The 56,405-nt window shown below is 32.7% G+C and overlaps 2 protein-coding genes and 1 long non-coding RNA gene across 3 annotated transcripts; 2 read left to right on the top strand and 1 right to left on the bottom strand.

Annotated features, from left to right (window-relative positions):
• LOC108663199 lies at positions 23,076-24,704 on the top strand. The gene is made up of 3 exons (XR_001929214.1): positions 23,076-23,113; positions 23,773-23,846; positions 24,667-24,704. It is a non-coding gene; the product is annotated as an uncharacterized LOC108663199 (long non-coding RNA).
• On the top strand, positions 24,703-26,853 carry LOC108663198. The gene is made up of 2 exons (XM_018126731.1): positions 24,703-24,736; positions 25,299-26,853. Exon 2 carries the CDS (start codon positions 25,305-25,307, stop codon positions 26,664-26,666), a length of 1,362 nt encoding a protein of 453 aa, XP_017982220.1. The 5' UTR covers positions 24,703-24,736; positions 25,299-25,304; the 3' UTR covers positions 26,667-26,853.
• Positions 38,198-45,761, bottom strand: LOC18589484 (auxin response factor 19). Its single transcript, XM_007014469.2, has 14 exons — positions 45,244-45,761; positions 44,764-44,885; positions 43,859-43,957; positions 43,664-43,720; positions 43,302-43,457; positions 43,139-43,223; positions 42,913-43,003; positions 42,551-42,715; positions 42,302-42,424; positions 41,910-41,985; positions 41,660-41,798; positions 39,404-41,247; positions 39,036-39,226; positions 38,198-38,855 (listed from the first exon to the last, which is right to left on the bottom strand). Exons 1-14 carry the CDS (start codon positions 45,305-45,307, stop codon positions 38,720-38,722), a joined length of 3,348 nt encoding a protein of 1,115 aa, XP_007014531.2. The 5' UTR covers positions 45,308-45,761; the 3' UTR covers positions 38,198-38,719.

Here is a 56,405-nt window from a genome sequence, read left to right as displayed (position 1 = left end):
CTACTACTATATATATATATATATATATATATATATATATACATATGTATGTATGTATATGTTAGTGGCTAAATACATTGGACAATCTTTATAATGAGGGTTAGAATACCTTCCATTTACCTTAAATAGTGAGGGCAAAAAGACATTATCCCTTAGGTTGGATCACCCTTGGATTAATTATGTACTTCTTGAGTATTCTCAACAAATGATATGATTGATTATAATAAAATCCTGACTTGAAATGATTTTTCGTGTATGATTTCCTATTTTGAATCAAGGTCAGTCCTTTACTTGTTTTATACTTGAATTATGTCACTAAGTTGTACATATGGCATAAGTTATCCATGATTGCTCTTAAGGAACCAAATTAGGGCATTTATAAGCAACAATCTGGGTTTTATGAATGAAGTATCGATACTTGCTTAAACAAATGCCCCAAGAAGTATTCTGCTCAATAAGTATCAATATCTCTGTCCAAGTATCGATACTTATAATATAATTTTTCAAAAATAAGTCTTTAAAAGGTAGTTTCTCTTAGGGATTGTCTTGATTCTTTCAAATTGTAGAGGTGTTAATACTTGTAGAATACTTCCAAAAGGATTAGAAATATTTGATTTCTATGTGGCATATGCATCATTTTGTTTTATAACAAAATCATATGGTTTAAAAGTAAAGGCATTGTGTTATTGAAAACAATCGTGCGTTTGCTTGTTCACATGCATTTAAAGGAAAACAACATGATTTTGAAACATCTAAAAAAAATGATGGATAAAGAAAATAGGATAAAAGATCTATTTTTTTTTTACCCTTTGTCGAATTAATTTTATATTGATTTATATGCATCATTTTAAAACCTTATTTGCATAATTTTTTATAGAATAATCTACCACCTTCTTAATTTAATCCTTTTATTTCTTGTTAATTAAATTATTATGTGAAAATCTACATATGGTAATGATAGATTTATAAATTTTATTGAACTAATACTTTCATACTTATTAGATTTTGCTTATTTGAATTCTTTTATATGTAATATTCATCTTATTTCTGAATTTTTATCTAATTGAATTATAAGACATAGTTTAAATTTATAAATTATGCTTTATAAATAAATTTAGAGTTTTCTATACCACCTAATAAGAGCAGTTTTCTTTCTTTTTTAATGTTTTGCCTTTTTATTTTTGTCACAATTATCTTTTGATTTTAATTTCATTTGCTAAAGTTGAATTTATTGGAGGTTAAAAAGTGATTCAAAATCAAATTCGAATAAAGTTACCCAAGATGCTGAAGATGTAAACTAATATTATATATACATCTCATTTGTATTGAAATTAATTTGTAATTTCTATCTTTATCTTATTAATTTTTTATTTAAAAAATAGTGTGAATACAACCCAATGGCTATGAGCCTTTCCATTTCTAATATTATTTGTTACTCATTTCCATTCTAATTTTAGCAAGTTTTTTGGAGTAAACTCCAAACATCATACCACAACTATAGAGCTTGAGATCAATATAGAATACAGTTCTTTAATACAACAATGGATTCCAAATAAAGAGAGAATTAGCAACAATGGATTCCAATGGCTTGTGAGACGATGGTTTCATGATGTCCCATAAGATTAGTGAATCGAGTAATCTAATTTCAAAATACGTGTTTTGGTATTTTTTTTATCTCATAGGTATTCAGATCATTTTTTAACATCTATTAACAACATTTGAGGTTTCAGAATACGCGTCTATTTTGAATAGTAATATATTGTAGATGAATTAGGGTGAAACCTTAATTGTTTGGATAGGTAATGTATCATTTTTATTACTATAATGATGCTGCACATTTACTAATCAAACTATATCCTCTCAATTTTTTCATCATGGAAGCTTAATTCACAATCTCTTCTTGTTGGTTACAAGTTGTTAGGCTATATTAATGCTTGGAATCCCATGCCCATCTACTACAACTAAAAAGGACTCAATCCTTCTAAAATGATCTCAAATTTTGGTTTGAGCAATGCATCATTAGGATCAAAGTTCTCCTTCATGGAATAATATCTTATGTTAAAGATGTTGTTCCATTCTATAGAAAATACTAATGGATAGGTTTTAGAATTAAAAAAAAAAACCTTGTTTTCATTAACAAGATGAAGACACATATATACAATTTGTACAGATTCTGCCACTCTTAAATATCTACTACAATCCCTAAGAATATGTTGAAAATAAATACAAAAAGAATTAAAGAGTTTGCCAAATATTATTGCTTGAAATATGAAGAACATTGCAACTGGAATAATGAAAATATTTTGCTCCTTGATTTAAGGATATGCGTATATTTTGTAATAGTTTCCCTCAAGCCAATTTGGGTGACAGGTTTGCACTCCACCAAGCTTGCCATTGATATTGTGGGCACCACTTTGTGCCTCCCTCAAGTTGGTGGAGAGTGAACTCTTACATAGTTTAGCAATAAGTTGAATGTTTCAGCACTAAGCCCCTTGGTTAACAAATTTGCAAGTTGATTGTGTGATGGAACAAAATTGAAAGCTAAGAGCTTTTGTTGAACTTGTTCTCTGATAAAATGAAAATCAAGCTCGATGTGTTTAGTTAGTTCATGAAATACTAGATTGGAGATAATGTGTATGATTGATCTGTTATCACATAATAGAAGAATAGATTCTATAATAGAAAATGACATATCTTTTAAAACATTGCGTAATCAAACCAGTTCTGTAGTTGTTAATGGCATTGTTCAATATTTAGCTTCTATTAATGATCTAGATATTATTTTTTGTTTCTTTGTTTACCAGCTAATGAGAGTGTCTCCTAGAAAAACAAGCATTCCTGAAATTGAGCACCTAGTAGTTAGATAAATAGCCTAATCTGAGTCACAGTACACCGTCAACTCAAGTGAGTTCATACTGGAATAAAAAAAGCCATGGTCAGGAGATTTCTTGATATATCGAACCAATCTTTTTGCCATAGAAAAATGAGATGCTCATGGTGCCTGCATGAATGGGCTTAAGACTTATACAGCATAAGAAATGTCCAATCGAGTCACTGTCAAATAGATTAGTCTCCTTACAAGTCTCCTGTATATAGTCACATCCTTTTGTAAGTCCTCTATCTCACCAGATAGATTGTGTTGTTATAGATGCACCTTTGCATATTTGAGACCTGCTTCTTTAATAATATCTCCTGCATATATGTGTTGATTCACATAGATTCCATCTTGATTCCTTTTAACCTCTAACCCCAAAAGATAATACAAAGTTCTAGGTCTTTTATTTTGAAACAAGTTTGGAAATATTTCTTAAATTGTGTACATTTATCTTCATTACTCCCAGCAAGTATAAGACCATCCACTTAGATTAATACTGCCAAGAAGCTATCCCCATCTAAAGTGTGAATAGTGAGTGATCTTATAGACTTTGTTTAAAACCATAATTGATAGAAGAAATGGAGAGTTTTCCAAACCATTATTATGGCACTTGTTTTAGTCCATACAAGGACTTATCCAACTTACCAATTAGTGAATCATTAGGAATTTCCATACCTTGAGGAGGTTTCATGAATTCTTCATTAAGTTCCCTATGTAAAAAAAAACATTGTCAATGCTCATTTGATGTAGTTCCCATCCTTTAATTGCTGAAATAGCCAACAAGCGTCACACTATAGTGAATTTAGCCACTGAAGCAAAAGTTTCATTATAGTTGAGTCCCTCCACTTGGCTATAACCTTTTGCAAATAATCGAGCTTTGTACCTCTCAATTGTTCCATCAGCTCTTCATTTAATTTTGAATACCCATTTGCTTCCAATTACCCTTTTTTCTTTTGGTAAAGGAACTAAACTCCATGTATTATTTAAAAAAAAGAGCTTTTAGCTCTTCATTCTTAGCTTTTTTTCACATTGAATTTTTGACAACATTCTTATAAGTATCTGGCTCAAAATTCACTTCTTCTATTCTTGCATTATTAGTAAAAAATACTACGAGATTTTTAAAAAAGAATGAATTTTGAGAATCTTTATCATACAATCAGTGGATATGAGTGGTAAACTCGGTTGGGTGTCTATAAGCCTCTTACAAGTCATTACATAATCTTCAAAACTTTGTGCATTCTTCTTCCCCTTTGTGGACTTGAGTTCTCAACTATCATTTCTTTTTCAATTTCACTTTTTATTTCAAGATCAGATTCTCTCATATCTTTTTCCTCTATCCTAATTGAGTCTTCTACATCTTCAAGTTGATTTTATGCATGTATTGATTCTTCACGTTCAATCACAATTGTCGATGATTATATTTTTGCTATTTTTGAAGGTTGTATAGTTTTAAAAGGAAAAGAATCCTCATAAAATATAACGTCTCAAGATTCAAAGAACATTCTAGTATTGAGTTCCATTACCTTATAGCCATTTTTTTCCCGAAGCATAATAAGGTTCAATCATGGTTGTCGATGATCGTTGGATTGATTTCTTCAGATGCTAGAGTGAAGACCTTGCATAAGAGGAATAGCATATTGCCTTAAAGACTTGTTTTCCTCCCTTTATTGTTTAGCCATTGTTTCAATGTGAGTTGCAGCTTATGAATTTTCTCTCCGAGGTCTTCAAAAAGTCTTTGATTTCTAGATCAAAAGGAACAATCTCTAAGTTTCTCACTCTTCATGTACAACGATTAAAAGTACCTAAAAATAAAGAAAACAAAGTTTGAATTAAGACAAAGATTGCTTGGTATTTATATTAGCAAATAGCAAGAAAACAATTCCTTAGAAACAGTGTCAAAAACTTGTTAGATTTATCACGTAAGTGTACATATCGTAACAAGTAATATATTAGTAAGTAGAGTGTCGAATCCCACAGATAATTGCACCAACTTTTGCTAAGTATTAAAATAACACAACCTAATCTTATTTAAACAATAGAAACTAAGTGATTAATTAAAAACAGAGTTATGCTAACAAAACTAAAACTAAGAACTAAAAGTAAGTTTTAACTAGAAAATTAATCAACTAACAAGCCTAAGACTATAATATCTCTCAACACTTCATTTGAATCTTCTCTCTCTCACTACTTACTTAATGGCTTAAGTTGCTAACCTAAAATCCCAATTTATTTATAATTCTCTGTTGAGGTTTTTATAAAAATATCCATCCCAATTAATTTCCTATATGTCTATGTAAATTCAACCGAATATACTTTAACCTTGTCTATATATGACATATAGGTATATGTCTATCCTATATGTAAATCAAATCACCTAATCAACTTAAGTGAATTCGAACATAAGCTATTCCATTCATAGCTAACTCTAAACTCCTTTGTCAAGTTGCATTTAGGTTTCCAGATCAAGCTAGTAGAAGCATTAAACATAAAATTGAAATAAACAACTCATATTCCATTGATCCTAAGCAAAAGAAAGATAAAGAATTCAAACTATTTATTTAGTTCAATTGAAATTTTAGATAAAGTAAATTAGTTCATAATACTACTAAAAACATCATCCAAAGAAAAGTAACCATCAATACAAGTCAAAGAAAGTGAAAAAAGAACAAAAATAGAGAGGGAAACTACGAGTTGTCAAATCTTGAATATTCAATCTTCTTTGATTTTCCTTACTTTCTTGCTTGTTTGATGACTTTTTTTTTCTCTAGAAAACTTACTCTAATTGTGTCGTTAATTGCCCCCAAAAATTACCTTAAATAGCCCTTTTAAAACCTTATTTTAATAAAACTTGAAAAAGTTTTAAACCAAGATGTCAGGTTGGCGTAGCAGCTTTAGCTTTCTAGCACCGCAGCACTTTACTCTCTAGTGTTTGTTTAGGATAACATCATCTTGTGATGTCACAGCTTTGAGCTCTCGGGTGTAAGAATGATGCCCTTGCTCAACACGATGCCACGACACCCATGTCTTCACAGTCACACACCCAAAGGCTCATTCTTACCTTATGCTGCCTCTACTGCCCTACTTCATCTTGTGACGTGATTTTTTCCTTCTTCCAAGCTAAACTGGATAAAGTAGTAAACATGAAGTTGTATGCCAATCTCAATGGCTCAAGAATCGCGTCAATTGGACTTATAGAATGCGAGTTATGTTCAAAATACTAGAATATGTGCAAGAGAAGCATAAACCTTGCAAGCTCTCTCCTTCATCACTTGAAGCCTTTTTCAATAATAACTAAACTAAAAAGAAATTTAACATAAAATTTTAAATTAAACAACTCAACATGCTTTAAACATAAATTTTGAAAAATAATTAAATACTTTTAATTTCGAACCTAAATCTCAAGAACTTAGCCAATTTAATGCTCATTATATATCAAAATAACTCTATGAAACTGAGTTATCATACATTAAATAAACCTTTCAATCTAGAAAATGGGATTTGTCCTAACATTCTGTGAAGTAATTCTGGTTAATTCTTTAATCTCAAAGCATTTGCCCAAAATTTTTTTCCTTTAAAATGATAGAGCCCCCTTCCATTCTACTTGCTCCAATCACCCTCTTAGTGACAAGGTCTTGTAAAATATATTCATTTGAAAAAAATGCTATTAAGCCTTTTAAGTCTCGAGTAATTCTACTAATTGAAGCTAAATTGCAGGTAAAATTTAGAAAAGAAAGAACTTTATGTAAAACAATATTGGGATTTAGTTGAATATCTCCAACACAATCCATTTGTGACTTTTTTCCATCTAGTAGTGTAACTTCCATAATAGATTTTTCTGGATATTTGCATTTCAAGAACTTTGAATCTGATACAAAATGGTTAGGTGCCCCACTGTCTAGAATCCAATTTCGAGAACAAGAAATTTTACCAACAAAGTTGATAATGAGAGTTCCTTGTTTGACTCCGTCAAGTATTGCCATCAGTTGATCAAACCAAGTTTGAGATAACCTTATTGTATTTGTAACAATCTGTTGTTGATTTGCTCGTTACTAGGGATGTTAATAAGTACCTTGTTACAAGGTACTCGAGAGTACCCAACTCGATTATATAAGGTTAGGGTACCTTATAAACGGGTTTGAGATGGGTTTGGTAGTAATTTCACTACTTGTAACAGGTTCGAGTACAACCCCTTGGGTACCCGCTACCCGAACCTAATTATGTTAACATCTAGGTTTAGGTAGGCACCCACCCCAACTCGAATCCTATACCCATTTATATAATATTTTATTAATATTTATATAATAGATAATTAAATTAAATTAAATTAAATATGTAAAATTTTGTTGGTGTTTGGATTTTAATTTGTGTAAGGATGAGAAATACGTCACATTTTTACCAATTTATGAATAATTCATTTTGATAGAAATTGATAGAGATATTAATGATATATGATTGTTAGTCAAATTATTAATTTGATATCATTAATATATTTAAATTAAAAAACTATTAGAGTATTAGTTATGTTTAAATAATATGAATATCTTATCATATTACAAGAAATATAATTACTGTTAAATATATACTTTTAATATAAACATATTTGCTTTTTATTTTATATTTTACAAAAATTATAACTTATAAAATTATTAGTTGTAATATATATACCTTTCTTTATATAAACTCTAAGAATAAATACATCAAAAAGGAGATTGTGAGATTAAAGTAGTTTGTCAACTTATTTTTTTTAATTTCATGTAATTAAGGACAAATCTATAAAGTTAATTAAATTAATTCATGAAAATATGATTATTGATCAACTTGTAATGTCTTTTAATATATACTTTATATATTCTGTTAATTTATAAGGAATATAATTACTATTATATATATACTTTTAATATAAACATATTTACTTTCTATTTTGTGTTAACTTTACAAAAATTATAATTTATAAAATTATTAATTATAAATATATATACCTTTGTTTACATAGATTTATAATATGTATACCTAAAGAGAGGTTGTGAGATTAGAATATAATTATTATTTTTTTGCTTTTATAAATTTAAATTAAACAATGATTGTTGTAAACTTGTAATTTTATTGTTTATTTGCTTTTATAAATTTAATTGTTAGTGAATGGTATGGAATATGGATGTGAATTGTAAAATATAATTTAATTGTATATTGATACAAGTTTGGATTCGGGTTCGAGTAAGTGGGTACCCATGAATAGTTAAATAAAATTTTTTAACATAACTGAGTTTTTAAACAGATTCGTGTAATTGTCGAGTAGCAGGTATGTATTAGGCTTCAGGTTAAAGTAATAAATTTTAAAAATATCTGGGTAGTTATCGGGTTTTAGTACTCTACAACTTAATCGGGTTCAAGTTCGGATACCTCAAAATTAACTGGTACCTTACCTGTTGACATCCTTACTTATTGTTAAGAATGCACGTTATTTCCTTTTGGTTTTTGTTACTGCTGCATTAATGGATGTCTTTACTTGAAAGTTCATTTTCTTCCTGTGCCAATTTGGTGGATATCCTACAATCTCAAAACAGTTTTGTTTTATGTGACTTATCATTTTTTAGTGTTCACATTTTGGCCTTTTGTTTGGATCTAAATCATATGCTTTGAATGCTACTACCTCGACAATTGACCTTGCCATTGTCACCTCTTCTAAACTCAATAAAGAATAAGTAGTTGTTAAAGATGGTAATGGATCCTTACAAAGAATATTCGATCTTACAACCGGATAGGAATCACTCATTCCCATTATAAATTGATGCAAATTTTCTTCTTTTTTTTCTCTGCCCAAGACTCCTCACATACAACTCTCACATCCTTGTCTATGAGACCTAGAAAAACTTTCAAGTTGATCCCAAAGTCCCTTCATTTTTGTATAATAAGTTGAGATTGTCAACTCACCTTGTCTAGTGTTGAAAATTTCTCTTTTTAGTTCTTGAATACGAGGTCCACTTTCATGTGAAAACCTCTCTTCCATATCTCTCCAAATGTAATAAGCAGTGTCATGACATATAGCACTGTTATGAAACTCCTCATTAAGTAAGTTTAACAACTATACTACTATCATAACATTACAAGTCAACCAATCATCTTCTTCTAGATCTCTTTTTTCTGGTTTCGATAATTTTTCATCCATAAATACCAACTTGTGTTTTGATTGCGTTGATAATAGCTCTCCTCCATATTGAATAGTTGGGTCCTTTTAGTGCATGGGCGACCAACAAATCACCTAGTCTATCAAAATTACTCATATAATAGTGAAATGGTTTGTCATTTTTTGCTTTGGTAGAGGATTTTGATTGGTTTTTTTTGTTTGTTTTTCTACCATATAAAAAAATGTTCACAAGAAAAAACAACTTAGCTCTAATACCATGTAAAAAATACCAATAGGTTGGCTTTAGAATCAGAAAAAATCATGCTTTCAATAACAAGATGAAGACATATATATACAATTTGTACAAATTCTATCACACTTAAATATCCTTTAAAATCCCTAAGAATATTTTGAAAATAAATATGGAAGGAATTAAAGATTTTGCCAAATATTATTGCTTGAAATATAAAGAATATTGTTGCTGGAATAATGAAAATATTATACTCCTTGATTTGAGGATATTCATATATTTCATAATACATTCATTGTATTTGTTGCATTTTCCTGTGAAGCTCGAAACAAAATTAATAAGCTTTACATATATAAATATAAATCCACCATGATAATTTTTTAAAAAAATATGAACAAAAACAATTAAGATATCCGTTATTTTTTTAGGTATGTGTCTATCCAAATTTTATTATTTGCAAGGTATCCAAATCTTATAAATACTTGATTAATAATTAAAAATTTGTACCTTAACTTACTCGAATTATAAAGAAACGACTATTATTATCCAAGCCCGATAAATGCTCCATTGCTAGAAAAGAAAAAAATCAAAAAAAATACAAAAAAAAAAGTGAAAGAAAAAGGTTGAGAAAGAATTAAAAAAAAAAAAGAAAGAAAAACCTAAGTCCCTTTAAAAACTCATGATTTCAACTTCCTAACAAAGCACGAAAAATTGAGCCTTCCACATCATAGAACTAAATTAAAAACAATATAATCTAAATAATTCTTTCCTTGCCAAGTAAATCTACAAAATAATTAGATGTGCATCTCCAAAATTGGATGTCACCCTCACATCAATTTGCAGAAAAATCTTCTAAATATTGCTCGACAAAGGCAAGCGACAACAACTTCAAGACCTCAACGTTTTGAGTTTTCTTAATTTAAGGCTTTTTAGTTTTGTAAGAAGGTTAAGGTGAGAGGCCATAGATAACCAAATTTTGTTTCTTTAGTTAAGTGATAGAACAAATAAATATAAGTTAGTATCTGTTGAGTTTTAGGTTGACTAGAATTCTAGATCTTATTTAATTAGGATTCTTGTTTGTGTACAGCATTGAGTAGTTGTATGATTTTAAACTTCTTATTCCACATCGAGTCCTAATCACATTCTACTTTGGACTTTTAGACTATAAAAGTGGATCTTTAGGTTTTAGAATTGAAAGTAGTGCTTTGAGAGCTTTAGAGAGGGAACACCTAGTAACTCTGTCATTTGCTCTAGGTGGAGCTAGAGTGGTTTGGGTGAGTGTTCTTGGGAGGTTATTGAGAAAGAGTGCGCAGGAGATTTTGGGTTGGTTTGGGGAACCATAGAGGTCAATTTATTGTACTTTAATTTCTCAATAATAGAAGAACAGTTTCACTCCATGGACGTAGGTAAGAGGTCGAACCACGTAAATTCTTGTGTTTTTCTGTTTGCTTAATTTCTCTGGGTTTCATCTTTTTGTTGTTTCTTGGGCAATTTCCACAACAGTATCTTATCATTTCAAGTTTTGAAGTTGGCTAAATTAGTAAATATTTGATTTCTTAATTCAAATCATTAGGGTTGATTCTCACAATTTGCAAACTTTTGATAGCATTTGTTAAATATAATATATAAAATATGGGTTTAGGGTTCAATTATCATATATCTAAGGAATGATATTCATACGCCACTAGAATCTAAAATAGATAATAAACTTTATACTCTAATCTGTTTTAAATTTGAATTTAAAATACCATAATCTTATGTGATTGGGTCAAAGAACTTTGAATACTCAAAAATTCGATACTTATTATCATCATTAAGAAAAACTGACCAAACTGAAAGACACCAAATTGTCTCATGGTATTGCTAGTATTTTCATAGTATAATAGCTGATGAATTATGTCTAGTCAACTCCCCTCTTGTTGAGGAAGCCCTAGTTATTCATGCTTTTAAAAGGCATTAGTGCTTTCTTTCAGGAGGTTTGAAAATTCCACACATCTTTGAATTTATATGCATTAAAATGGAGATTACTCTTAATAAATATAGATTTTAATTCATTATTTTCATTAATGATAATCACTATTTTTTTAATTTTTTTAAAAATATAAAATTGAAAATATTACATCATAATTTTAAAAAATAAAAAATTAAATCCTGAAATGAAGAACCAATTATTCTTTTATATTTTACAAGTTTTTTTTTTGTTGTGAATATCCATTTGTCTTATCTACATCTAGATTTGGATGTAAATTAGATTGGATCGACATTAGGATTTAATCCATCTAATCCCTTAGTATTATCTTCATCTTATAAATTCTATCTAGATGAAGGGTTATTTGCTTATAAATAGGCCCCTCACTTCATCTGTAAACATACACTTCAATAAAACCTTTTTTCTCCTTCTAAATACTTTCTTTCTTTTCTTTAGTTGTTGTTTCAGGTTATCTTTATTTGTTCTTTTAAATTATATTTTCATAACACATTATTAATACGATTCTCTAATTTCTCAAGCTTTAATATCATTTAGTTTTCATTATTATCTCAAAATCGAAGTTCAATTTTTTGCAGGTAATATTTATCTATTGCCATTTTATTATTTTTTTTCCAAATTTACCAATCTATAATAAGTCAATTTTCAATTTTATATTAATTGTTTTATATCAGCCAATTTATTGTTTTGCTTGTCGATTACAATATTTTGTGCAATACAAACTTCTAAGTTTTTCTTTTAAGTTATCACCATGTCAAATATTACAAAACTGGAATTTGTGGCCTTTGATATTACTGGCAAAAACTATCTATCTTGGATTTTAAATGTTGAAATTCATTTAGATGCTATGAGTCTTGGAGACACAATCAAAGAAGAAAATAAAGTATCCAATCAGGATAAGGCAAAAGCAATGATTTTCCTTCGCCACTACCTTCATGAAGGATTAAAAATTGAGTATCTCATAATAAAAGATCTAGTCAATCTTTGGAAAAGTCTAAAGGAAAGATATGATAACTAGAAAACAATAATTCTGCCAAAAGCTCGTTATGATTGGATGCATCTACGACTGCAAGATTTTAAAACTATAATTGAGTATAACTCAACATTATATCGAATTAGTCCTTAACTAAAATTATGTGGAGAAAAGGTGATTGATGCTGATCTGTTAGAAAAAAAAAACATTCTCTTCTTTTCACATGTTAAATGTGCTCCTACAGCAGCAATACCGTAAAAAAGGCTTTAAAGAATACTTTGAACTGATTTTATGTCTTCTTGTGGCTGAGGAAAACAACGAGTTATTGATGAAAAATCATGAATCTCAACCAATTGGTTTTGCTCCATTTTCTAAAGTGAATGTGACATCGTTCAGAAATTATGGCCGTGGTCGTGGTCATAGCCATGGATGTGGAAAAGGTAACCATAATTATCGCAATTGTGGTGGTTACACAAATTATTATTCTGATAATAAGAACACCCACCAGCAATGGATGAACAGTGAATAAATATAAGAAAAAGACAAAGGTAGACAAAATAAAAAGAATATAAAAATGTTTATTATCTATGTGGCATGAAAAGCCATTGGTCACGTACCTGTCGTACACCAAAACATCTTGTTGAACTTTATTAAGCATCACTAAAAGATAAAGGAAAAAATATCGAAACAAATTTTGTTGAAGATGATAGCTAAGTTGATATAACACACTTGGATGTTGCTGATTTTTTTGCCTACCCTAAACGATGAATTGACTATTTGATTGGTGATGGAAATGCCAATAATGAAATTTCTTAAATTGTTTGTTGATGTGTTTTAATACAACTTTATTAGGAATTTGGTATATTTAATATAACTCTATTAAGAAGTTGATGTGTTTTAATATGTCTATTAGGAAGTTTTTTGTATGTGTTTTAATAATAAAGTTTATATTTAATGTTCTCTTATGTCAACTTGTAAGTTTCTTACTATATATATTTTATTTTTAAAAAAAAATATGGATATTTATCTGGTTGGATCCAAGATCAATGATGAAGATATATGTCTAATAAATAGTGCTACAACACACACTATATTTAAAGATAAGAAATATTTTTCCAACTTAACAATGGAAGAAGCTAATGTCAATACAATATCTGGTAGTACAAGATTAATTGAAAGTTCCAAAAGAGTCAATATTTCACTAGTCGAAAGAACAAAGTTTATGATAAAAGATGCATTATTTTCTACTAAATCTCAAAGAAACTTATTAAGTTTTAAAAATATTCATCTGAATGGATATCATATTGAGACAACAAATGAAAGATACACTAAATATTGTTGGCTTCATTAGTTTTTGATGATAATAAAACATTCCCATTTATTTGTGTCTAATACCTTTATTTGAGTGTGCAGGAAATTAATATATGAAATTAATTTCTTAAGCCTTCAAAGAGTATTTTTGAAAGAAAAAGAGGGATAAAATCAACAAGATGTAACTGAATAACAAGGAGGAAGCTTGTTAGTGAAACAAGGAAGAACATTGGTTGACCAAATTTTAAATTGGAGAAATGACGGGCTAAAGAGTTTGAAAAACAGAACCAACTTAGTCAACCAAGTCAGTCGACTAAGTGCCCTCTACCAAAATCTGCAAATCAGAAACAGAATCAACTTAGTCAACCAAGTTAGTCGACTAAGAGCTCTCTGTCTGCAATTTGAATTAGAGCACTACAAGACAGAATAACGGCTAGAACTCATCCTCAACTGTTTCCAACGGCTATAAACTGTCAAACTGCCATCAAAGGTGCATCTCCAAGTATAAAAGGGTCTTCCAACAATGAGAAACAAGTTTTTTAGAAGCCTTGAATGAGATTTAAGCTATAGAAAGTAGAAAAACCAGAAAAGCTTCACTTCATTTGTCTGCACTTAAACGCCTATTCTTTGCATTTGTCTTTTGCTCTCAATCTTGTACCAATCATATCAACCAGTGATCATAAGTACTTTCTTTGACTACTTCTCTTGTATTCCTAGAGTGAGGAAGTCACTTTAAGGGGTTATTCAAGCTTGGGATAGCTTGATTATTATAGGTTGTGGTTGAGCCTGTGAAAAACTAGTGTAAAAAGTTATGGCTGAACCTGGTAAAAGCCATTGTAAAAACTTGGTGGAAGCTTGTGAATTTCACCGATTGTTAGTGAATTTGTGGGAAAATCCTTGGTTAGATAATCAAGGTAGTGGATGTAGGTCTTGGACTGAACCACTCTATATTGTTGTGCATTTTATACTCTATTTTTGTTTTCTTAAGTTCTGGAATTTAGTTTCCAATCTTGTCAAGAGCCAAATTGTATTATTCACCCCCCCTCTAGCACATATTATAGGGACTAACAATTGGAATCAGAGTTAGTTCCCTGTTTTTAAGGCTTAATATCCTTTGGGAAGATCCAAATGGCTCAACAAAAAACCATAATTGTTGAGGGACAATCAATAAACAAACCACTTCTATTTGATGGCTCTAATTACCCTTATTGGAGAACTAGAATGTCAATCTATATTAGGGCTATAGATTATCAAATGTGAGACGTCATAACTGATGGACCCTTTATGCCCTCAACCGTGAATGTAGTGACAAATGAGTTGATGCCCAAGCCAAGGTCTGAATGGACTGAGGCTGAAACTAAGAAAGTTCAAATAAACTTTAAGGCCATTAACACATTACATTGTGCCTTGACCCCCACTGAATTTAACAAAGTCTCAAGCTGTACAACAACTAAACAAGTGTGGGAAAAACTTAGAATAATCCATGAAAGGACTTCTCAAGTAAATGAGTCCAAAATTGCTCTCTTAACACATAGTTATGAAATGTTCAAAATGGAGCCTGGTGAAGACATCACCAGCATGTTTGATAGGTTTACAAACATTATAAATAAATTAAGTCAGCTAGGCAAGCCTATCCCTAAACATGAATTCGTTAAGAAACTGCTTAGATGCCTACCAAAATCGTGGAAACCAAAAGTGACTGCCATTAGAGAGGCTAAAGATCTGAACATCATCACTCTCGATGAGATTCGTGGTTCTTTTCTCACTCATGAGCTAGAGCTTAAGGAAGAAGAAGAATAAGACCGAAGGGAAGCAAAGGAAAAGAAAAAGAGCATTGCACTTAAAGCCAACATCCTTGAAGAAGAGTTGGAAGAGCTCTCCTGTGATGATGATGAAGAATTGGCTCTAGTTGCAAGAAAATTTAGAACACTAATGAGCAGAAGAAATCAAAGGCTAACTAGAAGAGGTTTCAGGGAATACCAAGATGCTTTATGAAAAATAAGGAACAAAAATGACTCCAACAAAAAGAAGGAGATGATCTGCTACGTATGCAAGAAACCTGGTCACTTCAAGTCCGAGTGTCCATTGTTGAAAGATGAAACCCCCAAGAAAAATAAGAGATCCAAGAAAGCAATGGTGGCTGCTGCATGGTCGGACAGTGACACATCAAGCTTTGAAACTGATGATGAAAAATCTGAGAAAAGAGCAAATATCTATTTAATGGCACAACAGGATGAAACAAAAGGTACCCTCATCCCCCTGCATTAATTCTTATGATGATTTACAGGATGAATATGAATGCCTTTATGATGAATTTGAAAAAAAAATTCAAAATACAAATCATTGAAGAAAAAGGCTGCATTACTTGAAAATGATTTGGAACAAATCAAACAAGAGTTCACCTCTATTGTTGAGTAAAGAAATATTTTGCAAGTTGAGTTAGAACACTCAAAAACAAACTTTGAGTTTTTAAAACAAGAGCTGGAAAACAAGTCTGAAGCCTTGCAAATAACTCTTGATGAAAACACAGCTCTTAAATGTTTGAAAAATGAATCTTCAAAAAGAGATGCATACCACAATAAATATTCAGCTAAAGCATTACCAAGATGTTATAATTGTGGTAAACATGGTCATTTGTCATATGACTGTTTTAAGAAAAGAAAAGTATAGAAAGTTAAGAAAATTTGGGTTCCTAAGGGATCCTTTGCTGCAACTAACACTCAAGGACCTATCAAAGTATGGGTACCTATAAAGAAAAACTGAAATTATGTTTTGTAGGTTGAGCTGGACTTAAAAGAGACATGTTCAAAAGCTCAACTCAAGAAGAAACAGCCTTGGTACTTGGATAGTGGCTGTTCACGGCACATGACAGGACATGAAATGCTGTTTGCTTAGTTGGATAAGAGAAATGAAGGAACCATATCCTTTGGAGATGATTCAAAAGGCAGAATCCATGGTATAGGTACGATTGGTAAGAGTTCCAAACTCAAATTAGTCATGTGTTGCTAGTTAAAGGCTTAAAGCATAATCTACTAAGTATTAGTCAATTATGTGATAATGGATTTAAAGTATATTTTGATTCAACTAAGTGTGAAGTGATTGATATGAGTACAAATAAAATCTCATTTATAGGAAAAAGGCTAAAGAACATGTATGTAATTTTTCTTGAAGACCTTGATGTGATTAGTGAAGTATGTCTTGTTGCAAATGCTAAGAATGATAACTGGTTATGGCATAGGAGATTAAGACATGTGAGCATGCATACTATGTATAAATTAATAAAGAAAAATCTTGTTGTTGGACTGCTGGAATTGAAATTTGAAAATAATAGGATATGTGATGCTTGCCAACTAGGAAAAGAGGTTAGAACATCCTTTAAGACTAAGAAAATAGTGTCAACATCTAGACCTCTTGAATTGTTGCACATTGATTTATTTGGTCAATAAGCACAACTAGCTTAGGAGGTAAATCTTATGGCTTTATAATAGTTAATGACTATTCTAGATATACTTAGGTATACCTCCTTGCTCATAAGAATGATGTTCTACAAGCATTCTTAAGTTATTGTAAGAAAGTAGAAAATGAAAAAGGACTAGCCATAGTTAGCATAAGGTGTGACCATGGAGGAGAATTTGAGAATGATGAGTTTGAAAAATTTTGCAATGAAAAGGGGTTGGATCACAATTTTTTTGCACCTAGAACACACCAGCAAAATGGAGTTGTAGAGAGGAAAAATAGAACATTAAAAGAAATGGCTAGGACCATGTTATGTGGAACAACCTACCTAAATATCTTTGGGCTGAGGCAGTAAATATAGCAGCTTGTATTCTTAATAGAGTCTCAATAAGACCCTTGATTTCAAAGACTCCATATGAACTTTACAAAGGTAGAAAACCAAATATTTCTCACCTTAGGAGTTTTGGCTGTAAATGCTTTGTATTAAACAATGAAAACAGCCTTTAGGGAAGTTTAATGCAAAGAGTGATGAAGCAATATTTTTAGAATATGCATTAAACTCAAAGGCCTATAGAGTTTTTAACAAAAGGACCTTAATCGTTGAAGAATCAGTCCATGTAGTTTTTGATGAGTCAAATGCTTTACAAAAGGAAATTCATGATGATGATGATGATATAGAAATCTTAGAAAAACAAATGAAAGAAATGAGCTTAGAGAATAATAAAAATAATGAAGAAAGCTCATCTAAAAGAGAAAATGAAACTCCATTTCTAGAAAATCTACAAAGAGCAGAAAATCAGCATGATGATCTACCAAGGAGTTGGAGATTTGTAAGAGATCACCCACAAGACCAAATAATAGGTGACATTTCACAATGAGTTAGAACTAGGAAAGTAACTAGAGAAACTTGTGAGTTTTCAGCTTTGATATCTCAAATTGAACCAAAAAACTTTGAAGAAGCTGAAAATAAGGAAAGTTGGATAATGGCCATGCAAGAAGATTTTGATCAATTCACTAGGAATCATGTATGGTCATTGGTACCTAAACCTTCAAATCATCCTATTGTTAGTACTAAATAGGTATTTAGAAATAAAGTAAATGAGCAAAGAAATGTAGTTAGAAACAAAGCTAGGCTGATAGCAAAAGGATACAACCAAGAAGAAGGAATAGATTATGATGAAACCTTTGCTCCCATAGCTAGGATTGAAGCCATAAGGTTGTTTCTAGCTTTTGCATGCTTCATGAATTTTAAGTTGTACTAAATGGATGTAAAAAGTGCATTCTTAAATTGATTAATTCAAGAGGAAGTTTTTATAGAACAACCACCTGGTTTTGAAGATTTTCAAAAATCTGATCATGTTTTTAAGCTTCACAAAGCATTGTATGGATTGAAACAAGCTCCTAGAGCTTGGTATGAGAGGCTTTCAAAATTTTTAGTTGAAAAAGGATATGATAGAGACAGCATCGATACTACATTGTTCATTAAGAGATATCTAAATGATTTAATTGTTGTGCAAATATATATGGATGATATTTTATTTGGTGCAACTAATGAAGCTTTATGCAAGAACTTTGCAAAGGAAATGCAGGGTGAATTTGAGATGAGCATGATGGGAGAGTTGAAGTACTTCCTTGGTCTTCAAATCAAACAAAGTGAGGAAGGAATCTTCATCAACCAAGAAAGATATACTTATGATATGCTCAAGAAATTCGATATGCTAAAGCTGAAATCAATTTCCACACCAATGAGTCCATCCACCAAACTCGATTTAGATGAAAAAGGTAAGGATGTAAATCAAAAGCTCTATAGAGCTATGATCGGCTCTCTTCTCTACTTAATAGCAAGTAGACCAGATATTCAGTTTTGTGTGTTCTTGTGTGCTAGATTTTAGTCACAGCCTAAAAAATCACACCTAACAACTGTTAAGAGAATTTTTAGATACCTCATAGACACTCAAGAACTAGGAATATGGTACTCTAGAAACTCAACTCTTAACTTAGTTGGATATTCAGATGCTTACTTTACTATCATCAGAACTGATAGGAAAAGCACTAGTGGAACATGCCAATTTTTACGAAGGATGCTTGTGTCTTGGTCTAACTAGAAGCAAAACTCAGTAGCACTATCTACAGCATAGCCTGAATATGTTTCATTAGGTAGTTGCTGTGCACAAATCCTTTGGATCAAGCAACAATTAAAAGACTATGGAATAATTACGCATAATGTACCGATATACTGTGATAACACAAGTGCAATCAATATATCAAAAAATCATGTGCAACATTCTAGAACAAAGCACATTGAAATTAGACACCATTTTATTAGAGGCGATGTAGTGAAAATGACATTAAAATAGATTTTGTGAATACTCTACATCAATTAGCAGACATTTTTACCAAACCACTAAGTGAAGATAGATTTTGTGAGATTAGAAGAAATTTGGGGATGGTTAATGTGAAGGAATTATAAGAAAATCTTTGGCTCTCACATTGAAAACAGAATGCATTCAGTCGACTAAGGAATTCTTAGTCAACTAAGAGTGGCTTGACATCCTTAAATAATAAGACTCAGTGAGTTTAAAGAAATAGGAGTAAATTGTGGTAAAATTTTGATTTATCGGGTGTAAAGAGGAATAGAGAAGAGCTGCCAAATGTAAATAATCAAAATTTTATAGGGAGATTTAAAAATATGAAGAAATAAAAGTAGGGCAGTTCTTAAAGGAAGATGAGAAGTTTTCTGAGCAATAACTGCTGCCAACCTCTTCTTCTATCTCCTCTGCAACCCGTTGCTCTAAAAACAAAACCGACTCAGACCTTCAAAAATTTTTAGAACCAAAATGGCTAGAACATCTCAGAGTAAAGAAGTATCAGAGAAGAAGAAAGGAAAAAGGCCAATGAAGGAAGAAACTGAAATAGAAAGTCAGAAGAAGAAACAAAAAATCGTGCCTTCTTCAGTGAAGGAAATAATCGAGAAACTAAGAGAAAAAAAGCAGAAAATAGATAAGAAGAAAGATATAGAACCCTCACTCCAAAAAGGTATCAGTTCCTCTTCTTCTTCGAAATTTAGAAATAAGCTGCATGAGTATAGATTCAAGAATATAGAAAATGCACCAATCTCCTGCAAAAAGTTTATTGATTGAAAGAGTTTTGAGGAAACTGTAGAAATTCAGACCAGTCTATCTGAGTACTTTGATGAGCTGAAACTTAAAGGTTACAGCACCTTTAAGAATAGGTCATATAGTCCAAGTCTGGTTAAAGAATTTTACTCTAGCATTGCTCTGAAAGAAAAGGAATCATAGATTCTGATGACTATGTAGAAAATGGCTTGAATGTCTATTTGAATGAAAAAGAGTTTGTTGTGACTGCTGGAGATTTAGGGAACCTGCTGAAAATAGAGGGTGAAATAGGTGAATTTGAACTTTCAGAAAAATATGATCCGTCCTCACTATGGGAGATCATCACTGAAAGGAAAGAAAAATACTCCTCTAAAAGTAATTCAGGTCTGATAATCAATCCACAAATTAGGATACTGCATTACTTTATAGTAGCAAATATTCAAAGGAGGAGTGGAAGTCTTAGCTACATCAGCATCTAAGATCTTTGGCTGATGGAGCATGCTTTTAATGGAGTATCTCTAAATTTGAGGAGATTTATGATTGAAAAAATGAGAAGTGCCTGCAGACTTGATAAAGTCAATCTGCCATATGGGAATGTGATTACATCCCTTGTGCAGAAGAAAGGAATATGGCTAAAAGGTATGATATAGACCTGGTGAAAACCAGAGACCAAGCCATTTATTATGGCAGCTTAGTTAAGATGGGGTATGTGCTCGATGGAGAGAAGTTTATTAAAACCTCCAAAACTGGCCCAAGAAAATATCACTGTATGCATGCTCAACCTGAAGAAGCTCCTTCTAGATTTTCGAATGAGATGATTTTTAATTTGCTTATGAGGATTGATGGTAAGTTGACTGACCAAGGAGTGAAGCTACAGAAAATGAAAGATAAAATCACTGAGTTGGAAAACAAGCTGAAGGTGAAGGAAAACATGGCATCTGAACTTGTGGCTGCAGATAGTTCTACCACATCCAGCACTGCACCTGCACAGCAAAGTGTTAAAGGTTCAGCAGAACCAGCAGAGAAGTCTGTCCCTCATATTGAAAGTTTTGGCACTCAAGCTGAAGGCTCTACCTACAAGTCTGCCAATCCTGTTCTGCAAACTGAGGACTCCCCACAAGGAGTTGATCAACCAGCCAAAACACCCTCCCCTGAACCTCAAAGCAAAAATGACTCAAAACAAGCGACTGAAGTAGCTGGTGCAGAAATTGAGAAACATCAAGCTTCTTCTCTAAATTCAGAGGAAGTTTCCATTATGGACATTTTTCACCAATTGGTCAGAGAGGAACAAGTTGAAAAAGACACTGCCATGACAGCAACTCAGAAGGATGGTGCAAATGTAAGAAAAAGAAAGAAACCTGCTTCAACTCCCAAACTAAAGGCAAAAACAAGGAAACCAGAAGCCACCACAGCACCACCAGTTGAAGCAAAACAACCAACCAAAGGAAGGAAGACTATGGCAACCAAGATAGCTTTTCTCAAAAGAAGAAAGTCTTCCAGATTGGCAAAGAAGTCCAAACTAGTTTTAGCCTCTTCTCCTCACAGTCCAGTTCATGTTTCAGACAAATCTTCTCCAGAATCCTCTCCTATAAAGTCATCTCCTCTCTGAGAACCCTCTCCTTTTCCTCTCAACCCTTTCTATGATACTGAATTCTCACCCTCCGACACATTAGATGAATAGAAGCCCCTCCCTTTGATGCTGACAAAAAGGGGGAGTAGAATAGAATGGGTGCAGGAACTAGGAACCAGAAGAATAAAATTTTAAAAAATATGTTAAGGTCGAGGAACTAGGAAGGAACCTAGGAAAGGAAAGAAGACAGAATCAAAGATGAATGAACTTAGAAAAATAAGAGATAGGAAGCAAAAATAGTTCAGGGGCAGTTTCGAAATACTTGTTGGTTAACTGTTATTTGTGCCATGGTGGCACTTGAACACTTGGTTTTAATCTTGTTATCTATATGGTTGTTTAACAAATGGATGCTGATATGATTATGAAGCTTGATTGATGGAAATTGAAATCTGTTATCCTTGGTATTTTTAGTACTGTTGACAAAATCTGCTACTGCATTGATATTGAATTATATGCTGATAATTGATTTTTTTTGTGGTATTGTGAATAATTTCTGATTGAAAATAGATATAGATGGTGTATGTAACATATCAATTGAAACATGAATAATGTATACAAAATATGGAATCAATAAGCTGATTGACAGCTGCTGGAATAGTGATTAAAATCTGTCAACATTTAAAGCTGAAATATTAATGATGATGTCAAACCCTACTTTCTAAAATAATTATAATGTCATTCACATGTTCAATAGAATGTTTGTATATTTAAGAAGTTCGAGAAATCGTTAAAAGATGATATTGCCCCTAATGGTACTATTGAGTCGATTAAGCCTCAAACTAGTTCAAATAGGAATTTTAAGGTGAAATTAAGAGTTTCACAGTTCAGGGATGACTCAAAATGGTAATTCGGAGTTTGAGGATCAATTCGGAGTCAAATCGGAATTTTTACTATCTAGGGGTAAAATTGTAATTTTTCCACTCGCGGACAAATTTTGAGATTTTGAGAGAATTTAGATCACATTTGACAAATTGGAGAATAGTATGAGTATAAGGGATGAAAAATATGTCTATGGGCAATTTTTTAGTTTTTGGGGTAAAAACGTAACTTTTAACTTGACGAGGGCAAAAGTGTAATTTTTAAAAATTTGCTCCACCAAAACTTTGAAAAAGTCTAGAAATTTCATGGAAGACATGGATAAGTGAAGAGGATTGAGTGGTAGAAAAAGAAAGTCAAAAAGATGGCTAGAAAAAAATAAAATAATAAAATATTCAAAAGGTAAATAAAATAATAATATTTTATTAAGCCTATTAAAAGGCTTGAAAATTCCAGAATTCTTCATTTGGAGGGTCAGCCAAAACCAGCAGGAGAGAGAGAGAAATAAGAACAAACCCTAGAGTGAGAAAATTCAAAGAAAAAGTGTGATTTTTCAAGGAATCAAGTGTTTAAAGGTATGATTTTTCAAGCTTAGCTTAAGATTTATCATTTCCATGCATTTCTCCTTATTTTCCATGGTTAAATTATGTGTTTTGATGATGGATTCAAATCTGATCATATGGGTTTAGAGAGAGAAAGTTGTTAGATTAATTTGATTTTGAACTATGTTAGTGTTTAGTGTTAGTTTAGCATGTTTATGAGTAAAACAACAAGAAAAATATTCATTTTCTCCATGAATTTCTCTAGGCCGAATCTAGCCAATGGTGTGTGAGGATGAGGTTGACTTTATTTTAAGAGAATTAGATGGAAAAATGATGAATTATGAGGTTGGAAATTAAATGGGAATTTTTGGTGCAAAAAAATTGAAATTTTTACCCACTAGGGGTAAAAGCGTAATTTGTGATCCGAACTGATAAATTGGACCACATTCATAGTCATTGAGGTATTGTGGATATAATTGGATAATTGAAATTGAAATGGATGGAATTGGAGTTGAATTGGAGATTTTAGAAATTTACACCGTGTATAGGCGAGTTAGGTCGGACACTGTGATTAAGCGATTGTCCAAACATTTCACACCCTATCTAGTGCATACGCATGGATAAGAGCCTGAAATAATATATATTGATTTGACACAAATTATTGAATTTTTTGTGTCATGTATTGTGGATAGGTGGTGAGCTATCTGATACGGGTAAAAGACTACACCCGATGACCGAGAATAAGAGTATATCTACTCCTAGTACAGTGAGTAAACTTACTATCGTCTTAATTATCTAGAGTAGATTTATTTAATTGTGTGATTTTATGAAAAAATGGTTTAATTGGAAAATTATTGTGTTTTATGGGAAAATGAGATTTTATAAAATAATTTTATAAAATTTTTGAAAATTTAATAATGATTTCAAAAATAGAGTAATTGGAGACCTATACTATGATTGTGTTGTTTATCCATGATTTTACATTAAATGGCTTATGATAAATGTGGGTATGACTGGTTATTTTTATGATTTAAAGAATATGTGAACTGCTTTGATTTGCCTTGAATGTGTTAAGTGAGCCATGTCATACTATTGTGATTTTATTGGTTGGTGGATTATAAAGTGGGCACTGCAGTGACGGGGGTTCCGTGGGCCAGCCTAATTAGAGGGGCACGGTTCCCAATTATTGAGCTTACCTCGATTGGAGAGGCGCGTAGGATAACTCCCGAGGTAGGATTTGAGTACACTTCACGCTGGCCACCACGTGAAATTGGGACTCAGCCAACGCCAAGGAACGGCTGTGTTGTCAGAGGTGAAATGTGTTTGTGTGTGTGACAATAAACAGCCTTGGCGGTCTCGGTAAGATGCTTTCGCGAGGTATCCCCGAGAATGGATTTTTGGCAAGAGCCAAGTTTTTGAAAAGTGCATAAGCCATGTTGAGTAATTAGATGAAATCCAATTATTTATATGGGTTGAGATGAATTATTTTAATTGTCTCCTATTACTCGGCTTTAGATTATTTTGATGATGTTTGTCTACTCACTGGGATTTTATAATCTCACCCCTTCTTCCTATACATTTTTCAGGCTCAGAATAGGCAGTAGACTGTCAATTGCATCGAGAAGTAAATTTCGGAGTTGCATCCTAGAAAGCAAGGTTATAGACTTAAACCTTCTCAGTTATTTGGGGGCTCACGTGTCATTGTAATTTAAATTGCATACTCTAGTTTTCTATATTATAGTATGTATAAATTTATTTTGTTTTTATGTGCAGAAAATTAATTTTTTGATGTTTCAAAAATATACATATATATATATATTTTTTTACATTAAAATAGATTATTTTAATTAATATTTTTAGTTTATTTTATTATTCAAAAAAAAAAGAAAAGGAAAAAAAGAGAGAGGAATGGAAAAACTGGTACAAAAGCCTTGCGAGGTCTCGAAAGGCGTTCGGGGGAAGAATGTCTATCGAGGCTTCGCGGCGGTTGTCACGGGCTCGATGGGAGTTCCGGGTCGTGACAATTCGATTGGTATCAGAGCTTTTGGTTAACAAAGCATGGTTTTAAAGTTTTTGATTTTTATAGTTATTTTAAGAATTCACACTGACACTGTGTGGCCCCGGGTTGAGTTAAACTAGGTTAAGTTAAGTTGGGTTAGGTAGAGTTGCATGTATGTAGAGTTTGAGATTACTTAAACTTGCCTCGTTTCCTTTTTAGATTACCATGCCTCCTCGACGTGAGCGCCCACTCCCTACTAGATCAGCTAGGAGGGGCAGAGGTCGTCTTAGGCAGGGTCAGCCAGACCTTAGAGGAGAGGAATCGACTGTGTCTCCTTTTCGAGCAACACTTGCTGCTGAACCGGTAGAGATTCCTCCGCCACCTACTGGCATTCCTGCCGTGTCTTCTGAGGTAATCCAGGCAATGGCAGCCTTCTTTACCGCAATGGCTGGTCAAGCTCAGACTAGTCAGGTCCCACCTGTAGTGCCACCAGTTACTCCTTCAGTTCCATTGGCACATGATGTCTCTATTTCTAAAAAGCTGAAGGAGGCTAGACAACTGGGTTGCGTGTCCTTTGTGGGTGAGTTGGACGCCACCGCAGCTAAGGATTGGATTAATCAGGTTTCAGAGACACTCTCTGATATGAGATTGGAGGATGAGATGAAGCTGATAGTGGCTACGAGGTTATTGGAGAAGAGAGCCCGTACATGGTGGAATTCAGTGAAGTCCCGTTCCACTATTCTCCTAACTTGGTCAGACTTTCTGAGGGAATTTGATAGTCAATATTATACCCATTTCCATCAAAAAGAGAAGAAGAGAGAATTTTTGAGTCTGAAGCAGGGGAATTTAACTGTAGAAGAGTATGAGACTCAATTTAACGAGCTGTTGTCTTATGTGCCTGATTTAGTGAGGACTGAACAGGATCAGGCCGATTATTTCGAGGAAGGGCTCCGCAATGAGATAAGAGAGCGAATGACTGTGACAGGTAGGGAGCCCCATAAAGAGGTAGTACAAATGGCCTTAAGGGCTGAGAAGCTCGCAAATGAAAATAGGAGAATGCGAGCTGAGTTGGCAAAAAGGAAAAATCCGAATATGTCCTCCAGTCAGCCACTAAAGAGGAGCAAAGGCTCATTTGTTTCAGGGAGTGCTCCTTCTGTTTCGGTAACATCCTCTCGACCATCATTTTCACAAATGCAGCAGAGGCCTCCGAGATTCAGCGGATCTGCAGTGACTACTTCTGAAAAAAGTTTCGGAGGTTTTGATAGATGTAGAGAATGTGGAAGATTTCATGGCGGGGTGTGTTGGGGGCCTTTGCGATGTTTTCATTGTGGCCAGACGGGTCACTTTAGAACTAATTGTCCACAGTTAGGACAGGCCACTGTAGCTGCTCTATCTTCATCAACTCGTACGGACTTGCAGATGAGAGATTCCTCTGGAGCACAACCGAGACAGGGAGTAGCTATTCGGCCTGATGTGGAGAGTAACACCCCAGTATACCCACCTTCCAAACCACTGACTCGTGCGTCAACAAAAGTTTTTACGGTAATGGAAGATGAAGCACGAGTCCAACCTAGAGAAAGTGAATGAAAAGTTAGGTGGAAATGTAAGATAATGATAAGAGATGTAAATACTAAGTTCTGAGAGTGTAAATAAAGCTTTTAAGAATAATATAATAAATGAGTTTATGTAAAATATCGCTATGGAATTTTCTTAATGTATTGTGGAAATTGGAGTTCAGAAATGCATAAGACATGAAAGATGAATCTTTGAGGCATTGATGAGAATGAAAGTGCAACCCCACATGTGTAGGGATTAGTAATATGGGTAACTAAAGTGAAGAATGATCCTGAGTGGTTCAAGATTTAAATTTCATGTATGATGAGTGATGTAGGTAGAGCAACGAAAAGAACATCTCAATAGTTAAAGGATTGTGGAAGAATGCTCAAACGAAGGAGATGACATGAGATGTTGAACATTGGATAAAAGCTAATACCCCTATCTTTTCTTGGAGTTTGATAAGTGAAATTTTGGGGACAAAATTTTTTTTAAGGGGGGTAGTGTTGTCAAACCCTGCTTTGTAAAATAATTATTACGTCATTTACATGCTCGATAGAATGTTTGTATATTTAGGAAGTTCGAGAAATTGTTAAAAGACGATATTGCCCCTAATGGTACCATTGAGTCGATTAAGCCTCGAACTAGTTCAAATAGGAATTTTAAGGTGAAATTAAGAGTTTCACAGTTCAGGGATGACTCAAAATGGTAATTCGGAGTTTGAGGATCAATTTGGAGTCAAACCAAAATTTTCACTATCTAGGGGCAAAATCGTAATTTTTCCACTCACGGATAAATTTTGAGATTTTGAGAGAATTTAGATCACATTTGACAAATTGGAGAATGGTATGAGTATAAGGGATGAAAAATATGTCTATGGGCAATTTTTCAGTTTTTGGGGCAAAAATGTAATTTTTCACTTTACGGGGGCAAAAGTGTAATTTTTAAAAATTTACCCCACCAAAACTTTGGAAAAGTCTAGAAATTTCATGGAAGACATGGATAAGTGAAGAGGATTGAGTGGTAGAAAAAGAAAGTCAAAAAGATGGCTAGAAAAAAATAAAATAATAAAATATTCAAAAGGTAAATAAAATAATAATATTTTATTAAGCCTATTAAAAGGCTTGAAAATTCCAGAATTCTTCATTGGGAGGGTCAGCCAAAACCAGCAGGAGAGAGAGAGAAATAAGAACAAACCCTAGAGTGAGAAAATTCAAAGAAAAAGTGTGATTTTTCAAGGAATCAAGTGTTTAAAGGTATGATTTTTCAAGCTTAGCTTAAGATTTATCATTTCCATGCATTTCTCCTTATTTTCCATGGTTAAATTATGTGTTTTGATGATGGATTCAAATCTGATCATATGGGTTTAGAGAGAGAAAGTTGTTAGATTAATTTGATTTTGAACTATGTTAGTGTTTAGTGTTAGTTTAGCATGTTTATGAGTAAAACAACAAGAAAAATATTCATTTTCTCCATGAATTTCTCTAGGCCGAATCTAGCCAATGGTGTGTGAGGATGAGGTTGACTTTATTTTAAGAGAATTAGATGGAAAAATGATGAATTATGAGGTTGGAAATTAAATGGGAATTTTTGGTGCAAAAAAATTGAAATTTTTACCCACTAGGGGTAAAAGCGTAATTTGTGATCCGAACTGATAAATTGGACCACATTCATAGTCATTGAGGTATTGTGGATATAATTGGATAATTGAAATTGAAATGGATGGAATTGGAGTTGAATTGGAGATTTTAGAAATTTACACCGTGTATAGGCGAGTTAGGTCGGACACTGTGATTAAGCAATTGTCCAAACATTTCACACCCTATCTAGTGCATACGCATGGATAAGAGCCTGAAATAATATATATTGATTTGACACAAATTATTGAATTTTTTGTGTCATGTATTGTGGATAGGTGGTGAGCTATCTGATACGGGTAAAAGACTACACCCGAGGACCGAGAATAGGAGTATATCTACTCCTAGTACAGTGAGTAAACTTACTATCGTCTTAATTATCTAGAGTAGATTTATTTAATTGTGTGATTTTATGAAAAAATGGTTTAATTGGAAAATTATTGTGTTTTATGGGAAAATGGGATTTTATAAAATAATTTTATAAAATTTTTGAAAATTTAATAATGATTTCAAAAATAGAGTAATTGGAGACCTATACTATGATTGTGTTGTTTATCCATGATTTTACATTAAATGGCTTATGATAAATGTGGGTATGACTGGTTATTTTTATGATTTAAAGAATATGTGAACTACTTTGATTTGCCTTGAATGTGTTAAGTGAGCCATGTCATACTATTGTGATTTTATTGGTTTGTGGATTATAAAGTGGGCACTGTAGTGACGGGGGTTCCGTGGGTCAGCCTAATTAGAGGGGCACGATTCCCAATTATTGAGTTTACCTCGATTGGAGAGGTGCGTAGGATAACTCCCGAGGTAGGATTTGAGTACACTTCACGCTGGCCACCATGTGAAACTGGGACTCAACCAACGCCAAGGAACGGTTGTGTTGTCAGAGGTGAAATGTGCTTGTGTGTGTGACAATAAACAACCTTGGCGGTCTCGGTAAGATGCCTTCACCGGGTATCCCCGAGAATGGATTTTTGGCAAGGGCCAAGTTTTTGAAAAGTGCATAAGCCATGTTGAGTAATTGGATGAAATCCAACTATTTATATGGGTTGAGATGAATTATTTTAATTATCTCCTATTACTCGGCTTTAGATTATTTTGATGATGTCTGTCTACTCACTGAAATTTTATAATCTCACCCCTTCTTCCTATACATTTTTCAAGCTCAGAATAGGCAATAAACTATCAATTGCATCGAGAAGTAAATTTCGGAGTTGCATCCTAGAAAGCAAGGTTATAGACTTAAATCTTCTCAGTTATTTGGGGGCCCACGTGTCATTGTAATTTAAATTGCATGCTCCAATTTTCTATATTACAGTATGTATAAATTTATTTTGTTTTTATGTGCAAAAAAATTAATTTTTGATGTTTCGAAAATATATATATATATTGTTTTACATTAAAATAGATTATTTTAATTAATATTTTTATTTTATTTTATTATTCAAAAAAAAAAGAAAAAAAGAGAGAGAAATGGAAAAACTGGTACGAAAGCCTTGCGAGGTCTCGAAGGGCATTCGGGGGAAGAATGTCTGTCGAGGCTTCGCGACGGTTGTCAAGGCCTCGATGGAAGTTTCGGGTCGTGACAGATGATCTGCTAATACTTACATGCTGCAAATCACTCCATGCTGCTGAACATATATATATAATCTAAATATACAATATCATTTTCTATATGATGAGAATAAAACTGGCTGAAATAAAATAAGCAAAATATGCACACACTAAGGGGGAGCTTATACTTAGGGGGAGCAATCCTCAATTCTTGCAGAAAACTAAAAATAATTTAAAATGACACTATGCTATTAATCAAGGAGTGTTTTGTCATCATTAAAAAGGGAGAGATTGTTGGCTCTATTAGTTTTTGATGATAATAAAACATTCTCATTTATTTGTGTCTAATACCTCTATTTGAGTGTGTAAAAAATTAATATATGAAATTAATTTCTTAACTCTTCAAAGAGTATTTTTGAAAGAAAAAAAGGGATAAAATCAACAAGATGTAACTGAATAACAAGGAGGAAGCTTGTTGGTGAAACAAGGAAGAACATTGGTTGACCAAATTTTAAATTAGAGAAATGACAGGCTGAAGAGTTTGAGAAACAGAACCAACTTAGTCAACCAAGTCAGTCGACTAAGTGCCCTCTGCTAAAATCTACAAACCAGAAACAGAATCAACTTAGTCAACCAAGTTAGTCGACTAAGAGCTCTCTGTCTACAATTTAAACTAGAGCACTACAAGACAGATTAACGGCTAGAACTCATCCTCAACTGTTTCCAATGGCCACAAACTGTCAAACTGCCATTAGAGTTGCATCTCCAAGTATAAAAGGGTCTTCCAACAATGAGAAACAAGTTTTTTAGAAGCCTTGAATGAGATTTGAGCTATAGAAAATAGAAAAACCAGAAAAGCTTCACTACACTTGTCTACACTTAAACGCCTATTCTTTGCATTTGTCTTTTGCTCTCAATCTTGTACCAATCAGATCAACCAGTGATCATAGGTACTTTCTTTTACTACTTCTCTTGTATTCTTAAAGTGAGGAAGTCACTCTAAGGGGTTGTTCAAGCTTGGGATAGCTTGATTATTGTAAGTTGTGGTTGAGCCTTGGAAAACCACTTTGGGTTTTAGTTGAGCCTGTAAAAAACTAGTGTAAAAGGTTGTGATTGAGCTTGGTAAAAGCCATTGTAAAAGCTTGGTGGAAGCTTGTGAATTTCACCGGTTGTTAGTGAATTTGTGGAAAAATCCTTGGTTAGATAATCAAGGAAGTGGATATAGGTCTCGGACCAAACCACTCTAAATTGTTGTGCATTTTATACTCTATTTTTGTTTTCTTAAGTTCTAGAAATTAGTTTCCAATCTTGTCAAGAGCCAAATTGTGCTATTCACCCCCTTCTAGCACATATTATAAGGACCAACAAATACTTTTATATTACATCTATTATCTTAGGTAAAAAGTTTTTATTGGAAAAATTACTTGTTTTGTCCTTTAGAATGTACTACACAAAAATTAAAATGATTGAAACTTATGCTATAGTAAGTTAGAAGTTTATTGAGAATTTTAATGTTTTGCATGACCAGTTAAGCCACCCCGGATCAATAATAATGCGAAAAATTATTAAAAACTCATGGTCATGTTAACTTTAAATTATTATAGTTTTGATTATAACAAAATTATCATATTTGCTTGAACATTATTTGAGTGATCTTTGGCAAGTTGTTGAAATGATTTAACTCCCATACATTTGTTCTTACATAATTACAAGCTTAACTCTTAAAGTTATTGAATTATATCTATAAGCTTGTATGACTTAGATGTATGAGTGCTTATTATTCCCATTCATTAAAGTCTGATTTAAAGATTAAAGGAAAATCTAGATGCACTCATTTAAAAGGAGTTTTGAATATCTTTTTTAATGATGGCAAAAAGAAAAGAGAAGGAAGACTCAGTTAAATAGAGTTTGATAAGTCTTCATGTTTAATTTATGTCTGTGATGCTTAGTTATGATTTTGTTGAATATTATGTGTTAGTTATTATGGATATTCCATATATCTTGCTTAGATACTATGGATATTATAAATATTTTATTGCAAATCTTTAAAGAAAACTAGATGCATTATCTAAAAGGGAGCAACTCATTATGCATAAAGATTTGAAGCATTCATATTGAACATTAACATTGCACTCTTAATCTAGGAATGTTTTATCATCATAAAAAATAATAGAGAAAGAATGTTGACTCCATGTGTTTTTGATGATAACAAAACATTTTCATTAATTGGTATCTAATTATATTATTTGAGTGTGCAAAAGAATGCTTAAATTCATTAATATATTTGGTATTTGAAAGCAAGTCAAGATGGATGTTCAATTACAAGATGAGTTAAGTGGTTAAACAAGAAAAGAAGAAAGAGCTTTAATGAAGATAGATTAGTCTTAACCGATTAACATAAATCCTTAATCAATTAAGCAATTCTGAGCTCTACACTAGGGATAGATGAAAAGGTCTTAACTAGTTAACACAAGGTTTAATTAGTTAAGTGGATGCTGGATGCAAAACAGAAGCCTTTTAATTGATCAAAGGAAAGGAGTTAACTAGTTAAAAGTCAAAGTTAAAGTGTCAAGAAGCGCTAAAGTTTAGATTCAAAATATTGATGATCGTCCAAGGCACCAAACCAAGAGTTTTAAAGTTTAGGAATTCTTAATTGGTTAGAGTTCATTTAGATCAGTTAAGGATGAATGGAGAAAAGCTTTAATCAGTTAAAAGGAGTATTAATCTGTTGAAATGAGATTGGCCAAAAATAGTGCTTGAAAACAAAAAGTTATTAATCAGTCAAAACTGTCGTTAATTGGTTAACACAGAGAAACAGTGTGCAAGTCAGAGAATATTTAATCGGTTAAAGTCTGTCTTTAACCAGTTAATGAAGCACTATTTGCACATTTGAATATAAGGACAAAAAGACAAAATAATAGCTAGAAGCGGCTAGTTTTTGTCTCTAATGGCCATAAGTGATTTTTCAAGTATTTAAAACCTTTTCAACAGTCAAAAATCATAAAGAGAAGCCATCCAAAGTGATTTTGAGCTTATAAAATCAAAAACCTTCTCTTTACACTTGTATTTCAGTCCCATCCTTTGAAAGAGTGTTTAAATTTAACTTTGTACATCTTAAATCAGCTAGGTTATCAATTATACTTCATCTTTTCTTTATTTCTTATTTACTTAGAGTGTGATAGACACTCTAAAAGGATGTTCAAGCTTGGGTTAGCTTGGTTGTTGTTGTAGGTTCTAACTTATCCTAAGAATTAGTTTTGAGTTTTGGTTAATCTAAAAAAAAAACCATTGTTAAAGGTTGTCACTGAGTTTGTGAAAAGCTTTTGTAAAAACTTGGTGGAAGCTTGGGAATTTCATTGATTTTAGTGAATTGGTTTGAAAATCCTTAATTGAGAAATCAAGGTAGTGGTTGTAGGTTAAGGCAACTAAACCACTATAAATCATTGTGCTTTGTCTACTTTCCCTTATTTTCCTTTATTCTTAACTCTTAAATCACACCTTCAACAAGCTTTAAACTTCCATTATCAAATTCTCTCAATTAGCTCTTAACTTGGAAAGAATTTTCATGTTATTTCAAAAATGCTATTCACCCCCCCCCCCCAACACTCTCTTTGGGACGAACAAGTCATCCATTGAAAATCCAAAAGATTTTTCAATCTAATGAATTCTCATGTACTGCATGCTCTCAAGGTAAATTAACTATAAGACCATCACCAGCTAAAGTTAGGACTGAATCCCCTACATTTTTTTAACATATTCAGGGTAATATATGTGGACCCATACATTCATCATGTGGACCATTTAGATATGTTATAGTTTTAATCGATGCATCAACAAGATGGTCACATGTATGCTTATTATCAACTCACAATTTGGCAATTGCAAGATTACTTGTACAAATAATTCATTTGCGAGCACATTTTTTTGATCATGCAATCAAGACAATTCATCTTGACAATGCTAGTAAATTTACGTCTCGAGCTTTTAATGAATATTGCCTGTCAATTGAAATAAATGTTGACCAATCTATTACTGATGTTCACACATAAAACGGTCTAGCAGAATCATTTATTAAACGTCTCAAACTAATTACAAAGCCATTACTTATGTAATCTAAGCTCCCAATTTCTACTTGAAAGCATGCCATTCTGCATGTAGTAGCACTTGTACTCATCTGGCCAACGAGTTATCATAAATTCTCCCCTATACAATTGGTTTATAGTCAGGAACCAAATATTTCTCATCTAAAATTTTTTGAATATGCGATATATGTTCCAATTGCTCGACCATAATGCACAAATATGGATCCTTAAAGAAGGTTAGGAATATATGTTGGATATGAATCTCCATCTATAATTAAATATCTAGAACCTTCAATAGGAGATTTATTCACTATAAGGTTTACTGATTATCATTTTGATGAAACAATTTTTCCAACATTAAGGGTGTTGATCCTTATAATATGTGCTAGAGGGGGGGTGAATAGCACAATTTAGCTCTTGACAAGATTGGAAACTAATTTTCAGAACTTAAGAAAACAAAAACAGAGTATAAATGCACAGCAGTTTAGAGTGGTTCGGTCCAAGACCTACATCTACTACCTTGATTATCCAACCAAGGATTTTCCCACAAATTCACTAACAACCGGTGAAATTCACAAGCTTCCACCAAGCTTTTACAATGGCTTTTATCAGGCTTAGCCAAAACCTTTTACACTAGTTTTTAACGGGCTAAACTAAAACCCAAAGTGGTTTTTCAAGACTCAACCACAACCTACAACAATCAAGCTATCCCAAGCTTGAATAACCCCTTAGAGTGACTTCCTCTCTCTAAGAATACAAAAGAAGTAGTAAAAGAAAGTACCTATGATCACGGGTTGATCTGATTGGTACAAGATTGAGAGCAAAATACAAATGCAAAGAGTAGGAGTTTAAGTGCAGACAAGTGCAGTGAAGCTTTTCTGGTTTTTTTACTTTCTATAGCTTAAATCTCATTCAAGGATTCTTGAAAACTAGTTTCTCATTGTTGAAAAACCCTTTTATACTTGGAGATGCAACTCTGATGGCAGTTTGGCAGTTTATATCCGTTGGAAACAGTTAAGGATGAGTTATAGCCGTTAATCTATCTTGTAGTACTCTGGTTCAAATTGCAGATAGAGAGCTCTTAGTCGACTAACTTGGTTGACTAAGTTGGTTCTGTTTCTCGTTTACAGATTCTGGCAGAGAGCACTTAGTCGACTGACTTAGTCGACTAAATTGGTTCTGTTTCTCAAACTCTTCAGCCTGTCATTTCTCCAATTTGAAACTTTGATCAACCAACATTCTTTTTTGTTTCACCAATAAGCTTCCTCCTTGTTATTCAGTTGCATCTTGTTGATTTTATCCCTCTTTCTTTCAAAAATACTCTTTGAAGAGTTAATAAATTAATTTCATATATTAATTCCCTGCACACTCAAGTAAAAGTATTAGACACAAATAAATGAAAATGTTTTATTATCATCAAAAACTAATGGAGCCAACAAAGGGGAGAAAATAAGCAGTTGGAAAAGGAAATATCTTGGAATACATTATCATTATCTAGTTTTAATCCTCGCACATATCAATATGAACAAGAAGTTCAAAAGATAATTTATTTGCAAAATATAGCAAATAAGTCACCAGGCGCATTTACTGACCTAAAGGGAGGAACTAAAGTTCATATACCAGTTGTAAATGCTCCAATCAGAATTGATGTAGGACAATCTACTATTGCTAATGAGTTTAAACATGCCAAAAGCGTGAGAGATCAATCAGTTTCAAAAATAAATATCCTCAAAAAAGAAAAAGAGTAAATATTTAAAATGGTCAATAAAAAGAAACAAAAATCCAAAAGAGACCCTTGACATAATTTCAGAAGAAATACAAGTACCTAAAATTAGTGAAAATAAAAGTATCTCAATAAATTATGTCATGACAGGAAAAAGATGGAACCGGAATGAAATAAACATCGATGATATTTTTGTATATAATGTAGCGCTCAATATTATGAAAGAAAATAAAGATCTTAAACCTACATCTGTTGAATTTACTTGGAAATGATTAGCCAATGTGGAAGGACGCAATCAAAGTGGAATTGAATTTACTTGTAAAACGTAAAGTTTTTGGATCTATAATTTGTACACCAAATGGTGTAAAACTAGTGGGGTATAAATGGATATTTGTGCGGAAACGAAATGAGAAATATGAGATTACAAGATATAAAGCACGGCTTGTCGCACAAGATTTTACCAAAAAACTTGGTATTGATTATGAAGAGACATATTCTCTTGTGGTGAATGCAATTAAATTTTAATATTTAATTAGTTTGGTAATACATGAAAAGCTTGAAATGCATCTAATGGATGTAGTTACAGCCTATTTATATACCACACTTGATAATGATATCTATATGAAAATCCCTAAAGGATTTAAGTTGCCTAAAGCACAAAACTTGAATTCCCAATATATTTATTCGATCAAATTAAATAAACCTTTATATGGATTAAAACAATCCAAACACACGTGGTACAATCGCCTTAGTAAATATTTATTGAAAGAAAGTTATAAAAATGATCTTATATGCCCATGTGTTTTTATAAAAAGATTCGGATCCAAATTTATGATAATTGCTATTTATGTTGATGACCTAAACATTATTGGAACTCTTGAAGAGCTATCAAAAGCCGTGGATTACTTGAGGAAAGAATTTTTGATAAAAGACCTTGGAAAATAAAGTTTTGTTTAGGTTTTCAGATTGAACATTTGACAAATGAAATTTTTGTTCATCAATCTAATAGTATAGTAAAAATGCTAAAATGATTTTGTATGGACAAAGCACATCTATTAAGTTTACTAATGATTTTAAAGTCACTAGATGTGAAAAAAGATCCTTTTTTAACCTCGTGAGGATAATGAAGAACTTATTGGTTCTGAAGTACCATACCTTAGTGCAATTGGAGCATTGATGTATCTTACTAGTAATATACGACTTGATATATCATTTGCTATGAACTTATTAACAAGATATAGTTCTTCTCCAACTAAAAGATATTGGAATGAAATTAAACATATACTTTGATATCTTCGAGGAACAATGGATATGAGATTATATTATTCAAATGCATTAAAATCAGAATTAATTGGTTATGCAGATGCAGGATATTTATCTGATCCACACAAAACTCGATCCTAGACAAGTTACTTATACACATATGGAGGTATAACTATTTCATGGTATTTTGTAAAACAAATTATAGTTATTATTTTTTCTAACCATGCAGAAATTTTAACAATTCATGAAGCAAGTTGTAAATGTGTTTAGTCAAGATTTATAACTCAATATATTTGAGAAACGTGTGACTTGTCAACCAAGAAAGAAGTTCCAACAACGTTATATGAAAATAATACTGCTTGCATAGCATAGTTAAAGGAATGATACATTAAAGGCGATATAACAAAACATATTTCATATTAGTGTTCAATATATTTATTCAAGTGACAATCTGGCATATTTGTTCATTAAAACCCTCCTTACTGCAACATTTGAAAAGTTGAAACAAAAGATCGAAATGCGTCGTTTTAAAGATCTTAAATAATGCAATCATTATGGGGAGTAAAATACACATTGTAATCTTTTCCTTTATCAAGATTTTTCCCACTAGGTTTTTCTTGATAAGGTTTTTAATAAGACAATATTTCAAAAGCATATTTTTGAAAAGAATTATATACTCTTTTTCCTTCACTAAGATTTTTTTTTCATGAGATTTTTTCTTTGTAAGGTTTTAACAAAGCATATTCTTAATACAATGGACATTCAAAAGGAAGTGTTATGAATATCCATTTATATTATCTATATCTAGAATTTGATGCAAATTAGATTGGATCAATATTAAGATTTAATACATCTAATCCCTTAGTATTATCTTTATATTGTAAATTCTATCTAAATAAGGAGTTATTTGCCAATAAATAAGCCCGTCACTTCATCTGTAAACACATATTTCAATAAAAACTTTTTCCTTTTAAATACTTTTTTTTAGTTGTTCTTTTAAGTTATATTTTTATAATTTTTTTTAAAAAAAGTATGTATTTTACAAATTATTTCTTGTTTTCAAATATAACATATCAAAATAAAAGACTTACATTAAAAAAACAAGATAATACAGCATTGCTTTGCATAAAATCAATTGTTTCCTCTAATTGTAGATATGCAAAAACTCATCTGCAAATTACTTTTTTTGTTTTTTGTAGGTGAGATACCTATATTCATTTCTTTCCATTGTTCATATTCCAGAAATCATGATACTCCCACCTTCCTTGATTCATCCAAGCCAGCAGAATCCCACAATGAAATTGAGAGCACACTTTTTCCCATTTGACAATTGAAGAGCAAATCTACAAATTTTATACACTCTGAAACTAAAACATACAATACATGATTTTCCTTTCTACAAAAGACTAGAAGTGCACCTGAGGAAAATATCAAATGCCAATTCAAAAGAGAATAAACTGGAAATTCACTTTAACAACAGAATCAATCTATTAGCCAGTTTAAAGCATATATCAAATTGGATTTTTCAAAAAGCCTAACTGTCTCTTCCAAACTTTCAGAGTGGAGAGGCTTGATCTATCCGGCTGACAGTTTCCTTCACTTTTGCTTCTATCTGTTCTTTTCTAGCATCACGTCTGCCAAAATTATCACAGCTATCTTACTGCAGAAGGATGATTCTCTTGACTTTTTCTCCTTCCGCAAACTGGCAAATTATCAAAGGAAAAAGAAACAACCAATATTTGGAGAGCTATGAACAGAATACTACAAACAGTAGAAGCCCACAACAACTGAAAATCATTAGCTTGTTGCTAGACTAGTTTATGTGTTCCCATTGTCAGAGCTGCTACAGGCTTGATTAGGAAGGACAGAGTTCCCAAAATCTCCATCCAAACTCATCTGCTGGACTTCCTGAGGAGAGAGGATCTTGATGCATCGGACACAGTTGACAAACTCCCTGAAATGGAACAGACATAAAAACTGTTAAGACAAGGACTAACAACATTGAAAATCACAGGATCCAACAATTCCCGAATGTTACAAATGTTTTTTATCTCCTATGGCTCAGATCTTGCTCTTGGGACAAACAATGAAAACAAGAGATGGGAAGAGCTCAAGATGAGATAAAAGCACTTACTCCCAAGGGTCATCTCCTACTAGTAGAACATCTTTCTCATGATCCACATAGACTAGTTTCCAGCCTATTCTCCCCCGGTCCTCCAGCTGCCCTTCTATGCCAAACCTACGAGCCAGATCTTGTTTGAGCTCATCATAACCTGAATAACGGGTTATATCAATTGATCTCCCAACAGCTCCGCGTTTGTACACCTTAAAAAGGTAAATAGGTAAATTAGAACCCTTGACCATGAGATGAAAGAAAAAGGATTTGCCCTGTGTGCATGTGGTGAGTGCAAACACACTTTATGTGGATTAGGGTAAAAAAGGTGTAGGGATCGCAGCTAAAGAGATTCACTCAATATGATTGTTAAGTTCAGAACAACAAACCTTGGTATATGTTCGCATTCTCTGAAATTGTGGTGGTGGGGCCCATGCACCCCGGTTTAAAAAGCTGCTATCATTAATAGTGGAATCAATGGAGTTAAATGTCATATCTGGAACTCCAAATGACTGGGACACCATTGAGGATGAAAGCTCTTGCTGAGCATCTTTGGGGTTTTCATAGCTAGTGAGCATTCCTCCTGAAGAGAGGTTATTTGAAAAATCTTTCCCCAGCCCCATCATGCCCTTGGTCAACAAAGAGTCAGAATTCATGGGCATCCCAATTTGGCCATCCATATTGGGGCCATATGAACTATTATTCCTAGGATCTGCCTGATCTTCCCCATCTTGACTTGTGTCTCTCAACAACAATGTTTGAGGATTGTAAGTCAATGAGTTGTTTTGCTGCAAATTGACATCATTATGAGAAAGGCAGACTGAAGTTGTAGAAGACGATGTGTCCAAATAATCTGCCTGTGCAGTAGCACCATTGATGTAGGTTTGTGGGGCAAAAAGGCCTTGATTTTGACTCTTGGAGATATTAAACGAGGGTTTGACGTCAGACTTCTGCTGAAGTTCTTTTATTAAATTTGCATTAGAGGACATGGTTTCCAAGGCATTAGGATTCAAGACCGTGGCAGCAGACTGAGCCATGTCTTCCCCTAATCCTGTACTTCTATGGACCCTGCTGTTTATCATTGGTTGAAGAACATTTGGACAGTTTGTTGATGGTGAAGTCGAACAAGATGGATTGTCATCAGTGACCACAGACTGTGCAGCTACAGCAGCACCTGTCATTACACTGCTAACAGCTGTGAAGAGATGATTCGCTGTTGGGGCTGGAGAGTGACCCACATGACCAGGAATTTCAGGCAGCATTCCATGTTGCTGTTGCTGAAGCTTTGACTGCAAAGGTGGCTGATCGAACCGAACATTTGCATGGCTGTTATGTTTTGACGTCTGCTGGGAGACAACATTAGACTGAGGTGGCAAAATAGGTGTCATTGGAGGCAACTCTAATACTTGGCTAGTTGTCACAGACCTAGAGAAGCTCTGAGACGCATCTAACACTTGCCTTTGTTGTTCTTGTGTTTGGGCAAGTTGGGCAGGCTGCTGCAGCACTGACTGCTGTGCCAAAAGTGACTGCTGTTGCTGCTGAAGTTTCTGCAACAGCTGAAACTGAATTTGGTTGTCAGGCATTTGTAAATGCTGGTTAACTGGATCAGGCAGCGGACATTGCATTACATTTTGCTGTTGATTTGGGCCCATAAGATGTTGCTGTTGCTGTTGCTGCTGCTGCTGCTGCAGGTTTTGTGGAAGACTTCTAGGGAGTTGATGTGTTTGAATAGATGATTGTTGCTGATGAAGGATATTGTTACTTTGGACAAGGGTTTGAGGCTGCAGAACTTGAGCCTGAACTTGACTAGAGGGAAGAGTCTGAGCAATCAAATTTTGCCTTGATTGCTGAGTCATGTCACTCAGCTGTTGTGGCTGCATAATAGATCCCAATGGGTTCATTGTGGATGGTAATTTTGGAAGCTGATCAAGCTGCTGTACCTGCTGCGGTAGCCTCTGAGTATTGAACTGCAAGTTGTTGGGCTGGGGCATTTGTGGTGCTGACAAACCCATTTGGCGGGAAAGATCTGCTCCGGCAAAGTTTTGCATAACAGACCCAGACAGAGACTGCATGAAATTTGGCTGCATTGAGTTTGCCAGCATAGAGTTTTGCTGCATATTCATCCACTGGACCAAGCTAAGTCCTGGAGCCTGGGATTCCTTCATGCATATATCATCACCAAGCCAAGGCATTGACCTCTTGAATAGATTATCTAAGTCAGAGGATTCATCATCTGGGGAATTGATAGGCAAATGGTTAAACCATGTCAATCCGTGAAGGACAAGAATGTTTAAGAATTCAATCATCAGCATAGCACATTGACACAATTTGCTATTGAATAGACCAAATAGATTAAAATCAAAAATATCAATCAACATAGAAAAAAAGTGGGAATTCAACCCTAAAACCTGCCTCACATCACTCAATGTACTCATTGCATAATAGCATTCAGAAGATGCCATTTATTCCCATTCATTGCAACTCTATGGCAGGCCTAGTGTGTTCCATAAGACAAAATGGCATACAAACAAAAAGGTTACTGCAGAGAAACAAACTGTCTACATGACAACTAAGGCACTTTTCATGCAGAAAACAGAAAATTATTAGGCAATAATAGAGGCTACATAGTACATAGGATCTGCTACCTGGAATTCCAGGTTGTCTAGGTCGCTTTGATCTGAAGAATGGAGGGGGACAAATGAAAAATGGAGCTGTTACTGGTTCAATCTCCCAAATAGAGACTCGATTACGTCTTTCCCCAGCAGTTGACTCATCCCAACCAACCTATTTAATAGAATGAGCTGGTTAAAAGACGTCTACATCGTTGACAAGAAACTTCTCATATTGCTATAATTTAATTTAAAACAAAAATTAAAAAGAAGCCAGCATTGCTACCTGCAAATTACGCCATTGTGAGTTTTTCCATCTTACAGGATCAAGATCACTGACTCCTGTAATTGTACCCATATACCTGAAGGGAAGAAAGATTATTTTATTTTCCACCAATATTCATGGTAATAGCCAAATCAAATGTTCTGATCCAAGAAAGCAATTCAACTTCTTAATGCTCATGTCACACTGAATTCAGGTGTATAATTGCTAAGTTCTATAAGGCACACAGCAATTTAAGTGCTAAACCATCTGTACCTTCCAAATTTTTAGTCATTCTGTTTGAGTCTCACAACAGCAGAGCCATAATTAACATCTACTTTTATAACCCAATATTTTGGTACTTCGGATATATTAATCAATATTCAAAAATGAACAAAGACTTGAAATGCAGCTACCTTCTTGTTCCTGACTCTTCAGTTTCAAACATCATTCGAAAGCGCATACCAGGTGATATTTGATTGTTGTACACAGCTTTGTAGTACTTCGCTAAAGGAATTACAAATTCAGATGGACTAGCCCTAAACAAACAAAGATTATTTTAGAATGAATACTTTACAGAAAAGAAAATTTCTTACCATATAAAGTAATCAACTGTTTTACTGTTGATCAACTTATTTAAAAGTCAGAAAAGGAATTTTATGAACCTTGGATTATAGAACACAGTAAAGGGGCTATTGTTTGCTGCTGCATGAGCAGCTGCAGCAAGGATGCCAATATGCATGCTATCACTAGACAACACCGATGATGATAGATTGGTAGGTTGCCTGTTAGCCCGCCTTATGCCCAAGAGAAGCTGCTGCTTTTCATCTCTGTTCACAAATTTTAAACATCATAAGAGTAATCAAATTGCCAAATTGCCTATGTTTTCTGTATGACGAGTGCAGAAAAACAATAATAATTACACACACAATGTGACAAGGCTTCTGTAAGTATAAGAGACATAAAACATTGTGAAAATCAGTACAAAATACAGATCCCAAAAGGAACATCACTTCATTACCATTACCTAATGAATAAAACTGAGTCACCAGCAAAAAGTCTCTTTCCACTAACAAATAGACTCCATCCTGTTGTAAGCAAGTGACGTTTTGGTTGTCCTGAAATCAAAAACCAGGGCTTGGAATCAGATACATCAAGTATTATTGAGCACAAGTGAAAGAATTATTAGTAATTTTGTAATAGAACTTCAAAGATCCTTCTAGAGAAAGTTCAAGGCCACAAAATGAACATACCACGATAGATATGACGGAAGGTCCAGACATTGTCATGCAGATCCCTTGCCACAAGTTCTTGAGCAGGTGGTTGCATTGAGAAATCCTGTCAAAGGAAGCAGGAAAGAGATTAAGCTCCTGAAATTTAAACAACCAACCTTCTAGGTGAAGTAAAACTGCTTACAAGAGGAGGGAAAATTTTTTCAGCAGCACGGCGAGGAACAGAAAAACCTCCATGAGTGCTTGTGTCACTTGCTGTCAACGTTTTACAGAAGAATTCCGGTTGTGGTTTATTTGCCTTAAGAGAAAGATCTGACCTCAATAAAGCCTCTTTATCAAACTGCATAAAAATGTGAATAGGTTCAGTTCTGGTAGCCACTTAACCATGCTGAGGTCACTTATATAATTTTCAAGAAATTTAGATTAGTTTGATGCTGCTATTTCACTTCCAGTTGCTTTCTTAGAAGGCATATTCTATCCCATGGCATATTCAAAATTTTGTAACAAGATATAGATGCTCTTAGACATTAGGGATAAGCTCCTTACAGCAGAAACGGGTTGGAGGGTCATCTGAGCATAGACTTCATCTGTCTCTGGGTCTGCCTGCAAAAGCAAACAAAAGAAAGTTGGCAAAATAAATTAGAAAGCACTAAAAAAGGAAAATAAATAAATAAAAGGTTATCAATGAATGTCTTTGAAAAAGGCAAGGACTGAGAGGCAGAAAGAATTAGGTAGCAATACATGCAACGTGACATTGTGGAGGAGACATAATAGCTTTGAGGGAAGATTTGGGTAGTTTGGGATTTGAGCATCCACATCTTTCTTCATAGATGCTGCGACCTGAGATTGGAAATTTCATTAAGTCAGGATACATGCATAACCGAGATAGAACCCGAAAGGTCAAAACAAAGAACACCTCTCATGATCATGTGAATATATCCAAATATAATGACCTTGCATTCCCTGCTTCATTTTTAAAAAGACCACCACTTATTAAAATCCCATTAACACAACACTTGGGAAATTCACAGACTGCAGCTGACAATATCATTGAGGCAAATCAAAGAAAAAATAGAAGAATGAAAGCAAAAGAACAGCTGTCGTAATTTGTAAATGCAAAGTAGGCGGTCGTGTTGATAATGATGACGATAGTAATAGTACTAATACTATTCCTTCGAAACCAACTTGATAGTGCATATTGGGTTTTAAGTTCTAAAAATGCATATACCAGCAACATAACCATTTATTTCATTTCATAAAAGAATTTCTGATGTTACTAGTACTCTATTACATTGGCTGAACATATCCTAATCCAGCGCAAAAATGTCTTTTCAGCTGCAAAAATTAATATTACGAAGAAAAAGAAAAAACTAGCCGAAAACATTATCTTCTCTTCCCAACCACCCACCACGCGATTGGACACCCAACTACTCGAGGAAAATTCTACCAAGGGCTAAACTCACATGATAATGAAACCCACAACACCGGATAAAACCAATCTTTAGAATTTTCATTTTCAAAGAAAAAAGATAATAGAAACAAAAACAAACAAAAGTTAACAAAGAATCTGCTACTCCAGTAAATTATTGAGTAAACCAATCAATGGAAAGAGAAAATGAAGAGAAGAGTTCATTCGTTTGATGTACCTGTTCGCTGTGGCCTTGAGGGAAGTAGACAACATGGGTCCCGGCCGCCGGCAAGTTCACCAGCGGCCCAGCACACGCCTGCCATAGCTCCGGGTTGATGCTTTTCTTCTCCGGTGCTCCACCTGCATCACCAAGTGTCAAGCAACCGTCAGACAACTCACTTCCCCCCATTTTTCTCTCTTTGCTGATTGTTTCTCCGGGAAAGAAGAACAAACGAGAAAATCTCACACCAAAAAAAAATTTAAATTTATTAAGCGAGAGATGTTGGTTCAATAGAAAAGAGAGAAGCAGAAATAGAGCAAAGCATGCAACTTTAAAATTAGTGATTGATTGATTGAGAGGGATGAGAAAAATGGGACAAAACCGGCGTAAACAATAACGAGGATAGGACAAAAAACAATTGTTAGCTGATCCACCGGTTCGTTCAATGCTTTTTAAGACTAACATAGTGAAAAAGAAAAGGAAAGAGAAACAGCTGACCTTCAGCAGCACTTGGAGCCGCCACGTTAGCTGCAGCCCCTGCTCCGTTTGCCGGCATCTTCATTGCGTTTTCCCCCCCTTCCAACTTTCAGACAACAAAAATCTAAACTTTTCAGCTCTTCATCCCTGATTTGCTTGAAGAAGACAAGCAAGGGGTTGCTGGTGAGCTCAGCTCAGATCAGCTCGTTTAGCAAGTCAAAACAATCGTAATAGTAAAGATAAAAACTTGATTTCCAGGGTCAGAAAATAGTATCGGCACAAGGCTGACGGATTCCGGCGAAAGAGGCCGGAAAAAGTAGGGAGAGAGAGAAAGTGGCCGATGAGGAAAAAAGCAGCAGAAACAGTGATCTAAAATGTTACAAAAAACATGGGGTTTGAAGACTTTGAAGAGTTGTTAAGTTTCTCAGAGACCAAATGCTGCTATCGTCCCCTACAACACCCAGACATTTCCTTCCCTATGTTGTCCCTTCTTACTGCTCTAAGCTCTCTCTCTCTCTCTCTCTCTCTCTCCATCTTTTTCCTTGTGTTTTTTTTTTTCCCTTGAATTTTTCAAGCTATGCGGTTGACTTCCCAGCCTCAGGGTTAATTATTTTCTTGGGCCACTTTTAAGTGTTAAGAGTAATTAATAGTCATGTTTAATTGTTATTAAGTAGACCTTGTCTGTGATTAACTGCTTGTTAATGGGTTTCTTCTCAATTTTACCCCTTCGATCGTAATCTCAAGCTAATCCTCCAACAAAGCAAAAGCACAGACAAAATCATGTGTTTTATTGACTCAATGCCTCTGACCATCATTGTCACACCCCACTATCATGCTCATCCCCCTGCACCTACGCCCATCCAACACCCCTTCTTTACAAGTTGCATTTTCTAGCATAACTCCAAGTTTCAACGCAATTTTGAGCACCAACAACAATCTATTTTAGTTTCAACTAGTAAAGATTTACCAAGAAAATTAAAAACATGTAGTAACTAAATTTATCATTAAATTTTTTTATAATTGAGAGAAAAAAATTCGAAATCTACTTTCTAAATAAAAGATAATGTACCAACTAATGAATCAAATGTTCAGATGTAAATTTATAATTAAATTATTTTTAAATTTTTAAATAAAACTTTTTATTATTAAATAATTATTATTAATCAAAATATTATTTATCATTTTATATAATGTATATACTGACATGTAACAATAGATAATGACATTTTTAACTTGCACGTCAATATCATGTCGTTGATATAAAATGACAAGTGATATTTTAACTAATGACAATTAGTTAATTATTAATCATAAAAATTTATTTAATTTAAAATAAAAATATAAAAATTTGATCAAACGCAATAAAAGAATAAGAATTTATATCACTTTTCTTAACTAATAGTAATTAGTTAACCGTTAATTACAAGAGTTTATTTAATTTAAAATAAAAATATTTAAATTTTTTTGAATAACTCAAAAACTTTTTTGAATATTATATGAAAATTTTATTAATGATATTTAGTAAAATCCTTTTTTATTATTATTTTTGCTCTGATTTTAGCATTCTATGCTCGGTGTGGTTCCAAGTATTTGTTTGATATTCACATCTCCTGTAGTGTTAGTGCCAAAATTGGTAATCACCGGTAAGCTCCAATTATCAGACATCAACTCCCACATTCACGCTCAGATATCCAATTGTTTTTATGGGAAAATGCTTCTTTCCCAACTGTTTTAAGTCCCAAATTAGCCTCACAACAAACACGGAATGTCCACCTAAAAGTTGAATTGGATTGTAGTAACATGATATTGTGTTTTGTGGAATTAGAGGTGTTTAAGAGATCGGATTACTAGATTTAAGGCAACAGTATTTTTATTTTAATTTAATTTTAAAATATATCAACAAATAAGTGTAAAATATTATTTTATAATTTAAAAATAAAATAATACTGAAATGGGATGGATGAGGTGGAGTTGAAGCTTGACTTTAAAAACGAAAACCTAAAAAGTTTTACCTGAATTCAGTTCAGCTCGACTCATCAATACCTATGTATCTTTATGCCAAATATCAGTGCGGAGAAAAATTTTAACCATTTGAAAATGGATTAAATACAGGATTTTAATAGGTAGATTTTATTGCCATTTTAATGTGACAAAGACAAATGGGGAATATAGGAGTAAAGAAAGACCAACCAACCTCGGATGAAGTTATATATCATAGTCAATATTTATATTGCCTTGCCCATCTTCATTTTTATAAAAAAAAAAAAATAGATGGCATTAAACGCTTTTGTTGTAGGTTTTTCTTTTTTCTTTTTCCTTATTCCAAAAACAAAACTATTTATTTGGCAAGCCTATATAAAACCTATTTTCATGTATGGTAATTGAAAGTTAAGGGAAAGAGAAAAAAAACCTTTTAAATTTTAATTTAAATATCTTAAATTTAAACATTAAAATTGAGATGAAAAATGATTATATCTCATTACTATGTTCCTCAAGAACCAATACATTATTTTATAAATATGGAAAAATAAATATGAAAACCTAACAATAATTACAAAAAAATAATTGGTTGTTACATCTCATTTTCGGGACATGACTAGCTTATGGCCCTATGTAGGTATGACCCACTAGGCACAAGCAAGCCTTTCAATCAACATGTATGGGCTTAACATCCACCATATTCCTACAACATTTATACGTATAATATATTTACAAACAATGAGTACCATGACACAATTATGAAACTTTTCAACATAAAGTGTGAAATTGCTTTCAGTAAATATCATCATTCATATAATATATAAATTCTGTAGTCCAGCACACATCCCGTGCCATTATCATCTATGGTCCTTTCACCATAAGCAATATCATTCATAGGCTCAACACAATAATCCACAATCACAAGTAAACATGAGTATAATTGTCATTTATTTACAACCCAAGTATCAACATGAATGTAAACAGTGTACAACTCAACTTGACACATTATAGAGTGTAACAACATTAGATGGCTGGAAGGAAGACACTATCACACCTACTAAAGAAGAGCTGAGCTACTCCTCCACAAGACGCCAAGCAAACGAGCTATTGATCTATAAAAAAAATAAGGAAAACTAATGGATGAGCCACAAAGACTCCGTGAGTGGATGTGAGAAGGGACGAGCCAAAATAGGGAGTTTTTGCACAAATCATAAATCGATCATAAACAAGCATTTTTGCATAATCATAGCTTTTTCATTTAAATTCTTGAAAACGAAATTTGTTGTAAAACAAAAAATTTTCTTTAATCAAATCCATATCTTGTAAACTCATTTATGAAAGAAAAGTCTGAGCATTTATGAAAACAAGGATGTCACGTTTTACTTGGAGTATCGGATCCCTCGTAAGGGTTTTGATACCTTGTTCCTAACCCTGAATTATGGGTATTTCAATACTTATACTTGAATCATATGGAATCCTATGCTAGGATTTACCACTTATCACAAACGTACATAATTTATAAGCTATCAAGCATATATAGTAGATTCAAAACTTTCATGAAACCATTGGAACAAAATACTCGAAACTAATATTTTTACCAATGTCATTTAAATCATGCAAAGGTAAATAAACTTGAAAATCATGCTTTCTTTAAGTATTAAAATACTTAAAGAGGTGTACTCGCTCATCTTCACAAGAAGTGACTTTCTCTAAACTTTGAGTCATCAAACCTTACCTATTCCACAATATTGAACTCTAATAATCACCTAACATAATAAATTCTATCATAAATCTTATAGTTTCTAACAAACCCATTTTTGAAACTAGTCGAATAATCGAATATCCTTCATTTAAATTCCAAAAAGTTTTAAAACCTCAAACCAAAATCATTTATTGAACAACCTTAAGTATCCTTGCCTCAACAACCAATTAGAAGGAAAAAAACTCCTAAAATCCTCAATTCAATGAAGGATTAATAAGTTGAAATTCATTGAAATGAAGAGTTAAGTTATAACCATCGGTTTCAAACTTAAAAAATACTAAATCTTACCTTAGATTTGAGTTTGGAAAGTTGAATCTTTGCCAAAAAGGGTCTTGAAGGGTTGTAGGAAGGTTTGGATGCTGTTGGAGGCTAAATGGAGGCTAAAGAATAGAGAAATTATAACTAAGGCTTGAGTTAGAGCTTATTTATTTTACACATTAAACCTTAGGGTTCAACCTTTTAAACCTTAAAAATTGATCTCTAGGTTTTATTTTTCTTCTAAAGCTTGTAGGGATCGACCTTAAACTCTTTAATGGTAGATCCTTTTTGTGTCCAATAGCTATTTTTAGGTTCTGTTTCATAGGGATCGACCTTTTAACCATTGGGACTCTATCCTAATGTTTCTAGAAAATTTTCTAAGAGTTCCATCTTACAGGGATCAACCTTTTCGCCATTGAGGGTCGATCCTTCTGGTTTTAGAAGCTCTTTAAAGTATTTTGTTTAGTGGAGATCGACCCTTCCTCCATTAGGGGCCAATCCTTGACACTTTTAGTAACCAATTTGAACCAAAATACTTCCAAAAATCAACCCTTTTTGCCTAAGGATCGACCCTTCTTTTGTTAACATGCAAAAATCTATTCATTTGGTTTCCTTTCTCTTCCATTCTTTCAACCATAAATCATCTACATATATGACACAAAATTATGAAGAATTTATAACCAAATGGTTGGGAAACTCATCCAAATACTACAATAAAAATCTAAATCACCAATACTCAAAATTTATCAAGATTCACTTAACGAAAAATCGAGTTTCACATTAGCTATAAGAGACTAAAATCAATTCTTATTATAAAATTAGAAGTGGCAAAGAATATGACTACTTGTCTACGTCCACAAACCTAACTTAGTCCACAAATCGAACCTAATTGAGTTAGGTTCAGATATAGATATTTGAATCAATTTTGATCTGATTCAATACATTATTTTATAGATAAATAATATATTTTATTTATTAAATATATGTACTAAAATTTTAATGTAAAATAATATTTTCTTATTTTAATAATAAAATAATAATTAAATGCACAAAAAAAGGTAGGTCAAGCTCAACTTTAAAATGAGAATAAGCCTGATCTAACTAATGCTACCTCTACAAAAAAATATACTTAGAAAAGTTCCTTTACCACTTAATCGATTTAATTTTTCCTAAAACCCCTTCTTTTGCTCATTTTTCTTTTTTTTCTTTCAAAAGAAAAAATTAGACTCTAGCCATCCATCCTCGAATTATGATGCCATCGATCCCAATTTTTTCTTTGTCGCGTTTTCCTCATCCTTTTAATCAGTTTTCACCTTCCATCTTTTCCCTTTCTTTTCCTTCCTCCCCTCTTCCTCTTATTTTCTTGGCTCAATGTCTCTATCGTTACTATGGTCGATGGTGGCCTTCTCCTTTCCCCTTCTTTCTTTCTTGCACTGATATCCTTTCAAAAGACATTAACACAAAAAGAAAAAACTAGAGATTAACCTGAGCCTCCTCTATACCCCATTGAGCCAATGATATCCATTAAAATAAATTGGGCGCATAAAGATTTTCTAACTTTCGCAGAACGTGGTGAACTTCTATTGACTTTTTATGGTTAATAGTGAAAAAAAGGGCTTTACTCAATTGAGTTAGGTACTTTCATAAAATGGATCCAAGTTATACGAGATCTAGTTCGAAAAGACTAGGCTCAATGAAAATTTATTTTTGATTTAACGAAGCCAAGGGCCTTTTTGTCTTTGCTCCAATGTATATCGAAAAAGGAAATCTAATCGGAATACCATATTGTCTAATCTCCCATCTCCTATTTCAATGTTGCATCATCTTGCTGAATGCAACAACAATAATGGTTAACATCATGTCAATTTAATCAAATACCATATCAACTTGGTTAATGTCACGTTAACAACTTTAATGAAAAAATTTTAACGATGCTAACAATTAGATTAATATTAACACATTTTGAAAATATAAAGACTTGGTTTATACAAATTATAATAGAATACTAAACATAATATTTGGTCAAATACATGGATTAAATAAAAAAATTTGACCTTTAACCAAAATATTTCATTTTTAGATGTTTAAAAGTAATTTTGATTTTGATTAAGCACCCGAGCATTTAGTTCATTGGTTGGTGCATAATCCCCTTGTCTAAAAAGAAGGATTCGAATCCTCCCTCTCCCAATTATAAAAAAAAAATGTAATTTTGATTAAGATAATATTCGATTCGTTATTTAGTGAACAATAGTGCGGTAATTAAGCTGAATGCATAAAAGGATAGAACCTTGTACTCTTGTTGGAGGAGGAATTAAATCATTAATTGGCTATATTTTTATTGTTTGCTATTGTACCAAACTTGAAGCATTTGGTTGCTTGACATTATAGAATCCTGTTAAGACACATTACCATTAAATGAAGAGAAAAACTTGTCGAATTCCAATATCTAACTATTTAGTTGAATACTCTTCATTAATTTTTTTTTCAAATCTCAAATCATTTGTTACTTGTTTTTATTCATTAATTATGATAATTCTTAATTATCATAATGTGAGACCAGATCATAAATTGTAAACTCCATATATATGATAGGATTCAACATCATGCTCAAACGTGAAAATAATCAAGAAATAAAAATAAAACGCAGTAGAAAAATAAAAATACATTTAATTAGAGAAATAGCCAAAACCCTCAAGATCAATGTTTGTATTTTTCATGCAATTTTGAGATTAATTATGAACATTCATAAGTTTATTTATTGCATACCTTTCTCTAAATATCGTAAGCAAGAGCCAACTAAATCCAAAAACATTTTTGATGAAGTAAGTAACCTAATAAGAGAATAAAACAGTCTAAAAACCTGCAGTCGAAATATTTACTTCTTTACCTTTAGGATTTGTCAAATATTCAGCCACCCAAGTGTTTGGTCTCTAATAGTAATCCACACAATAACCTAATAAGACCTTCTCAAGGAAGGATTTTTACTTGTGCTAGCAAGTTTTGTTTGTAGAAAATAAGAAGACCAAAACAAGCCTAGTCGAATCCTATTTTTATCAAACAAAGAAAACTATTTTCCTTTTCTTATTTTTATGAAATGGATAAGAAGTGGCTGAAGTTTTAGAGTTTTAGTTGATTAACGTAACATATTTATATAGTCAAACTAAGCTATAACCCTAGATACAACATTTATATTTTTATTCAATTAAGTCATTGTGACCTCAATTAATTTTTCAACTTTACTTTGGTCTATTTCAATTAAGTCCAACTTAATTGATTATCCTTATTTAGTCTCAATCATATCACATAATGTGTGTGACCCATTAGGCTTCTAACATGTTGACAATAAATATAAATCATAATCAAATATCAATTTGATAATTGATTTATATTTATAGATCATGAGTAGTATTTAGCAACACATCATGACCACCCAAATATTAGAGAGTCAATTAAAGAATTTGACAAAGCCTTTCAGTGATAAGCCTCTTAGTGCAATATAGTCCTTTCATCAAATATCTCAGACATGTCATAAAGCATGGCTTAATGTCTACTTATGACATTCTATATTAGTTCTCATAATTTATGACTAACCTTTTGAATTTAGGAAACTAACTTTCCTCAAATTCATCATGTTTTAGCCAAAGACTTTATACAAGTTAATCAAGAATTAAGAACAAGTGAGATACATCCCTTCATATCACTTTAGGTGATAAATCTTTTCTTGACCACTCATTCACCTTCGTATGCTTCATGGCATACCCAAAAACACCCTATTTAGATATCTAGTCACCTCTAGACCTATAAAGGTGAAATCAAAATATGTCATTCCCCATACAAAATGACCTAGTGTCTTAAGTCCGAAGACTAGTTGCATGACTACTACATGAGAACATATTCCATAGAAACTTGAGTGAAATATCAAATGGAGTTCTCATAGCAGGTCATGTTTAGTGAATTTGTTCTTTAAAAGCACCTGCATGTTATCCTCAAGTATTCCATATACTTCGAAGCATGAGATTAATTACATACTTTCAAAGTAAGAAGGCTTAACATGTACCTGTCTTTGAACATTATCAATGCCTTATCTTGACAATACAATGATCAATAATAATTTTAAGAACATGGCTTTGATGCATAGTAATCTCATAATTGTAACACTTTACGATTTTCTTACAAGGCTGTTATGTTCTATGGACTTCATCCAATTAGTACTTAATAACTTCTTATTATTATACTAACATGAAAGAAAACCTCTATCACATAATGTTATACAATTAAATATGCATTAAATGACAATATATCCCTTTATCAATCCAATTGACTTTGGGGCATATATCAACAATCTCCCACTTACACTTGAGTCAATTGCTAATGTATCCAATATCAAACTCTTTCTTTTAGTGATTGCGTCTTGACTAGGACAACTTAAATTGAAATATTTGGGAATATGTTAATTTATGTGTTTCACAAACTACATTGTCATAATTGAAATACTAATTTAGATCACAACGAGACCTTGATTCCATTATTATAGTTGTTATTGTTACTTTAACAACTCAAAATCATTTATTGGTTTATTAAACCAATGATGCCAATATCTCTTCTTTTTTTAGCCTAAACAAAATATTTGTATTCGATTACAAATATAATCATGCAATTATCTCTTGTTTTGAAACCTTTCGAATATAACCCCTCAATCTTGACTTTATGTCACTTTTAACACTTAGGATTCTCTCTATGTTAAACTCATTTAACATGTCATCCTAAATTTTTTTATCAAGTCCATTTTTAGGCTCTAATTCTTTAGTCTTATTTTGTTTTTCTTTTCTTGGAAAATGTATTTTATATACTTTTAATGAGTAACTTATCTTACTCCTACTAACCTTATGATTTGCTCCAAAAATATGTTTATCGTATTCAATATATTCAACTACTTTGAATTTATTACATTGAATAAAGATTATTATCCAATCATTCATGTTGGATTATTTAGTAGACTCATCTTATATGAGTAATGCACCAATATGCATCCCACTTTTGGTTTGTATTTAACGGATGAATTATACATCTTTATGCATTCCATTAAATCAATCTTTGTGCATAGATCTTATATATTAGATTTCCTAATTTCATGACCCTTAACCTTTAAACTGTCATTAACTCCCACTATTTCTATCATGTATAGAAATCTTACTAAGTAAACTTATTCACTTTCCCTAAAGGCGTTATTTCTATAGCTTTTATGCATACTTACATAAAATAAGTCATTCATCATTGGTTATGGAATAAAATCCTCTCAAAGGTTAGTTCATGTGAATAACTAGTTTTGGAATGCTTTGTGATTCACCTTTTATGAATTCAATATGATAATCAATTATTATTTAGTTATAAGCAATCTTAATTTAGATCTTTTATTTCAATAAGAATGCTTCTTAACTAAATGTATTCATAATTCTATTATGAATTCATTGAGTTAAGACTCAATTTTATCTAAGTCATCTCATTAATTTCCTTTTTGATTCATAATCAAAAGAAAAATAATCTCACAATGATTTTATGACTTAGTATTGATTATCATGTATGCAGGGTTATATTCAAGGATAAAGAATTTAGAACAATTCCAAAATCAAATGAGATGTAATGTAAACATAAATATATAAGATAAACATCTTGTGCTAGCAAAATCTATGTTTCCTAAATATAAAATAAAATATTCGACCTTAGGCCTAAAACCAAAACATCTCATCTTAGCAATCATGCCATGAAAACATTCAATGTTCTAAAATTATTTATTGTTCCACAATCTAATCTAAGCCGACAAGCTTGATCACCATTAACTAAGATTGTCACCTTTACGATCCTATTCTTCATTACTCCTTGTCATTAGTTCTTTCAATATGTCATACATATTAAAACCATTAATAAAGAGTAAGGTATCATGTACCAAATAATGAAAAATAAATCATCATATGATTCATACCTGAAATAGAAGCTTCCTTTTGTTTCTTTTCTTTGATAGATTCAAGATAATCCTTACAATTGCGCCTCCAATGCCTTAGTTTGTTGCAAAAATAACATTTTTCATTGTTTTTGTCATTTTTCACTCCTTTAGTAAACTTCATACCTTTCAAAGTTGATGCCTTTTCACTTTTGTCTTTCTTAGAAAATTTTATTTTCTTATTTTTATTTTTCTTAGAAGAGACAAGATAAACTGAAGGCTTTTCCTTCACAATGGTGTTCTCAACTTGTGTGAGCATATTCAATAAGCCCAAAAAATCTAGTTCATGTTAAAATTCAACACAAATTGTGAATAGCTCTCTAGTAGTGAAAAAAGTAAAAGGTTTATGCTCAAATCATGATCCATGGTCCAACCTAACTGTTAAAGTCAAGTGATATACCCTATCATCTTTGCACATGAGGCCTTATTGGGCTTCCCTCTGACATCTTACATCGAAACAATTCCCTTGAAATGTCAAATCTCTTTGTGCGACTTTTCTTATTGAACATTTCTCTAAGGTTTATGATGATATCCAAGGCATTCATAGCTTCATGTTAATTTTGAAGATTTAGAGCCATACTAGCCAACATCACACATGTGGCTAAGTTCCTATAAACTCTATAGGTTTCGTTTTTCCTCATTTGTAGCATCATCCCTAAGTTCCTCAAGAACAAGACCATATAGGACATGAGCTTTTTTCTCTTGTTTCAAGATAATATTGATATTGCAAAACCAATCAATAAAATTTGGACCTGTCAACTTGTTTGCATCAAGTATGCTTCTATGACAAACTGTTCACCATGATCGATTTATATCCTATATAAATCAACATATATAAAGCTTAGTCATTAACGCAACTTATGTAATCATAAAGACAAGGTTTTTGAATCTTATATGATTATTCTCAATATTTTATCAAAATAATATTTCGAGAAATTTAACCTTTAAACTTTTTATTGAACTAGGACTTTTTTCATCCTACCATGACCTTAAGTGACTAAACAAGCCGTAATGAAACTAATTAGGTATGTAACTTAGCTTACTAATTGTATCTTATACAACTCCTAGATCAATTAGGTAACAACTCCTTGTCTAAATGCCTCATGTACATTATGCCTAACTATGCCTTTAATACTATGAAGTCATATGTTACATGTCACGACCCGAAACTCCCCATCGAGCCCG

This window comes from Theobroma cacao, chromosome 9, assembly GCF_000208745.1.
Source record: "Theobroma cacao cultivar B97-61/B2 chromosome 9, Criollo_cocoa_genome_V2, whole genome shotgun sequence".
Classification (NCBI taxonomy): domain Eukaryota; kingdom Viridiplantae; phylum Streptophyta; class Magnoliopsida; order Malvales; family Malvaceae; genus Theobroma; species Theobroma cacao.
This window is presented reverse-complemented; position numbering and strand designations above follow the sequence as displayed.

Bases quoted from the DNA above. Each gene is read 5' to 3' on its own strand.
- LOC108663198 (XM_018126731.1), top strand. From the start codon at position 25,305: ATGCCTCCTCGACGTGAGCGCCCACTCCCTACTAGATCAGCTAGGAGG.
- LOC18589484 (XM_007014469.2), bottom strand. From the start codon at position 45,307: ATGAAGATGCCGGCAAACGGAGCAGGGGCTGCAGCTAACGTGGCGGCT. The intron at 43,458-43,663 runs GTAAGGAGCTTA...ATTTTTATGCAG, and splicing joins CCCTCCAACCCGTTTCTGCT to TTTGATAAAGAGGCTTTATT. The intron at 41,799-41,909 runs GTAGCAATGCTG...TCTATTAAATAG, and splicing joins CACAATGGCGTAATTTGCAG to GTTGGTTGGGATGAGTCAAC.